Genomic DNA, 72,089 nt, shown 5'->3' with positions numbered 1-72,089 from the left:
GAGAATTCTTCTCACCTCCCTCCTCCCTCTGTTGAGTCTGTCAATAGACAGGAACCATTACTGGCAATTATTATTACTAAGTATTCATGAAGCACAATGACTGTAGCTTGTTTGAGCATTTGTCTGTAGAATAGGGACTGCACACATGTATGAAATTGTGTGTGGGGAGAGGGAGTAACTCCAGCCCTCTGAAATTCCCTACAGCTCTTATTCCTATACTCTTATAGGAATATTATTATTCCTATACTCTTAAGATATAGGAATAAGATGAGCTATATCATAGCTACACACAGAAACGACAATGCCACTTTAGTCTAAACCTTGAACTGAACACTCATAGGTGTATGCACACATTTCATTGGACAGGGCTGGATGATGCCCCTTTGTGCCCTGAAAGTAAAAACCCCAGTAATACTTGTAATATAAAGAACAACTTTATTGTTTGACCAACACATTTTGGTTTGTGGCCTTCATCAGGAACATCATGAAACACATTACAAAGAACATTTAAATAAGGTTTTGAAGTCAGCATTCATTCAGACGACCCTGCCTTTACACTGTGTAACTAATGTGTCTAACCCATTTAAATGAATGATAGCAAATTCAGCCTAAAAGTAGCCTAATGGCATAATCCATTATACTTGTATATCATGTACTGTATAGATATTTGTGTATATATGACGCTTAAAGTATCTGCTGTTATGCCTTTTCACTTATTCTGTTGGTTTCTCTGTCTCCTGCCTATATATAACTACAGCTACAGATGCCACTTGTAGACCACAAGTACTGTGATTAATCTTGGGCTTCTTGTGTTTACTCCTACATGTTTCCAAGGCCAGTAGAGACTGCTGATAGAGGGGGGGGAAAAGTAAGCACGTTTAAGAGAGGGTCTGCATTTTCTTTGTTTTGTTTTGTTTTGTTTTGTTTTTGTTTTTCAGGTACCCTAGACATGTCTTAAGATCAGTTGCACTAAGCTCTATTGAAACAAATGCCATACAACCCATCCAGCTAATGCTGAGGTGATGTTACAACAGTCAACATACGCTGAACAATAATCGATTCCTACTCCAGAGGCATTTACAGCATGTTGGAGAGTGGAATGGGGCAAAGAGAAGTTCAGTTACTATAGTAGAATGTGAATGTAATATGAGTGTGTGTGTGTACATGTGTGTGTGAGTGTGACGTCACGTGATCCAGGTGATAGATGAGCATAATTTTGGATGTTGAAACAGGAGCGCTTGAATCAGACAAAGATTAATAGGGCTGTTGACTGGCTGAAGTGGCTTGTTAAAGTAGTCACCAGCCTCAGCCTACCCTTGATCTCACTCACCAGATGCACTCATATATAAACTCTGCCCACAAAACTCCCACTTAGGTGGTGGGCAGAGTTTGTGCTCTTTTTAAAAAATGGGCACATAGCTGCCACTCTGAATCAACAGCGAAAACCAGTCGAGGGTCAAAACAGTAACCCCCCACTGCAGAGGACAATCAATCAAAGTCCATGTACATTTTCTGATCTCCAGTTGTTAAGCTAAGCTTGCTCTGTGAAGCGCAAAAGAGAGCCTTGTATATTCATGATTGATGTTTTTATTTAAGTACATTGGGGAACTTTTAAATAAGACATGAATTCTGAAAGTTGTAGGCTAACCATGGCAGCCTAAATTAAACTACATTCAGTAATGCTTCTCTCTGCCAAGTTTGAGGGTGTTGTTTTGCTGCTGCAGCCAATTATGTGTGAACTCAATTACAGCAGCACAACACTTAAGATTTTCATGTGACTGGGAAGGGGCATGATCATCATCTCCTCTCCTAAACATCACCTAACTCTCCTACCTGGGGATATAAAATAGTCTGCGAGTCTACTAAACTCAACAGGGAATAGGCCAATCAAGCAGTGGAGCTTATCAGCCAATGCTTGCACATTTTCCACTGGGAAAACTCCTCATCAGTTTATCGTCCTACGAAGTTCTCTACAGGAAATCTGCCAGCTGCATTTACTCATCCACTCCATTGTGTCAGACCACGCTCCACACAATATTACATTTATTTACATAGAAGTGCAGATGTGATCTATAACTCAGAGATATAAGTGGAACGTGGAGATGGATGAGTGGCTGGAGAATGTGCCACTGACAGATTAACATTTTCTTGCTCTCTAGACAAAGTTGAGATCACATTATGAACTAATACCATTAACTAATGCTGGTTCATTGCTAAATGTTTAACAATTATTCATAACTACTTATTAGTATAAGCAGGGCTTGATCGTTCTGTACTGTTGAATCGTGGATTCGTGATAAGTCATACATTAAATCATGCATTAATTTACTATAATTCATGCCTTCACTCATGCATTAATGATAATTCATATTCCTTCAGCAGATTTCCTTTCACCTTTTTTTTTTTTTTTTTTACTTTCCAGCATTTCAGTGGTCATGGTCACTACGTACACTGAGCCTACAGGCTTTGAAACACATCAAGACAATGTCTAACATGGATATTATTTAAGAAAGTCATTGAAATGTTACAGTCGAACATTCAAACCAAACATTTTAGAGGCCTGAGGTTTTGCCTCATGTTATCCTTGAAAAGTCTTTTCAATGAGCATGTACATGTCTCCACAAAACCAACCCGGCCTCTTATTCTTTCAGTAAAAAACCAAACCTTGAAACACTCAACAAGTAATAAATTGGATAAAGACTCTGTAAGATCAGGAAAAACTTTTGAGTTTTTACATTAAAAATGGGTGTAGTGCCAACAGTAATTAAACAGAAAATATGAACAAATCCCTGTAAAACTTTAGTTTTAGTTGTGTCAAGGCGTTTCAAAACACTTTTTCTGTCAGTAACCATACTTAATGAATTTTGGCTGTATACAAATCTCTAAGAGGTTTCTTTAGCAGCCTCAGACTAAAATGGCACAAAGCAATGTTTGGATAGGATGTTGTGTAAATCAACATCTATGTTTTTTATGTCAGTGTCTATGTTTGTCTGACATTTCCCAGCCATGAATTTCATTTCAGTCTCACATAGGGATAAACCTAATGGGCTTCCACTGCTTTTCTCTCCAGCTCAGTACCCTAACATTTACAAATGTATGCCAATCAGGACAACCAGCCAACCAGAATGGGAGTCTTTTGGGAGTGTGATGAGACAGCCTGGCTTTATTTCCTGCAGATAAAAGCCCCAGTTTGTGCCTTTTACCAATTTCACCACAGCCATTCAGCATGCAGATTTCTCCCAAGCCAACATTTCCTTTAAATAGGCCCCGTGGCTAACCTAGCATCTTTGCCACTACCTTTGTCAACAGTGAGACAAGAAAATGGTTAATTTCCACAGCAAGCAGGGGTGCAGTACTCAAATCTGAGCTCAATCTTGAGAGGCTCTCATGACCAGCTCCAGTGATTTTTTTTTCTAATATTTCATCCACTGCTTGGTTATTTAAAAGCACATGCAGCATTTCCTATGGTTCCATCTTTGTCCAAGCATGTTCCTTTTGAATGTGCCCTTGATTTTGGAAAGAAATACTAATAGCTGAATAGTCATAGTTCATTTTGTAGGTCCTATATTTTCTTTCAAAACACTCTTATGGGGTTTCAATATGATATAAAGTCGAACATTTCTTTCTACAGAAATAGTCAAATCTTACATTCACAAAAGAGGATTCACGCTGATGTTTCATTGTGGTTTTGTAATTTCTATTTAATTTCATGGAGCAACAGCCTTTTCATGGATGATGTGAGCTGGACCCACTCTTTAGCTGCCTATGACATGGCCTCTAGAAAATTAAAAGTCCCTTGCCTTTCTTGGTTCAGCAATTAGGGACTTTTTAACCCACTGATTTGGTGGACTTCAAATCACTATGTGCTACTTCCTGCCACCTCAGACACATGTCTGTTGTAGATATAATTCAGAGGGTAACATGCAGTTTTGATGAACAAAACTCCCTCAAATCACTTACAAATTCTACCATATCTGCTAATAATGTATCCCTGGGCATTACTGGATCGACCCACCCAATGACTTTGGGTTTCTTATAAATGAGGAAGCTCCACCAGTGCGTTGTACATCTAAGGCACTACCTCAGATGACAAAAACAGCACTTCCTTGCCCCTCCAGTGGTCACTCAGAGTCTGCAGTGGACCCCCCTGCCCCCAACTTGATGGATGCATTCCTTCTTGTTTTGATTCACTATGAGAATGACTGCATCAGTTCATCCAGACTTCCTATTTGTGACTGTCACTCAGATAGTGCCCAAACCATGAATGCAAGACTATTGAGTCCTTTACACCTTACCTTGGTGGTATGATTTTCCTTTCACCCCACACTCTATTATGAGAAACATCCTTTAGAAAGCTAAATGGAATGCAGTCAAATCAAGTCAATTTTATTTATATTGCACCAATTCACAGCAGAAGTTCAAGGCACTTTTCATACAGAGCAGGCCTAGATCATATGCTTTCTAATATTATTTACAGAGACCCAATGATTCCCAGCAAGAGCCAGCACTGAGCACTAGCACAGGTGTTTATCTGTTATGATGGCAAGATTGACAGCAACTCCTCAGCTAAGCAGAGATCCTGCCACATGAGCACACAACTATAATTATAATTGTCATTCTTACTATTGCTTACTATATCATTATTATTATTAGTAATATATATTCACATCACAATACTCAAAGTGCCACTGTATGGTACACTGTATGGTACAAAAATTGGGTGAATTAGAGACTGTGCTTCAAATTACAGCTATGCTACTTTGTAACAATGATGGCAATAGACTACTTACTGTATAGTCCTCTGCTGGTAACAGAGGCCTAAACAACTCAATTCATGACTTATTATCAACACGCATGGGAGCTGGTTTTAAGCTGATGCTAATCATGATAATAATCACCAGGCAGCAGCAGCCACATCACAGCCATACACCATCTGCAGTTCTCTTTATCAATACACAGTAATTCTTGTGAGGAAACATTAGGCACTGGCCTCTCCTTGGCTCCATTAAAGCTGTAGGCAACACAAATGGGAAATTTAACAATGATCAAAACATTTTAACACAGATTTTTCAGACAACCAAAAGTTATAGTCAGTCTCATTATTGGGATAAACAACATCCCTGTTGGGACGCTGGAAGCACCACTTGAAAAACAGGAACTCTGCTGATTTAATCTGGACGTCTATTCATATCTTTTCATAGCCAAAGTAACTTTAAGCATTGTTTTAAGTGTCGTAAACAATGTTAGGGCTCTTTAATTTCAGAGCTGAAAGGGAAAATTAAGATTAATGTGTTGCTACTGTAATGCAGGTCTTTTCAAACATTCCTCTAAAAGACACATGCTCACACACACACACACACACACACACTTTAGGATATACACAAAATAAACTCAAGACTTTCTCTCATGAGGTTATGCTTGTTTGATTAAGAAATGCTGTTGGGCATGAATGGTGTGTGTGTTTTTGTGCAAAGCTGTACTGCAGAGATCTATTTAGACAAGTGACTTTATTGAGGTGTGGTTGATCTCTAAAGTGCATGTGCATGTTTTTTTCTGTGTGTGTGTGTGTGTGTGTGGATGATTGTACTGTCTAAAGCCTTGTCGGGCTCCTGGCCATGCCACTCCTGCTCAGGCAAAGTAGCCCTTCATGAATAATGTTGAATACAGACTGTGACAAAACCTTGAGGTAACCAAACAAGCATCATGCCTCGGAGAATATTGAAGATCAAACGCCACACTGACACCTCACAGTGTGTAAAAGTGTGTGTGTGTGTGCGTCTGTGTGTGTCTGTGCAGCTACCCATATCAAGTGACTTTAACCACAGCTACTGAGTATGCACATGCCCCAGAGAGCAAGAAGAATAAAACTAGCATGACACCTTAATGCTTGCATGAGTGTGCCTGTGTGTGTGCATGTATGTATGTGTGTGTGTGTGTGTGTCTACCCGAATAAAGCCACCGTAGCACAGCTGTATTTGGGCTAAAGCAACAGGAGATGAAAAGCAGGGCACTGGTCTCTTTGAAATGGTGCTATGCTTAAACTCTCTGAGGACTGTCACATACAAATCAACAAACCAGCCTGTCGTCAATAATGGATTAAACCCATTCATCCAAAGCATTTATGTTTCTCAAGACATGAACAGTTCAGTGGGAGTACAACAGTGTACTGCTCACAAAAGGATGGCTCTCCTGGGGAAAGAGATTTTATATTGGACAGTGAAACTTTAATATTGATAATGATAATGTTCTGTACCATGCTGTTATAGCTCTTGATGATTGTTTGTGGTGCGCATGAGCCAAAAACATTCACATATTTCAATTTAAAGAGGGGGTTCTCGAGTCAGGTAGATTTTGCCATTACAGATGTCATCTAATTCCTGTTGAAGCCTGAACCCAGTGCTCCTTGCTGTTACGACCCTTTTCATGTGATTAATCTACATTCTTTAAACAAGCCATTTTGAACTGCTCCTCTATGTGATGTCACAGCTGGAAACATTCAGAAGGGGATGGTGCCAACAGTACCACAAGCTAATCACAGTCATAGTTTCTGTAGTAGCCCCTACTTAGTAGCAATAATAATGCCAACTGAGGTAGAGAGAAATGAACTGTAGTGTTTCAAAACTGGCAGCATGGTTTAATGTAATGTTAGTATATACTGTTTGGAATTCCTGCTGTCTATTTATAAGTTTTCTCTACCACTGAATCTTTTTTCTTGCCGGGAGCAGATGATGGTGGTAGATGCTTGCCAAGAGCTTCAGCCATTGTTGCATTTTCAATAAAAGAGGTTTGAACATGCCTTCTGAGCAGTGCTACTTTTTCAGGGCAGTCTGGACACTACAGTGAGTTGCTATCAGAAAGTGATGAGACAGGCTGAGCAGGCAGTTGGGGCTTGCTGATTAACACGCTAACTTAGGTAGTTAACACTTTCTGGACTGTTAATGAACTGAACTGGCTATGCAATAGTAAAACTTTCAAGTAGCCCCTTTGAGAGCACAGAATTAATTCTGGATATTATATTAATAATTTTAGCATGTATGTAAATCCTGTTGTTTCTACAATATGCAAAAATTCACATTAGATGAGTGTGTCACCTGTGTTCATCTGCCACACAGGATCATGAAGATACTCTACACACCTAATATTGTGTAGTTTATATTCTGTGCCATGAATTTGCTCCTCTATCAGTGAGTCAGACGCTGAAACAGTAAACTGACCAAAGCACCGACAAACATTTACACAATTTATTTAAAAGCCATGAACACACTTAAACAGTGTGAGCTGTCAAAACCACCACCTCTAATACTTTTCACCACAGAAAATCAATGGCTCTGACCAGATTGATAACATTAATAGCTAATTCTGCACTCAGAGCTAATTGGGAGGCATCCCTCTCAAGACAATGAACATTTCCATCCCATATTTTTGCAATTTGTGCAACTTAAGTCACAAAGGATACATGGGGTGTGCATTTCACTGATGACATTGCTTGGAAGCCCATCTATACCTCTTGCTCCCAATAAAAAAACTGTCAGGCTGCGAATTAAGTTTAATTATCAGGGAAGTAAAGCACTGAAATTTCAGCAACAATGAACAACATTTAATGGAAAAATGCAGCAGTTTTTCAGAGAAAAAGAAAGTTCCCAGACTAAAAAACTACAGGTTACCAGAGTCCACTTAACTGAACTATTGACTAGTTGTTGCTAATATGATATATTGACTGAATATAAGATATTACATTTGGTTTGTAATTAAATTAGTTCTTTCGCTACTAGGAATTTCAGGAATAGTGCTGTACTGTATATGCATCATTGTGAAACCATTAAGGCTTTCACTGCAGTGTTAACTCTCACTAAAGGCAAGGGCTGGGACTTCAAGTGGTTGCGGTTGAATTGTGGTTGAATCATTTTCATTTTTATTTATGTCGTCTGAGATGCATGCAGAACAGTCACAAAACAAGCCTTCATCATGTAAGAGAGATTTCCAGAGTTTAAACCCACATAGAATTCATTCTGGGAAATGTGTTAACCTACTAACATCTCTAAACATATTTCATTTAATGAGCTAAGTGAATGCTTGAGAGGACTTGGTCAACTCAACATTTTTAAGTCCTAAGACTTGAATTCACAATTATACATTGTGATGTTTTTTTGAATGTGATAGCTAGAAATATTAAGGACAGGACACAGACTTTTCTGATGACATTAAAGATCATTTGTTTTCTCAGCTGATTGTGAGATTTAACAGTTCTGTTGAACATCTCCATCTCTCAGAATTTTCTTCAAAGTTTTAAGCAAATCATTTTCACTAGGACTTTGCCTGCACACTGACTATAGCCAATGGATTGGAATGTGTGTCAGCCCCTTTTATGCTGAGAGCTGGAGTATTTTCACCGTGCCCTTTTCAGCAGCACTGAGTTGGAGATAGACTGTCGCCAGTGGCTAGTCTTACCAAGGTGCACAAACTCAGATTTGCCCTTTTCAATTTCTGTTTCCTCTATAGCGGGAGAATGATGCTGTATGCATTTTCTTTTATGGAGCACAGTCTTGGAGTAGTGCAGTCTCAGAGTGATATTTCTCTCTTCTCTCCCTCTCTCTTCTCTCCCTGCCTCTGTCCTTTCTTTCCAGCTCCTCTCTTATCCTGCCATTTTTTTCCTCCTCTGTCATCTACCTTAACCGCATCCTTCTTAATGTTTTCTGTCTCTTGTACTTTAATTGCCTCCGAGGCACGTGCATGCATGAGGCGAATTAGAGTGAATTACATTTGCCACGTGCATTGAATCTGAAGGTTCCATTAAAAAACTTCTTTATTTGGTGAATGTTGTTCATTCTTGTCCAATTTCAAGAGTGATTACATCACCTAATACAGGCACATGTAATATGCAAGTTTAATTTTAATGCTGAGATTGTCAGTTCTTGATTTTCATGCAAATAACAGTTTTAAATGAGAGCTGGAGTTACATTTTTAATGGAAGATATGTCAATTTAAAATAAAACTTTTCATCTCTTAATTATATCCTAATTCTGCTAAGCCCTTCCTCTATGCCTGTTCTGCTCCTCATTTTTTTTTCCATTCCACAGGCTTTTCTCATAACAATTTCCTTTCCTCCATCATCCATCTCACTCTGTTTTGCTCCCTCCCTCCTCCCTGTTCATCTCAGAGGCATATGAGAAATGACACTGGACAAGTCCTTGCTGCTTTATTAATCCTTTAAGCTTCTGAAGGGAGGCACAAATGCAACTACTCCCATTCAAATCAATGGCAGTAACTCCCAATTGCCATATCTGTGGACTGCTTAAATGTGTTTCATTTTTACACACTAAGACGTCAAAAACTCATACTTACAAATACACATACACATGCATACCAGGCACACACAGTGTTGAATAGCCTTGGCTCCCTATGGCCAGGGCTCTGCTAACCAGCCTGCTGCAGGAACAATTCATGGGCTGCTCAGTCAAACGGAACTCTAACCCATGGGCCTGTGGAACAGCCCCGGTCATAAAATATCTCACACACGCATTCACTCAGCACCCCCCCCCCCCCCCCCCCCAACAGACACACACACACACACACACACACTCACTCTCTGTCTTCACCCAGACCATAAAATCATTGCGACAGATGAAGGCAGGGAACAGTGTTTTTGTGCTGTTTTGCCCGTCACAGATTTCCATTACAAAGTCTTGCCATGAGTCTGGGAGAGCGAGGGCCTATTGAAAAACGGACAGGCTACAAAATGCTGCTAGTCAGAGCCCATCAATGTTGCGTTTTCCCCACTGAATGGCTTGTCAGTGAAGAGTGGAGATGGGCTTTGTGCGAGAGGTAGGACTGAGTTGTGTTGGGCCAGACAATGGGTGGAGAGCTGATGTCAACTAGAGAGAGTGCATTCAGGGTTCATCATCTGGTGTGTTATAAAGCTTCTGAAAAATTATTCCTTTCATCTATTCCCAAGCTCTCCTCTCCTCCTTTTCTTCAGACATTTCAGCTTTGTTCAGCATTTTCTCCCAATCAATTTCTTGTCGTTACGCTTCTTTTTCTTTTCTTGCATAACTGGAAAGAATGCAGGGCTGTTATATACATTAACATTATTCTGCAAATTTTGAGTACAAATGCAGTAATTCTCTGGCAATTTTATCTCCTGAATAGCAGGATTATATAAAGGCTGCCTTAACTGTCGCTGATTTATCAGTGTGTTTGAAGGAAGCCGGCTGGGCTTAGGAGAAAATAAATCATTTTCCTGAGTTTGAATGAAAACAAAATATCAGCAGAGCAGAGGGACAGTGGAACAGTGAAACATTACCAAACTCCCACATTTTTACCTATTATGTGGTGGCATGCACAGGCACATTCAGGGACATTGTCTTCACCAGAAAAATGATAACATCAGTCTCCTGTTGGCTTAAGAATAACCTTATTAAATTTTTTTTAAAATTTTCTTGACAAGCAACTTTGTAGTCATGCAAACAATGCAGAGGGCTGCACTGGTAAGGCCATGTTGCTTGAGGTACTGGTTTAGTGAGACAATAAAACTACTATCCGAGGAGGGTTAGTGACACAAAAACACCACCATTACTCTGGAAAATAAGCACTGATAATAATATGCTTGTAGCTCTGTTTGTTCATGCAGTTATGTATGTCTGAACACAGCCCTATTGAGGAGATCAGGCTGGACTGTTGGCAAGGCACCTGTGATCATTTGTCAGTTTTTTTTTTTCTTTTCATAATTTGATTAACTGCTTGATGTTTATTCAAGAACATACACCAAAAAATTACAATATCATGCTACAGAAATGAACAAGATGAAAAGGGAGTTAGCTGGGCCCCACATTGTCCCTGTGTCATGATGTGTCACTGTATATATTACCAAATAATTTAGTGCTTTCTCTAAAGCCAGTGTACATAATTGGCAGATATTTAGCCATATAGTTGCATGAACTTGTAGCAGATGAGGAGAATATAGGACACTTTAGGAGGCACAGACAAACTATTTCTTTTATCATTTAGTCATGAGGACTTGTTGCATTTAGAGGCAGCAGAGGAAAAAACTTACCAGTCAACTGTGGCACATAAGGGCAAGGTGTTGGACAGGGCGCCAAGGAGGGCACAAACAACAGAAATCTGTCACTGTGGCTACATGGTTAGCACTGGCCGCTTTCAGTAAGAAGATCCTTGGTTTGTACGTTGGCTCTTTTGTGGGTGAAAGTTGCAGCTTCTCAGGAGAAATCGCTTACATGTGTGAATGTGAATGTTGCCGCCTCAGGCCCAGTGCACACTGGGATACGCTCCAGCCTCTGTTGACCCTCTATCAGAATATGCAGATGGATGGATTGTGTAACTGACGGCAACATCTCAGTTACATGATGGATACAATGTGTAAGAACAAAGAAAATTACAAAACGAAAAACAAAAAAACAATTTACATTGCTTAGTGACTCTGATTACCAATGGATAATAAAACTCCACAGAAATCAATTAACATCCTAAACACTGACATTTATTTAGCCACACACACACATACACACACACTTGTAAACGATTAACACTCACAGTTTGACATTTATTTGGCTGTTCATACTCACTGCCTTGCTTTACTCCGTCGCTCTGTCTTGTCCAAGTGAGAAATGAGCAGAAACACCCTGATCAATGGGACATTCATACAGCGGTGTTACATTCAAACTACTCCCCCTCAATGAAATGACACAGCAGCCTGCGCGGCGCCATAAGTTTGCCTTTCCCTTAATTCTCCTGGGTGGTGGCAATCTTGTCCTTTTTTTTTTAAGGGGAACGGATGTTAGAAAAGAGCAGTGGAGGGATGTAAAGAGGCAAATGTTTAGGTTGTGTTTGTTTTTAATTCCCTGAGGACATTCAAGATTCTCTGTGAATTAGTGTGTGTGTGCTAGTATGACTGTGTGTGTGGTGGCCAAGACTCATATGGAGACCATTATGATGCCTGGATACCGAGAGCTGCCATTTTTGTTCAATAAGAACACTGTGCCTGTGCATGTATGCATGGCACCAGATTTTATCAAAGGTCCTTTCCCACCATTTGAGATTCATAAAGCACAACTGTAGTCCAGTTACAGTACATGAACTGTATAAAATAGAAATAAGCTGTGGAACATGGTATTCTATGTATGGTCACTGGTCAGTAATGGTCTGGCCTCTGGACAAAAATATTTTGGGAATCAACAGTTTGTGGTTTGGGTGACTGTGACCAGCACTTAAGGGTTGCGCTTGCAATTGTGGAAACGTGTGGGAGGGATAATGGGACCATGAAGGAGGGAAAAAGAAATGTAATGAGATGAAATTAGTGAAGCAGAAATAAGTGACAAAGGTGACGGATGAAAGAGAGCTGAAGGGAGAAGCAGAGTGGAAGGAAGAGAGGGTGTTTTTCTGGAGAGGAATGATAAATACTGTTCTCGGCTGCTTTCAGGGTCCGACATGCGGATGTCCAAACAGAAACAAGAGGGGGAAAAAAAATCAAAACATGAAATGGAAAAAAAGAGAAATCTTTTTCTGTAACCTTGCTCTGTGACTTCAAACTACAGTGGTCCTCGCCAAATTCACTTTCATGCCTTGGGAAGCAGAAAAAAAAAAAAAAAATCTGGGAAAACGCCACTGCTCGCTCCCACATTTGGGATAATCGAACAATATATTTCTGTCTGAGATACACGTGAGCTGAAACAGAAGTTGGCGTTTGAAGACAAATAGCTTCAATTTACAGTAGCAAATTAAAAGTCTTATCTTGAGCAGTCAGAGCGTATTTCCATTTCCCTTTACATTAAAGAATTCCCTGAGAAGTCCTCCTGGAAATAGGAGAAGTGAAACTTTGAAAAGTGCATGAATACCTAATGGAGATTTGAATGAGTCTGGACTCATAGCTTTGTCATACAGCTGGTGTACGGGCAGGTTAGAGGACTTTTGTGGACACTGGAGTGTGTGACAAGAGAAGGGACACACCCTCTAATCACTATGCTGAAGAGTCACTCGTGAGTACAGTTGAATCCCATACCACACACACATTGACACACATAGCCTGACCCCTCTTTACTTGGATAAATAATTGATGTCTCCAGTTAAAGTGTCAGAGCAGGAGCCGTAGCCAGCACTTATTTATCGTCTTCCACATCATTAACAATGTCTCCCTCTTCCCTCCTCTGTCTCTCTGAGCAAACATAGGGATTTGCTTTCATAATAAACATGTGGCTGTTTAACTTGAGCACACTGACATGACTCTCCAAGGAGCCTGCAGTGATAAATGCTCTGACATGCTGTTCAAGGAAATGAACTTAATTTATTGTGAAGGTAATGAGAGAGAAGGTAATGATAGAAACATATTTCTATTTAATAAATATTTCTTTATATTCTTTTCAATTCTGGTAATGTCTATAATATGGAGTTGAGTGTACAGATACTGATGTATGTACTTTGTGTAAGCACTGAATCAGAGCTTATAGCTAAGGAGGACTCTGCATTTCCATGAATGTGCTGCAGAATTGTAAATGAGTTGTCCTTGATCTTTTCTCCTTTCCTGAAAACACCTGCATTTCCACTCAAATATTAACTGAATAGTTGTCATGCTGCAAAGTATAATTCAATCAGTAGAAGCTGCTTTAAGGATTAAAAAAAAAAAAAAAAAAAAAAAAAAACCACAAAATCTCGATTTGGTTTCACTCTCATCAAAGTAAATATCAGCACTCCCACTGCTGTGAAACTAGATAGAGACTTGATGCTGCTGGTGATGGCGGTGTGAGGAAGGTGGTTGGTAAAAGTTTGGCATCTGCATCAGTAGCTGGAAGCAACACACCACAGGTGCAGCTAATTGGACTAATAAACAGGATGGTGATTAGTGAGAGGAGGAGTGGCAGGTTTTAAGTAAAACTGAGGTCCTCACTTAAACGCGAGGGAGGTTGAGTCGAGTTTATTTGTATAGCACCTTTCAACAACAAGACAATTCAGAGTGCTTTACATAAAACATAACATCCATAACATTCCACCCTTGAAAGTGGAAGCTGAAAGCTTGGCTAACTAGCTTCTACTTGGAAAGAGAAAGCCGGCTGCCATTGTCAAGCTGCTGCACTCCTGTGGAATAACGTATGGAAAAAGGTATGGAGTCGTAGTTTATGGAGTGCTCAAATTACAGATTATAGTGGTAACAGCAGTGGTTCACTCACCAGGTAACTGCCTGTGTGTCTGCTGGAAATGAGACACTTAACTATTTTTGGTGCTCTCCTACATGGCAGCAATGATGTTCTTATTTATGACCATTGGCAAGCAATAATAACACAACAGAAAAATAAATGAAAGCTCATTTCTTTTTTTGGTGGTTAGTATTTTTCTGGTCTTTTTTTGGACTTGAAGGTCAGAAAAATTTGTTTGACTTAAAAGTGCTTCCACAATGAATGTGGCAAGCTCAAGCTTCACCATCTCTCAGTTGTTGTCTTTGAGTGGTGTTCTTGATTGGATAAGGTGAACCAGAATAACCTGTGAGGATAATACAGGCAGGAAGGAAGACATGTGGACATGTGTCAGGAGGTGAAGGAAAACAGTGATGAATGAAGGAGCAGAGAAGAATACTAGAAGTAGTTGTCAGGATCTAACCTTCATTCAGCTTTGTGAGCATAAAACAGCAACTAAATAGGCTACCTAAATGTAATCTGAGAAATACAAAGAGGAAATAATCTTTAAAGAACTGATTAGTGCAGCACAAGCTGTTACTGTTCTAGTCTCAGCTAGTGTTGCCCGTATTATGTCCTTCCATCCAAAGATTACAACAAAGAAATGAACTTGGCAAGGCTCTAATGCACCAAATAATGACCATACAACCACAATTTTTCAGACCACTCACCAAATCTGCATCATTATTGATACCCCACACGTTTCAGGCAAGAAAAAAAAAAAAAAAAAACTGATGCCGAGCAAGTATGCAGACTTTTTTGCAACCTTCAGGAATTTTATCAAGTTTTGACATCTCCCTTCAGCAGTTCTAACTTAATACGTCATGATTAACAAAAACATATCTTGTAAACCCAGTGTATACCTACAGGGGGAAACTCGGTAAAACATCCAAGATCAGCACTTCTACTTATCCTGAAAGCTGTGATGAATAAGAACTTCAGACCTCCCTCCCCTCCGTGCTCTCGCTTTTCTCACCTCCCAGTGGATTACATGTTAACTCCCCTGAATGTGTGCGTGCGCGAAATGTGACATTCCTTCAGTGAAGCTATCCATGAGAATGTTTATACATGCTTGTGCAGATTTCCCACTAACCCCCCTTCAACTCCCACAACTACACTCACTTCACTTTACAGCTCAAGTAAACGGCTAGTTCAACTTTGACCCTGACAGGAAGCTCGACCAGAAACAACTGCCCTCAGTGAAGTGTGTGTGTGTATGTGTGATGGTTTATTGTGTGTAGGGGAGGAGGGAGGGGGGGAGTGCAACAGAGAAAGCAGAGAGCTGCATTTTTTTGAGCTTATTGAATAAGTCGTTGATTATGGCTGGAGCCAGTGGCTGGAGAGAGTGTGTGTTTTCTGCCCATGGTAGTTAATGTAATTGAGTGCAGCTGTCGGGCCTTTCTGCACAGAGCTTTGTGTCTGGGTAAGGTCCAGTGTTACACCATGTTTAGTCAAGACAAGCTTACATAGGGAAACAGAGTAAGAACAAGGCATCTGTGTTTTATGTGCATGCACGCGCGTGCAAGTTAAGTAAAACCCACTCTTGAGTTATATACACTACACAAACACACATACGCTTACCCGCAGAGACTCCCTGGCTGGTAGGGGTTATACATGAATGAAGATGTGCTTGCCAGTTACAACAGCAGTGAACAACTGGGTAGCAGCTGTGCTGGCGGAGGCACTTGGTGAGAAAGGGTGTGAGGAATGCTGGAACAATAATACAAAAACCAAGTAACAATCTTCTCAGCGAAACAGCACTCTGACAACAATTTGCAACTCATTATATCAATTTGCAGGGGAAAGAAAAAATCAAATCGATGTTCTTCAAGCCCAAACAGCTCAGAAAGTGCGCTTGCTTTGTTTTAAGGTCAAGCATAATGTAATGCATAGCTAATCTGAGACGCGCACACTCCTATCGACTTTTGCTGCAGTACTGACCTACAAAACAAGAACGGATCCACTCCCTCGTATTAGGTCAGCAATTTGTGAAACCACAGACACATTTCCAATATCCTTCACTCCAATCAGCCGTCTTGATTGTCCTAGTTATTTCATTTGACTCAGTGAGAGAGAGTGCAGAGCTGAGACAAAAGAAGAGAGGAAGAATGAGAAGCAGAACTCCTTCATTACAGGGTAATCTTGGCTCCTGTTAGCTTTCCAATCAGCGCTCATTTTAATAGGGCCCAGAAGGGCAGGAAGAGAGGGTCGTAGGTCTTTTGGGGGGGGGAGATCAAGAGGTCACACATGCACCGGATAAAATGTGTGTATGTGTGTGTGTGTGCCAGCTCAAACGCATATAAGTACGGTATAGCTGATTCAGGCAGAGAGTGATAATAGCCGAGCAGCAATTCAGAAACATGATGAAGACGAGAGATAAAGCAGCAAACACGCAGATGGAGGGGGATAGCAATTAAGCTGATTCAGGAGAATGGAGGCAAGAGAATGAAAGGAGGACGCGGGGCTGAGAAGAGCGGCGGAAAAGGTCGTTAAGTCTGCGAGCGCTGGAGCTGAGATGTTCACAGAGGGTGAAGGGAGCAAGGTGGTGGAAGTGAAATCGAGGATGGGGATAAAAACAGAAGAATGAAAGAAGTGGTGGTTGGGGTGGTGGTGGTGGTGGGGTATGGGTTGGGGTGGGGTGGGGGTGAAAGTGATTAGTGGAGAGAAAGGGGTGCGGCAGCGGATGTGAAGACACGCAAAAAGATACCAGAGTCGGAAAACTCCTTCTGGTTCCCATGAACTCTAAGTCCCATGAGACCTCAGCATGGGGGTGAACTTGAGGGTACGCCACTTCCTGTAGATCTTTAAATAGACACTGATGGAAAATACCACTTAAATGGAAAAAAAGCAAAACAAAAAAACTATTAAGAAATCTCTATTTCTAAAGTAAATAAATCAGTGCAGGCACAGTGGTCAACTGAATCTTCTAAACCTTGTCAGGCATCACAAGGAGCTGTATTTAGCTGCTTGACTTCACATGGGGAAATGGAGATTCTCCCTTTTATCACACGGCTAATGGAGCTAATTTGTTCCACTGAGGGAAGTGTTCCTTATCCACAAACACAGCACTGCAGGAGTGGTTCGATTAATGCAATGAACCGCTCAGCAAAAGGAATACTAGAGAGGTTGCTGAGCTTGTGGAGAGAGCTGTTTGGGTAGTGTTGGTGGTAATTAGCTCTACCTTCACTGAGAGCATTTTCTTCTAAATATTTCAGATTAATCGGTTACACGACACATACTGTAAATCTACGGTCTTTACTGCTAAATATATTCATGCCACATGAGACATTGAGCCTAATGTCTTCTAAAAAAATACACCCAGGCAGGCGGAAACTTTGAGACTGAGCTTGCTGAATTAACATTTGGTATTCTAAAATGCTTCCATTACTCTACGCTTAATTCCTTCCCCCTTCTCTGTATCACAGTTAGTTCTTGAGGGCAAGAAATGATTCAATAATACAAGAAAAATGAGTGGAGTTTTTCTTCCCACTTCTGGGTAGGAAGTGATTGTCTTCTACAGTTATTATTCTTTCTTTTCCCTAGTTATGTTTTGAGAAAATGTCCATTTTCTAAAAATAGCAGCCATGCATCTTTTTTGGCAGAAGAAAAAACTGTGAGCCATGTGTTTATTTCTCCCCGGGACATATTGTGGAGAAGTGAAGCTGACGATGATTCCGTGTGTTTTCTGTGTGGGTGTGCGGTTGAGTGGGTGGCTGTGAGAGAGAGAGGAGGAATTTTCACGAGAGTTGTTTGTTGTAGTAAAAAAGGTCATGGGACTTCCTGAATGGAATGTATCACATGGATACACTGACACTGTATCACTGTAGATGCTGTGGACTTTCATTGTTTCCCAATAACACAGTATTCCTCGGGGCAGTGGGATATTGGTACCAGCTGGAGCATGATGTGATGCAGGTTTGTTTCGATATGTCTCGAACTCCATCATATGTTGACATGAAGGCAAGAGAGAAAAGAAAGACATCAATGGGGTATGAAAAAAGGAGCATTTCCCAAGTTTGGGTTTGAGTTTTTCAGTGTGAATGCTGAGCTTTTGAGATATTTAACAAGGACCATTGATGAAGGCCTTTGGATGTTCTTTCCCTTCACCACCACACAAATCAAGTCGGTTTTATCTATTCCTTTCTTTGGAAAGCAAAAGCAACCATCCAAATAAGGATCTGTTGAATTCTTACAACAGAATACTCAGTCAATACTAAGGTAGTAAATCAAGGCCACAGCTCACGCCCTAAGCTCAATGAATCTCAAACAATAATAGTATACCATGCAATAAAACTCAATACCCTCCATTGATGGTTATAGGTTCATACACCTCTGAATAATTTCCTCTCATTTAACCCAAAATACATCAAAATAAAACCCTCCTCCTGCTATTACCATCACTAATACGCTCCATTGCACCTCAATGTCCTGACAGCACCACCCCATACGGCAACCAGACTTTGCGCCTTAAGGGCCTCTGCAAGACAAAAAAAACCCAACTGAATTCATTTGCATGCCATTGCTTTGGATGCAGTCGGAGCATATCTTTTCTTCCCACAGAGAGAGGCCACCGGAGTCATACGGCAGCCATTGTGCCCTGTTTTTTTTTTTTTTTTTATTTTTTTTTTTATCACCTTCACTGCAGTGAAAGTTTACAAAGTGAAAGATGAGACATCAAGTGGCTCATCTGGCGATAAGTGCCTCACCTCCAACTTTTAAAACCTTGCTATCATCAAGTCTGCTGTTTGCAGTGCTTAAAGTGAATGAGTAGATCAGCATTTAATCCTATGGGCTTGTGCTGCTAAGTAGCTCATCGCTGTCTGGGTGCTAAAGAGGGCTTGAATGCTGATGTTGTCAGATGCGGACAAGGGGGGAGTAGATAAGCTATTGTTTTCCCAGGGAAAGCACAGAGGGCTTGGTGTTGTGGTGCAACACTGACGCAACCTTCCGAAAGAGTGGCCGCCTTTGGAGTTCTTTTGGAAGCTGGGATTTCACCCCCCCCACACACACATGCATGTACTGTATATTTACATGCCCATGTCAATGAGGGCATGGTTACATGCTGTAATGTTCATGAATGCAGAAACACACATGAGCCAAGCCTCACATAGACGCACGTTTCAACTGCTTGTCTTAGCTGAAGATGGTAACTAAAGGCACTGTGTGTCAGAAGCATGTGCCATTATCACAGAACATCAATAAGCAGTGTACAACAACCTCTGTCCTCCACAGCTGTTTTGATTTGCTTCAAAATACAACCCATTCTGCATTCTTTTTGATATCAGCCAGCTCCAAATGTGTTTTGCTTTCTCTTTTATCAGAGGCCCCTCTTTGTTCATTTTTTTCCCTGTTCACTCCGATCCTTATTTTTGAGGATGAAATATAGTGTGTTTCCTTTTCTTTTTTTTTTCTCCGCTCTGATAATAAATGTTCCTCCAAGCGATGTTCCTACATCTACTATTCATTTCCTCTCCTCAGTCATAAACAGATTAAACAGCCTAACTGGTTCCAGATCAGATGGCGAAGTGTATGAAGTGACCCCCCACCCCCGACCCCCATGTAATGTAATGTTTGTTTGTTTTTTTATTCACCATATTGTGCCACAATACAATTAAAACAATATAGTATAACCTTAGAAAGACTGAGAGAATTCCACATCATATTGCCAGTGCTTAGATTCAAGTGGAGATACTGTTGGAATCTTGATCGTGATTGTTACTGTGCTGATAAGAAAAAACTGTTTTATCTTATTAATTTGTTTCAGCTTTTTTCAGCTAGGTCACAAATGTCATCTCACTCAGTGTGACTAGTAATAGAAGTAAGTGTATGTTTTAAACAATTTGAAATCTTGTGTTCTGTTTTGTGCTTCCATGTTGTATATTATGAAATGTGATGCAACATTTACTCTGAAAGCAGTTCCCTTGTTGACTACAACCGAATGAAATGTATTTGAATAAGGCATGGCCTTAAAAATACACAGGGGGTAGATTCAACAAAAATCATCTAGATTACACCCTTTCCATTATTAGTCCTCAGTGGCAGGAAAAAGACAGCAGTGTTAGGTTGCAATAATTTTAGATGCAGTGCAAGTCAAGGAAAACTTTATTTATCTTGCACATTTCAGGAGGGAAAACTCAATGTTCTGTCTGGATGAAAATTAAAAAGAGACGAAAGAAAAAAAAAGACCCATTCACAACAGCTCCATCTCAAAAAAGAACCCAAGAAAGTCCACAGATTTAATGGGAAAGATACTATACTCGTTATTGAAAGGCAACAGAAAATGTTTTGAGGTATAAGTCTGAGTAAACCATATCCTCTGGGTGGCTTTTCTAGCAGCAGCATAGGAAATAAAAGGCAGGTTCACCAGATTTAGATTTGACCCCTCAGTACAGTGTGATGATCAGTGCCAGATGACCCTAAGAGGCTCATCGCTTTTAAACAGATCTATTGTGTATTGTGGAGCAAAGGGCAGTCAGTGTTTTATGGACAAGCGAGAGAAGCTTAAAATCAATTGTAGTGTGTACTGGAGGCAGATGCAGTGATGTGAGGACAGGTGGGATGTACTTTCATCCTTTAGTCCCTGTCAAAACTCTGACTGCAATGGCCCTACAGTTATCTGAGCATGGCCAAAGAGAAAAGCAGTAGTTTTTTCTGAGGCATACACAAGTCTCTCCTGGTCTTACTTTTGTAGCAAATTCAGCTGTTAAGACAAACAGGTAATGACACATAATTTTAGTCAAAAGACTATCTAATTAAAACATCTAGCCAGTTTCAAAAGTATCAAAAAGTAACTTTACCCTGTTCTGATGTTGAGTGCTTTTCTTTTTGAAAGGCTGATACAGGTGTTCACACTTTAGTTCTGGGTGAAAGACAGCTCTCCCTATTAGCACACTTGCCTCCCTCTGAGCGACAAATCAGCTTTCTGCTGTTGCAGTTTCAGCAAGTACAGGTTGTTCTTTGTCTGTTCAGCCTTAGTTGCTGTTACTATTAATGCTAACAACCCAGGTAGTCCTCCATTGATTGTAGCCAACCCAATGCTGTTGCTTTCTTATATCACTTGTTTGTCAAAGTATTTTTCCAGTAAGAGATGTGCTGCCTAGATACTGATGTGAAAAAGTGACTAGTCACTAACAGAAAATTAAAGGAAGAATTTGATGTTATGGGAAACATGCTTATTCATTGTCTTGCCAAGAGTTAGATGATAAAATTGAATGAATTGAACTGATGAATAAAGACTAATCCTAATCCCAATCTTAAAATTGATAACACTCTTATATCTGTCCATTACATATGAAGTAAAACACATTGGATGGTTAGCATAGCTTAGCATAAAGACAGGAAGCAGGGGGAGACAGCTGGCCTGGCTCTGTCCAAGTGTAACAAAGTCCACCAGCAGGTCTTCAGTTAACTAATAGACACTCTACATCTTGTTTGTTTAATTCATATAAAAATCTAAGTTCATGGGATCTTGTCATCGCTATGAGCCAAGTAAGAGAGAGGAAGTCACTGCACCTGGCCAAGAAATAGTCATAAATCAGCATCCAATTCAACTATTGCTACTGCTAAGTTAAAAAATGATTACTCTGTAAGCACAGGGAAAAAAAATAAGTACAGCAGTAGTACACCAGTACAGGTATTCATGCCATCATACCTTGGTTTTGTTATATCCATAAATATGGATATGGACACTCACTCACTAATTCTTCTAATGTCATTTTTGTAATATTCGATATTTTGTAATCTAGGTGTGACATTAAATTGTATATAAGGTTTATGAGAAATGGTTTGTGCTAAAAAACACAACAATTAAAAAAACAGCAATATTTGATAATTTTTCTAATAAAATAAAATAAAATAAAAAACTACCTTCCTTATCTAAACACATGAGGCCAGCCACACAACATACTGTTGGGAAAGGCTGTGTTCCAAGGCTGGATGTGACTAACCGAAGGGATTTTGAATGAGGTTTTCATACTTCTGGAACAGAACCCAGAAATTTGGGTTTCACTTTGGCTCTCTTTAGACACTAGTAGGTGTTTTTTGGATAGAGAAAAGCAAGCTGTTTCCTTCTTTCCAGACTGCTAAGCTAAGCTAACCAGCTGCCGGCTGTAGCGTTATATTTACCATACAGACATGATACAACAGTGGCATCAATCTTCTCTTCTAACTCTCAGCAAGAAAGCAAACGAGCATATGCCCCAAAATGTCCAACTATTCCTTCAAGTGTTTTTCATCTTGAGAAGCTGATGGAGAATATATTCACACTTCATTTTTGGTGAGAAAGATGACTTTCCTCAATAGTGCACTTGTTTCACTTGATGAATCTATTTCTGCTGATGTGGTTTGTGCAGGTTGTTCAATGGCTGTTCAGCCATGGTGGCTATTAATGCTAACAACCCTGATATTCCTCTATTGATTCCAGTCGACTCACTGCTGCTGCTTAATGAAATCACTTGTTTCTAAAGGATTTCCAGGTACAGACATAGCTGCTTGGTTGTTCAAAATAGAAATTGCCTTGTTATGAAGTGAACCACTTTTGTGTTTGTATTAAATGATTACTATGGTTAGCAAAATCGATATTTACATAATTCATATGAAAAGGGACTGATCTTTAACACAAATACAGACACACACACACACACACACACACACACACACACAACTGTGATTACCTTTCTTACCCACCTGTTCCCATAACCCCCCACACCCACCCCCCACACTCACTCTTCTCTGGTTGACTGGCTCTCAGGGAGCCTGTTGAACTGAGTGGTGATTCAGCTGAAGAGTTCTGCCAGCGTGCTTTTGGCTGGGGGTGAAACAGATCACTCTATGCATGCATGAATATATTACTTCTGCTGCTGTTATTATCCCTGGCAAGGCTACGGCATTTGGGACCTGCGCCCTGTTGCCTTCCTGGCTTCTGTGCTCTTATTGTCACTGCTGCACAATAAAGTGGGCCTGAATGCCAGTTGTGACGGTCTCTGCTAGGATAAGATGCTTCTTCATCTACAAGGATTCAAAGATGTTTCTCACTGTGGTTGGGTTTTGGGGTGGGATTACTTGATGAAATATTCACAAAATTGAAACTGGCTGGCTAAGGCTTTGTACAACACTGAAACTATCATTTTATAAATACTGCTCTGAACCACAGACAGCATTACGGGTGCAATGAGCACTGATCATGTCTTTTCTGCCAGACTGCATTCACTGTTGATGGATTTACTATACTGTGAAACCTCAGCTAAACAGAGCTGAGGCCATTTCTACATTCTTGTGATCGTCTGCATTTGGCTCTCTGGATTTAGGACAGCGTCCAGGGTGGCTTTAAAGACACCAAAACCTTGAAATGCACAAAGCCCCTGCACAGAGTTTCTCCTATCAGGCACAGCTTGTGAGGTCTGTCAGCTTGTGTGTCACCCCTCTCTGCCATCATCAGCCCTCAACCACCAAAAGAAAAAAAGTGTGTGTTTTTGTACGCATGCATGATGTTGATGTTTATGAGCACTTGCGTGCACGCATCAATCAGTGTTTTTTTGTTTTGTTTTTTTTTTTGTTTTTGTTGTATGTTGCACCCCTCTTGCCGACAGATGGAAACCTCAGGCACAACGCCGGGGGTCTCTCTTTTGAAGCACCCTTCCCCCTGCCCATTTTCTCCCCCCATCTTGTCCTCCCTTCTTTCTCACTCTGTCTCTCCCCCTCCTCTCTCCTGCTCCCCCTCACCCCTTTCTGCTCACCAAGCAGAAAGAAAGCTTCAATCTTACACAGGCAGGCCCCAGAACCTGGCTGCAGGCAGTGGAAGCCTTCTTCTGTTACTACGAAGAGACAAATCTAGCCCTGCATTTGACACAATAACACAGACTGAGAGGGAAGGGAAGTGCAGATGCAATATTCATATGAAAATTACAAGGCTAGCAGCAATGTAACATGGCACTGTGGCACTTAGGAATATGTTAGCATTTTGCATATATGAGCACTCGGAGGTATTTTGTCTTAGGCTCTGTGGTGTGTTTGCCAGTGCACTCATACTGTTTGGATGTGATATTCATAAAGTCCATGTTGTAGCACTGTAGGATTCAGTAAAAAGTACTATAAGCATAAAATTTTCAAGTGGAATGAGGCAACATTTTCTGGTTATTTGACTAAAGTGGAAAGGTAAGAATACAAGTTGGGCATGTATTGTAAGATAAGAAAAGGAACATTCTTTCAAAATGCCATGCCATGAAAACAAGTACTCTTCATTCACCTTCATCCTCTTCAGTCTTCATGGTAACACATGTATTTTTCTTTTTTTTCCCCCCTCATTCTACTACACTCTACAGCTGAGTGATCAATATACTGCAAGCCCTGTGAATTGATCGTAACCTATTACAGTGTTACAGTGCGGCTGTCCTCTGTGATGCCTTTTGGTCAGCCACCTGTCAAATTTGCTGCATCAAGCCACCTGTCAGATAACACAGCTGATGTTTTTTTTTTTTTTTCAGCTAAAGGAACTGTACTGTTTAAATCAATGCTAATTATTCTCAATTTCCAGAGAGGAAATGCTCCATAAGTAAGGCATGCAATTCAAGCCAGAGAGAACACTAATTAATATAAGTGATAATATAATCAGAATAGAGAAATAAATAAATAAAAAAAACACATAAAAAGCACAGATGACTGAACCTCCAAATAGAACTTAAAGAATTACAGGATAGCAGTTGGATAGGTAACTGTGAAACTGTAAAACCAATAAAGGTCTTGCTTAGCACCTTAGAACTAACATGCTGAACTGCACAATTCTAATCATTAATGGAGAAGAGATGATTGAATTGCCTTGATTTTTTTAAGATCAAACAGGACAAGAAGTTATTAAGGTGCCCTAGTAAGGAATAACTACACTCAGTTATCAGTAACATGTCCATTTTACAGCTACAGATGGGTGAAGGGTGAAGTTTTTTTTAGTAAAACATATAATGTTGTGTTAAATGAGTTCACTTGAACTCTTGAAGAAAAAGGGTTGGACTCTTCAAAATGTGCAAAAAAGCAAAAATCAAACAGCTGGTGAGCTTTTTTTTTTTTTTTTTTTTTAAATCAAGACTGGTCCATAAAAATCAACCCTAGAAGTCGTCTGTGCAATCAGCTAACTATGACCCATTGTTACGTTTTCTTGTCAGGCACCCTCCAGCGACCGTGGTAATTACAGGCAAAGGAGAGGTCAGGTGACGTGTCTAAGAGCACAAAGTCTGTTAGGGGAAGTTGGGGTGACTGGATGGGTTGATAAACACAAGACATTCACACAGGAGATCGCTATCAACATGGCTTCTTTTACTCATGACCGCTCCACAACCATAACTATGTGATTATTATTGTAACCATTAAGAGAGCTTCTTACAATAACATCCATGCATTATGGTTTGGCTTAGTTTGTCTTTGTGTTGTGTTTTTCTTTTTGTGCTCTCTCTGTTCCCCCTCCCTTTTCTGTTCTTTTACAGAGCTTGTGTGTGGCAGGGGGCGTGGCTGGCTCCTCCTGTTGGCTGCTGAGGCACACCTGTTTCCACTCAGTCCATTTCCCTCCACCTTATAAGCCCAGCCTTCACGCCTGCTTGCTGCCAGAGTATTCCTTGCTCTTGCTCTGCATGCGGTTTCCTCAGTGTTTCCAGTGGTAAGAGTCTCCTGTGCTCTGCTGCTTAAGACTTCCTCCTGTCAGCCAGCTCCCTGCCTCACCTGTCTGCTTTTTGTTCTGGTTTTGGTCAGTTTGGTGATTAAAAGAACTTTCTGTTCAAACTCTCCAGTGTGTGTGTATCTCTGCTTAGAGGTCCTAGACTATAGAACGTAACACCATGGTCCACACATATCTGATGTTTGCATCTGCTGCCTGGATCTTGAGTAGAGCTTGAGTTTTTTTCAAATTTCAGGAAATCACACACTTTTTTATGTGCAAACTGAACATAGTTAATATAGTAATGAAAACTATAGAACTATACATTTACTTTTGTTACGTTTTCCACTCATATATTCAGGTTTCCCGTATTATCAATCAAGGGGATTCAAAGAGCAGCTTTCCGGACAGGAAGCGACGTGAACAGTGTGTAAGGTTAGCATGAGAATGATGAAACACCTGTCATTAGGGGTGGCAACAGTTCACAGTATCCACAGTGGCAGGTCAGGACAGGACCGGTTGACTCACAGAGAAACTCCCAACAACATCAACCAGCCCGATCCCCAGGGCCTGGCCACCATCTGTGCACATCACCCATCTTTGTCTCTGTTTGCTGCTCGATTGTGGCCCCAGCTTCCACTTTTCCTAGTTAAAAAAAAGGGAAACTGGGTCTCCGTGTCTCCAAGTTGGATCCCTGGAGCTGAGATGTACTCTGAGTCCCACATTCATCATCTCCAAGGCGGTGGTCAGTGTGTGTGTGTGTGTGTGTGTGTGTGTGTGTGTGTGTGTGTGTGTGTGTGTTTCAGCGTTCTCTCGCAGTAGAATTCAGCCCTTCGTAGAGGAGGGCAACTTTGTAAAGGATAATCTAGTCCTGTCAGCCAGCCCCTCATGCACACACATGCGCACACACACACTGGGGGTAAAGCTTCATTACGATCACCAGCTGGAGAGACACCTCACTCCATCCATCACACCACTGCAGTCTGGGATTGGAGGACACACATGCACACACACACATGCACGCACAAGCTCTCATCTCACACAATACACACACACTCACACATATACAGAGAGAATCAGCACAGAGGTCAGGAGATCAGACATGTTTTCCAGCCAACAGATACAGTACAGTGATTAGACCTGATACTGATCTTATAATAATGGTGCGTCACAGCACAGAGACAAAATTAGAATTTTTCGTAGCACCACCCTCTCCTCCCTTTGGCTTAATACTGTATCATACCTCTCTCTCAAGTCATATTATGATGATGATAGTGATGCTGTGATACTGCAGTGACCATTTTAATGCAAACAATTCCTAATATGAGCTATTATGTAGCTACAAATGTGTACATTAACTTGGGGGAAAAGGGGTATCTTTCATTCCATTCAGTGTTATTTGTAATGGTCTTTCATTCTTATTTAAGAAGAATTTTCCATCCAAATCAATTGAAACAAGTCAAAGTCACATCAAGTCAAGTCACCTGTTATTAAAGGGGAGCTCCAGTGATTTCATACATAAATGTCAGTTTACTAATTTAAGTTAGTCCTACTCATTCTGTGAAAACAGTAATGAATGTAATGTCTCCTGAGGAGAGTTCTCCATAAGCACCGGCTGATGGCCAGATGGCCGGACATTAAAATATTTTCGGCCGACTACTTTCCTACTGTTTCAGATCACTTTTTCTAATTTTATAACTAGAATCTTAAACCGGATGAGGGATTTTTGTCATCAGACGTCTGGATCTTAAGTAATCAGAGACAAGCTGAGCAAACAGCCCCTTTCAACGTCCTGTGCCCACCCTGGAGGGTCACAGAGAAACATGGATTTTTAACGTGAAACTATTTTACTCAGTGTTTTTTACTGATTTTAATTACTTGCTCCATTTGATTTGGAGAGGAGGAGACCCGTGTGGATAATTAAGCTCCCAGTAAAAACCTCCTGAACAATGAACACTGAAGGAATCCTAACCTAAAAACAAGCTGAGCTAATGTTAGCAGCAGCTCAGCTAACAGCCCGCAGCCCCTCACTGACCTCCTGCGTCTGCTCTAAGGGTGCTGGAAAACACAGATTTTCAACATGAAATTACTTTATTAATTGTTTTTTAATTCAGTTTTAATTATCAGGTCTGTTTGTTATGTGTTAGTGTGAGAGAGAGGATCTAACAGAAGATGGTATGAAGCATTATGGGAAATGCAGGATCCACCATTTTGGGGTCTCACCTGGACAAGGGACATCAAGATATCTTTGAATTTGACCATAATTCAAAATCTGTTTCTTGGAAGTCTACCAACTTCATGGAAGTGCAATAATAAAATTAAAAAATCTAAAATATCACTAGAGAGAAAAAGAATAGTCTGAATTGATTAAATAGAGGGCAAAATATTCAGACTTTTAGCTCCTGTATGTATGAGTCAAGTGCGTCTTTTTGGTAGACCTTCCCTGCCTAGCAAAAGCCCACGTATTTCAAAGTCTACACCCATCTCTGATTTGTAATGCAAAATCTTAAATCTCCATTCTCATACCACGATTACCCTGATCACCTGGGTTATTTTTTAAGACTTGAGGACAATACACAACTGTTTCCACAGTAGAGTAGTGCTCCTCATACCTTGTACACCAATCTTGATTTGTAAAACTCGAGGAGTCGTCTAAAATTACACCCACATCTAACACAAATGTCAAAACCTTATGAACGCAGCAATATAGAAGCCATAAGTTCAAAGTCAAGTATTCATTAAAAACTCAAACTACAGCCACAAAATTCATTATCAGGGCTTTTTTTTATATAGGTTTGCAGTACTGAGTAAATTGCACATCTTTTTGTGTAACACTGTTTCAACCCTTCAGCGAAGAAAATCTTTGAGTAGATTTTCAATGGCAAACTGACCTGATTCTGACAGTCTAACACAAGACATACTGTCACAAAGCTATGTTTTTGTTCTTGCATGTAGTTTCTCAAATTGTCTGGATCAGAGTGTGTTTTCTCTGCAGAGGAAAGGAAAATAGAGCAAGAACAACATCTGGCTCTGGTGACAGAATCACTCCGAACATGGATTTCATTTATTTATTTATTTTCCTTCTTCTTCCATAATCCATGGTGCGTCTCTGCTCTACAAATCTGTGTAATGTTTTGAATAATGATATCATCATTGCTCTAGCTGACATCTTAGACTGCCAGACAAGCAAGCAATACACAGGTGGTTGGAGAAATGGGCTCCACACCCGCACATACATCATCCTGATGAGGGTTTGGTATGAAAGAGAGAGGGAAGACGGGCTGCTGCCAGAATGAGAGTGAGGTAAATGATCACGTTTAGCTTGGCACTGCTGAGAACTGCAACGTTTTTCATCTCAAATTTCTCTCCTCTCCTCTCCTCTTCTCCTTCAATCCCATGAGTTTAGTATGACCCAAGGCTGAACTCGTAAATTACTAGCGTGGTCTTCAACACACCAGGATCTAATTAAAAAAAGAGAGAGAGTGAGAAATATCGAGAGAAAGATAGAGTTGGGTGGCCGAAAGGGGAACAGACATTGCATATTCTTGGCCTTTTTCACACACTGGGATTTACTGTGAATGCTTGGGATACTGTATACTACCAGCAGAGAAGGAGGGAGGTTTAGAGTCAATAGCAAAAGATGCATTGGTTTGGCATGAAAGAGAAGGGAACAAGGCAGACTTTGTCATCGTCCATTGAGTATCTCTGCATGATGAGAGTTATTGTTTTGTCAGGCACAGCCTAAGTTACACAGTTTCTCAGAAAACACAATTTTGTCAGCTTGTCATTTTTTTCCATGAATCCTTTTCTTACAAGGGAGCATGTCACTACTCTCAAATTGTAGAAATTTCATTTTTGAAACAAAACTGTTCAGATTGAGAATGGCAGCGAAACAAGAGCCAAATCAGAAACTCAAAAGGAGGAGAAAACTAAAACATGGTGAGAGTGAGGCAGAGATGCCTACATTAAAACCTCCCCATCCTGAGTGCACATTTGTTCTTGTTGGGTTTTTTAATTGCGTTGCCTTGACAACCAGAACAATGCTGAAAGGCTCTTTCACTCCGATGCTGGCTGAAAATGATTTTCTCCATCATGCATTTAGCAAGCAATTAGTGAGACAGACAAGGAATTTAGCTTAAACCCGGTGTATCATTCCTGCTTTCAGAAAATGGAAGGGGGGGGGGGACCAGAGAGTGGAGTGGAATTTTAATGCACAATGTAGAGCAGAGCAGAAAGAGGAAGAGGAAATAGAGGAAGAATGACTCAAATGAAGTTGAAGGGCACATAGAGAAGAGTAGAAATGGATGGGTTTGAGAGGAGAAAAAAAAAGAATGTTTGGACAATGCTTTTCTTTACAGTAGATGTGTGAGTGTGTGTGTGCCTGTGTATGTGTGAATATATACTACCTGAGTATATTCATCACACTCTGTGAGACGGGGTCTGTTTTTTCCACCTCAGGGTTCAGAGTGGCTCTCTGTCTTTGTTACCACACTGCTCCCATGGAGGGATCATCGCATCATATTTCTTTGTTAACTTGCTGGAAAACAACAGGTCTTGTCAGAAAATTAGGAGAGAAAAGTAAAGCATGACACATGACAAGCAGCAAAAGGACACAGGGCTGGAGGAAAAAAAACAAAACAACTTCAGCCTGTGCACATGGAGGGCAGGTGAACACTGGGTTGAGGATGGAGGATGCTTCCACCATGAAAACATGATAATGCTGGCTCTCTCAGAGGAAACTGCAGCAGGGTCATTGCCATCCTCTGCACACTGTTCCAAGAAAGGGCACAAAAGATTAGGTTTAAGTTTGGTTATAGTAGTAGTTTTCAGTGTTTATTGTGTTGAGCATTCTTGATGTGCTGTTGTTAAAGTGCTCTCTCTATGACCGTATTCATTTCCTTTCTACAGATGTAATTACTCTAGGCTTTTGTACAGCTGGCAATGCGGCTGTTACTGAAAATATTTACACACTTTGCTTAATGCAGGTGTTTAAGTATTAATCTTCGTTATCTGGATGTTACTCCTCCATTGATCTTTTATAACCAGGACATTGTTTTTTAAATTCATATCACCCATGGCCGACCTTACTTTGTGTTAAATGCATCTAGTTTTCACTGAAATAAACTGTCATGGCGACATCTGCACCTCTCCTCCTCCTTCTCCCTCTGCTTCTCCTCCTTATGCCCTGTTGGCACCGACTAGAACTAAGCGGGGACCTCATGGGATTTAAGAGTTTACCGCCCATGTCTGTGTTTAGTGTGGCGCATTCGCCTAGAATAAACATAGTCTCTGTTTCACTCATTTACTGACCAAATCCCGAGGATTATCTCGATTGTAATGGGTCTCTATTCTGAGTAGCCAGATGAGCCTCTTGTATGTGTACCCAGAATTGTCTCATTAATAATTTTCACTGCAGCCAACAAATTCTTGACCTGGAATAAGAAGGAAGAAACTACAGAAAAACCTCAGAGGAAATATTGTTTAGTGTTTGATGCAGATTTTTCCGTTGTTACAGACACAGTAGCTTGCAAGTATTACAATTATACTACTCCCCTGCAGCTTTAATCTCCCTGTCCCTTGTGTAATGTGTTTGTTTTTCAAGTCCAGTCATGCCTCACCTGCCCACTAGATGCCTTCTCTGTGGTTGTCACTCCTGCACACCTGTTCCTCATTTGCTAATCACTGCTGTGATTCATTACAACTGCAGCTCACTGGCTCATCAAGCCCCTTATTTACTGTAAATGTAGCATTCACTTCACACACTTTGTCAGTCTGCCTCTCCTGCCTTAAAATTGTTGTTTGCTCACCTAGTTGTTTTCCTGTTGCTGTTGCCTTGCTTTCCTGACAATTCTACTGGCTGTTATTTGCTTAATTATACCCTTTGTGGGCTGTATGTTTACTTAATCAATAAAGTAAAAATTTTGATGTCGGTATGTAAGGTTCCATATTACAAGTTTTTGCTATTGTGACATAACCCACATTAGCATTAACAGCTCACCAAGAGCTTCAGCCATCTTAGCGTTTATAAGATGAGACATTAGAATAGGCAGCACTGCTTCTCTATCCTCTCATGTTGGACTGAGGGCAGACTGGACGCTACAATGACTCACTAAAGAGTGGTGGAACGATTCCTAAACAACAGAGATAAGTAGGCATTTTAGCACTCTCATTGACCTCATCCCAAAGTCAATGGTTTGATTCAGTTTTTGGTTAGATGCATGGAATAAGGTCTCTGGTTAACACAAACTCAAGACATTTTCATGTTTTAATCTATGGCATAAAATATGTCCAAAAATACCTCACTTTTACATGCCTTTAAAAAGTTGGTTGCTAAATGAGTAGCTAAATCAGTCTACAGAAGTTGTCAAAGTCATAATGCAGCACTCGAAAACCAATCACAAGTCCACCTTTACAGCCTTGTGTTTATACTCCCGCTTGTTCAAACTATCTCTAACTTTCTAAAAAGAGAGGCTTCTGTAGAAGAGGTCAGCAACTAAATTAAATCACAAGTTGGAAGCTTTGTGGTGGTGGTGATGTTGAAGCCACACGACCATGTAGTTTGTTCATAGCTGAATTTTACTTTTGTCGATTGTATTTAGGCACAGAAAATCATCAAAGTGATATTAATTTGTGAAAATTATCTTGCTGAACAAAACTTTTAAGTATCATAAACTTCTGTTGCTCACTGAGCCTTTTTTCTGCAATAATCCAAAAGCCAATGAAAAAAATCCCATTGGCCTTTTGTCAAGGAAACCAGGGTGATCCTAACCTCCTGGTTTGTCTACAAAAAATCATCATCCCTGCACCACTCCACCACAAAGTGGTATTATGAGACAGGACGGTCAGGGCTAGCTGCTTAGCATGCTTACGTCAGTAGAGGTAATGGACAGATAGAAAAGGAAGCAAAACGAGAGTTAACATTGCTGTTGCTTTCCACTGCTGAAAACATCTCTTGGCAAATAAAGGAATGAAGTTTGATGCTGAACTTGCAATGTTTCCTTTAGACTGGTAAGCAAACAGCTATTAATGCTAACACTGGCTATAAAGCAGTAGTTATTCATTACGAAAGTCAGAAATGTATTGTTTCTTTCATTTAAATTTGTATACAGATCAATCAAGTCAGTTTGAAAAACGCTGATCAACACTTAAACTTAATGTCCCCAGTTTCCACTACTTTACATTATACAGTAGAAATAGTTCTACAAGTCATCTCCCATTACAATGAAGTTTAAAAGGCCCCAGAGCTTTCTGAGCAGTCTGCCTTTTAATCTCACACTTACACTTACTTACATGCTGTACCCCTGATAACATGCTTGATGATGGTACAGCCCCCACGATGCCCAGCTATTAATCTATTTCGGGTCTCTGCCTCAAAGGCTACATTACAGTTCTTGATATGTGAATATGGTACATGACCTGCATGCGGCTTTTGAGTTTAAATCAATGTAACTCAAATGACTCTCTGCAGCAGGTCCACAGCTCTTTCTTGGTCGTTTCTTGTTCAGGAATACAATGCCCACCATGTTATACAGGTAGCAGAAATGGCAGCAGATGTCAACTTGCAGCCCACTCAGATTACTAAACATGAGGCTTATGTACACCCGCTTTTTGTGGTCCTTCTTAAATTCACAACTATTCACAATAAGAATACTTTGCTTATAATGTGTGTGTGTGTGTGTGTGTGTGTGTGTGTGTGTGTGGTTTCTGTCATACTGTGGACCACAAATTTTACACTTCACACCAGTTAATTGGGGACAAAATTGGTGGACCTCATTTGATTTCAGTGCAGTTGCAGAGAGCACAAAGTAAAATGGCTGCCCTAATTGGGGTTAGGTTAAGGTGTGTGTGTGTGTGTGTGTGTGTCTGAGTGTGTGGTGAGACGTTTCAGAAAAGAAACCCTATATGGGAAGGTGTAGGCAATCAACTTTATCCCTTACATTTATAAAGATCAAACAAGTCTTGACCTAATTTTGACTCTTTTACCCATAATAAGCTCCTTTACACACCACACCACAGGATCAAACACACTCAGACATACCCTGTCTCTGCTCAGTATATTTTTTTCATTACACTAAGGCAATCACAGAATGTGTCATCATCAAAAAAAAGAAAAAGAAAAAAAAACTTAAATGTGTTTGTAGTATGTAAAAATGAAAATTGGAACAGGTCTTTCTGCCTCGCGACACAGCAGAAGGCTTCATTGCACCCCAACTGTGTAAACAAATGACCACTCTTTCATACAGCAACTGCACAGACACACATACGTATGCTCATACACAAGCACCAAACTGACACAAACACAGACACGCAGAGACAGACAATAAACCAGCCAACTGCCCCACTGTCTATTTAGCAGTGTCTGGGTTTTGTCCACTGTAAAAGAAGCAATGGCTCAGGCCAGTCTGTGGGACAAAAGGCAACAGAAGCCGGGGAGGTGAGCAGTCAGAGAGTTGTGTTCTGCTAATAATGGGGAGGAGGGTGCTGGCATTCAACCTCGTGGACCAGGGCCACAGAAACAGATGTGAAGGAGGGAGTGGATGGGGGTTGATGGTGGTGGAGGTGGTGTGTGGAGGGTGGCAGAAAGCTGGGACTGAGAGTGATTTGGTGGCAGAGGAAAAGCACAGGAGATAAGAATTAGAAGGCAATAGGACAGAAAGTAGATGATAGTCAAGCAGAGATATGGAAAGGTAATGCGGGACAGAGAAAGGAAAATGATAGTCACAGCTGCTGAGCAGACAAAAAGGAGAGAGAGGAGGAAGAGCTACTTTAAGTTTCGGGATAAAAAAATAGGTAAGGAATCAGCTAATATGTTAGTGTTGTAGAAAAATAACGGGGGCTTAAGCTGAGGCGAGGAAAGGAAACTGAGCAGAGTGAAAAAGAGGAAGCAGAGAGGAGCAGAGGCTGTGAACGTGAAAGGGGTCTTTGTTTCCCATAGTGCTCTGTTATTACACCAGAGTCTAAACCATTCATTCTAAACGGCAAGGGCAGCTAGCCACGTTACAGACGCACACGCGCGCACACACACCTACACACATAGATGACAGAGCACAATCACACCTCTCTCCCATTCTCCCCACTCTCATCTCTCAGCTCATCTTGTACCACTTTCATACACACTCCCCCAGCTACTGCCAATTCAGATACACCGCCCCACCACCCACCACCCCCTCACACACACACACACACACACACACACACACACAATCAGCAGATAGTCTCTTGGTGCAGTGAATATGCCTCCTCGTAGCCTTATCTATCTTATGCAACGCTGTGTAATAGTGTGACCATTATGGAGCAACCGCGGTGACGGCTGCACTGGGTTAGTGGGAGCAAAACTAGCAGCAATCCCTAATGTCTCCATCGCTTTGGCTTGGCCTATTTTCTCTCCTTTGTACTCCTTGCTGTCTCACAGCCCTTTAGCCGCTCACTGTCATTAAAGTCAGAAGGCACTTACATGTATACGTGCTATTATTGAAGTCAGAAGCACTTATCAGGGAGAGTTTTAGTTCTTTGCTCTCATTTAAATAAGAGGCACTTTATAAGCGGCGCTTTTGTAGACACTTGCTTATCGGCACTTATCTGCATAGAATTAGAGTGATGGAAATTGTTGGATCAGGACTGTGTGGAATGCTGCGATCATTAAGAGTACACTTGTGCAATTTCATGCAGTCGGCAAGGATGTGAGATGTTTTTTTCTAACCAACTTTAGCACACACAAACACACACACACAGACACACACACACACAGACACGAAAACTTCAGAAGCAATAAGAGGATAGTTCGTAACACTTCCTGACCTGCTACCTCACTGTGTGCTCCCTGCTTTGGCTGTCAGATGTGGTTAATGAGAATCTCTCCACTCTCATAGACTGGTGTTCCTATAGAGAGCGGCCTGCTGGGATACACACACTTGTGCATATACACACACACAGGCGCTCGCATAGGACCCCGAGAGCCTTGTCATCACACAGAGAGGGACCTGCTGGCCTATTGTAGATCCCCCGTGCCACAGGGATCACCTCTTATCCCCCACAAACACACAGCACACAGCGGGTAACTCAAAGCCACAAACGCACACTCACACACACACACCATTCCCTTAACACACACTCCATAAGCCTTTGTAACCACACATTTTTGCTTATTTCTCACATGTGCTTTCTCTTCAGCTCTCATTTTAATCACAGCTCCCCCCCCCCCTTTTCTCCATCTACCCCCTGTCTCTTTCATTTTCTCCCTCTCTCTTAATCCCCCCTAACATCCATCTTGCTAATGCCCCCATCATCCAAACACCAGCACCCCTCCTCTGTCTGCCACCGACTTCTCCACGGCTTCTGCTCTCCCATTCAGCCCAGCTTGTCCTCATGTATTCATAGAGATCACTGATGGAGTGGGGAGTCTTTGTCAGCGGGTCAGCCTCCTATAACCCCCGACTCTGACCCCACAGACACACACGCACACACACACACTCGCACGAGCACACACACACACACACACTGGATCCCTCTCACTTGCCATATGGCATGGGCAATGAAGGGCTAACAAAAGAGAGCTAAAGAGGTGTCAGAGACATTTGTATGTGTGTGTGTGCCCTGCATCAAAAGAAGACTAAGCAGCCAGCCATGGCGCAGGGTCCAATAGATGAAATTGATTTCTGTTTTTTGGATGCTGAGAGGAGAGGGGAGGGGACTTTCCACCTTTTCTTCTGCCGTCAAACTCATTGGCTCAATGAAGAGTAATGAGAGGAGGCCCTGATTGGAGCACAATGGGGGCACACTTGATGGAGTGTTGAGCAATGCAGATCTGTCTCCATCACCGGAGTGGATTTGTTGTTATGACAACAATACCCACATCATTGCCATTGTGTCATCACCATCACCAAAGTTTTGAGCACCAGAGTGTCGTCATCGACATCATCCTCTTCAGTCATCATTCTCATAGTTTGACTTTAAATTCCAGCCACCATCTGTCTTTAAAGCACAGACTTCTAATGTTATCCAACTCAGGGGGTTATTTTTGTATGTTTTGGCTCTCATTCTATGGGAAATTATAATATTGTATTCACAGAGATAACTGCTGAGATCTGGGAAAATAGTTTTTAAAAAGCTGACCCAAACTGTCTCTTAGTTGTGCGTTCATTTTCAGTCTTACCTTTAAATAAATGATTGGGTAAAACTTCAAAAGTAAAACCCAAGTTCTAATGAACAACAGTCAGCCTTTATGTCAATGGTTCCCAGAGTGGGTGCCGCAGCACCATGGGGTGTTTCTGAGGATGAGCCAAGGGTGCTGTAAGATTTATGTCAGGTTTTCTTTTTCTTCTTCTTTTACTGTACATTATTAATAGTGTTTCATCACATAAAACAAGGAATGTGATGATAATTCTTAAATAATTCCTGAATGTTGTGATGGTTTCTTTTTAACTACTACATATGTTATAATTTATAGAGAACTCCAGGTGAACAAATCTATGAATAGCGAGTTTCTCAAACTTAATCTTTAATTTTAAAATGCAGGAGTGTCTCAAACAAGTACAGTCTTCAAGGACAGAATGTAGAAACTGCCAACATGTCAGTATGTGTGTGTGCTAAAGGGGGGAAGATAGTCTTACTGCTGGGTATAAAGGCACCTTGACACAGATGTATCATTGATGACTGAATTCTACAGACACAACCAGACTGTTTGTATTGTATATTGTGACCCCTTTCTTCCTATTTTACAATACAGTTTACCTCAAAAGACATCTTTGCTCTCTTGGGTTCACTTTTTCCTTTATTCAATGACAGCCTCAAACAGAAATTTCCTCAACAGCCAACTTTTGAATTAAGTATATTTTCATGCTGTTTTCAAGTGTATGAAAATAGACACTTTCCTTTTTAATTTAAGCATTCAGTGCTACATTAAATATTGTTTTTAATGACACGTTTTAATATTTAATTGTAGTGTAATTTTAAACATTTGAATATTAATTTATACATTTCCTCTATGTGTTGCATGACAGCATTTATTTGTGCATTCCTGTATTGTTCTCCACTGATTTAGCATTGCACTTCAACATTGTTGATCATATGAGGCAGACCTCAGATGCATTAGTCCTCCTTAACAAATGTAAGCAGACATAAACAGTATGTAAAATCTGTGAACCTGTCCTTTAAACATGCAGTTGTGCCACAGCTACGATCAATGATGACAGCATACAGTTGGAGGTTGTCATAGTAACGTAAAACACCTCTCTACGCACCCGAGTTCTCCGGATGCACAGCAGTCAGAAATAACTGTTGGAGGAGTGATGGAAAGATTTGCCACTCAAACAAATGCTGATCCATCTCAACCCCAATCACAGTCTGAGGCCAGGAGAAGTAAAGTTAAAGTTGAAAATTGCTTGGCGTACAGCTTTTAATGGAGAGACGTTAGCCATCCCACACATGAATGCCTCACCTGCATGAAACACAGTCAAATGCAGCTAATACGTTCATGAAAGACCTTGAGACAAACACATATCTCTTTAGCCAGGGAATACAGTGAATACTTTGAGTGGCTAACAGTTAGACTAAGTAAATGAAAAACTGAATTAATGCATGATATGTGGGTGTGTTCTGTATCTTTGAAGAAAAAAGTTAATTAATTTAAACTTATGAACAGGCAGAAATAAATGCCTTTAACCAACCAGAATACTTAGGATATAATCCTTTATTTAGTTTAAATTCAATATTTATCTGCAGATCTGCAGCAATAACACAGCTTTGAGCTGCTGCATGGAGGGGTGCCATGGAAAAAGGAATCAAAACAAAGGGGTGTCTTGGTTTACAAAAGTTTGGGAACCACTGCTTTAAGTCATAGCTTTTCTCAGTTCTCTTGAGAGACGGAGTCAGTTTTTGTGTTCGGTTGCTCAGATAAGCCAAACAAACCTGCCTGTATCCCACCTACAGGAAAATAAAGTGCGTGTGTGTGTGTCTTCACGTAACTGTGTGTCCACAGCAGGGTGAGCCTCATGCCCTATTTCAGTCAGGCCTGATATGATCAGACGTCAGATTGTGAGCCCCTCGTCTCTCTCACTCTCTCTCTCTCTGGCCGTTGGCGTTTCTGCTCGGAGGTGAGAAAAGGTCTAAACGCAGACATAGTGCAACATTGCCTTTGATACCCTGGCACCACAAAGACACAGATCCACTGGAAACAAGGCTCAACAAATCCAGTAGTTGAAACACATACATTGGGTGATATTACTTTGAAAGAGAATAACGAATGCTGCTGCACAAAAGGAGGGAGGAAGGTCAAGTGGGTTCAGACAGCTTTGGTCTATGGAAATGCTCTGAAAGGTACGTAAAATACATAAAAAGGATGCTTTGAAGGGTCATTTTGAAGAGAGAAGGAGCACATGCAGGTTGTTTCACAAGGTCAAACACATTACCGTTTGAAAATGTCCTTTGAAATTGAAAATTTATATATTTTTAATTATGATATTTTTATTGCTTGCAGATAAATAGCATCCAATGAGAGGTACAAAGTACTTGGAAATATTAAAGCAGACACTTTATCTCCTCTCCTGTCCTTTTCATCTCGGGCATTTAAAACCCATTACGGCACAGATTTGCCATATCAATGCAAGTTTCATTCTCACTTTTCCCCTGCAACAGAGGGCTCCGGGTCCACACGGCAGCTACAACACAAGATCCCGATGTGTCTCCTTGTGCAAACAGATGAAGGGAGTGGGATAATTATCCACAGGATGTACAGTTGGTAGCAGATGTAGTGCTCTGATCATAGTAATGCGGCAACTTTGATGACAATGTGTCAGTTTAAATAAACCGGCCCGCTCAGCAATTATTACATGCTTACGGCATCGCCCTCAGCAGTTGGTCTCCACACATTCTACCAAACATACATGGACTCATGACAGAGTTATTCATAATGGAGTTATCAGCATATAAGGAATCCGTATACATCTAAGGTAACAAAAGGTGGACTTTTAATTGATATAGTGTTCACATATAATGTGTTTTCATGGCAGCTCATTTGATTAGCCAGTGGTGACGCAAGCAAAGGATTTGAAGTGCAGGGACAGAAATGTGGGGAAATATTATTTTTCTTTTCCCCAGCACCAACAACACTAGGGGAAAAAAGAAGAAAGAAATCGGATTATTCAAGAGGAATGGCAGACTTCAGATCAGCTCCATCCCCTTAGATACCCACTGCAGGGTTTTTTTCCCTCCCCATTTCTTATACACTTCCCACTCATAATACTATTTAACTCAAAAACATTTTATGTGAATGAATTTTTTTGCAGTCTGTGATTAATAACTCCCAAACACTTCATTTCAAAGCACAAAGGTGAAAAGGAGTGGATAAGGATAAAAAGGATGTATTAGACTTCTTATAACAAAAAGAACACTTGTTTGGCCAGCAAAGACTTTGTGTTCACATATTCCTGCATTCTCACTCAGTCTGTCTTTGCTCATTCCCTTTTCTCCCCTCCGACTTAATTTAAACAATCATTCCCCTCAGTGAAATCCATTTTCGTTTCCACATATGTGCGACATCTATCAGAAGCTCCAGATAATTGTTAGCACTTCATATCATAGTAGAGCTGCTGACTGTTTAGCATTCTGCCTCTGTAACTGTGACTTGCGCACACACAGCATAAAGACAGGGGTGTACGTGTATATACACATGCGCACACACGCACATGCACACACAAACCCGCAAATCACAGGTCTCATTTAGTTCCCTTTCTGTGTTTTAATTAGAGCCGAAGCAGGCTAATCACCTCCTTAGTAGACAGCATCACTAATGAGACAGAGAGGGAGGAGCTGAGAGGGAGGGAGGAGAGAGAGAGATACACATAATTGAGAGGAGCAAAAAGAAGGATGGTGAAGGAGAAAGTGGCAGGGAATAGAGAAATAAGATATGAGAGTTGTTAGGAGTAAGTAGATTAGATGGTAAGAAGTGGGGAAGGGAAGGAGAGAGAGAGAGGGACGGATATGATACAAAAAAGAAAAGAGAAATAAGAGAGAGAGAGAGAGGTAGGTGGATGAAATAAATAGGGACCATGGAGAAAATGAAGCTCGAGTTGACAACAAATGGATCGACTCAAAGAAAGAGAGAGACGAGCCTGGAGAGACACAGAGAGAGAGGGAGATGGACTTGCAGGAAAGAAAACACAAAACAAGAAAAGCAAAGGAAACTTGGAGAGTAGTGGGGGAGAGAGGAGCCTGAGAGAAATAATGAGAGTCCCTTACCTCCCACAAAGACAGCCATGTCTGCCCTAACTCCCCTACCCCCTCCCTCCCTCCCTCCCTGTGGCTGCTCCTTTCATGCTGTCACCAAGTGAGTGTCTGAATAGCCTTTTATTATTCAACAGTCTGGGCAGGTCGTGGGGTCATCGCACGGCCCACCACCCTGCCACCAGCAAACATCCACAAACATTCACGCACACTCTCAAACCCCCCCTTCTTGTGCATGCACAAAGGGGGGGTGGGTGGGGGGTTAAAACAAAAAAAAAGTCTATTTGTGGACGCAAACACTCAAAATGGACGTACTCAGAGCTACGCTAACTTCAGGCACTGCTAAGCTGACAACATGTGATAGTCCCTGATGCATTCATTATAACACTTGTCCACCCAATGTTAGCCTACTATCTATCTGCCCGTTGCATCTGTAGCGCTGGGAGCTAGTACCCTGGCATTTTCTGAGCACACTATCATGTGGTTGCATTTGCGTGCGTGTGTGTGTGTGTGTGTGTGTGTGTGTGAAGGTATATGTCTGTTTGTGTGTGACAGGAGGAAAACAGAGATAACAGTAGCCTAGTGGTATCAGCTCCATCTTATCTCCTACACAGCCAGAAGCAGGTATACAAGCTAATTGGAAAGTGCCAGACACACAGTAGACTGGTGAAACACACGCTCACCTTTCCAGCGAGCAAGGCAAGACGAGAGAATTGGCAGCTAGAGAGAGAGGGAGTGAGAGGGAGTGAGAGAAACAGGGAAGAAACAATTGATGGGACAGACCAAAATGATACGGTGAAAATGAGACAAAAGGAAAAAGAAGTGGAGGGAGAAGTGACAGAACAAGAGGAAGAGATAGAGATGGAGATAGAGAAGGGGGAAAATTGTAGGCAGACAGCAGAGCTCACAGATACAATATCAACAAGACAAACGGTAACTAAGGCACAGTTCACTTCTGAAATACCACAGGTATTGTGCCTATTCTGTCTGTAACTGTATTGTCAGCACTGAGCGTTGGGAAAATAGGAAAACAAATAGCATCCCCTGCATTACTCTACAGTGTGTGGCTCTTTCCACTCCACTTGGTAATGAGTCACTCTGTCAAATCTTCTCTCAAATGTCAGGCCCGACGTATTTACAATGTGACATCTCGTCCCATATACTTTCTTTGTGATGTGTTTGCAATAGATGTCACGGTCTATCCAAAAAAGGGGGCATAAATATCACATCCTGGAACAGCCCAAGCCATGCCACACATCACAGACTTAAACACATAGTGGTTAAAGTGGCTGCCACTTTGTTGTGTTTGACTAGAAAACTTCTCTAGACCAAAATAATGATTATATTATCAAATTATTGTGATTATTGGAGGGAAATTCCAGTATATTTCCAACTGGTGTATGAGTCATGCTAACTTTGCTCTCACCGCCTCTGTTGTAGAGAATTGGTTAACTTGCCAGTTTTTCATCCCAGCCTGCACTGTAAGGGTTGGATCACATCAGGTCAAGGGAAATGTAGAGCCAGTCGCTAGGGTCTATTGCTGATATGGTGACTGCAATATGTGTCACCTAATATTTTATGTTAGTTAATCAGATAAAAAATAGCCATAATGGCTGGATGGTTACAGGAGTCTATTTTCTGTGTTTACTTTTTATAATCATACCTGCCCATGTTCTTGTGGATTTTTACTGCAGTTCACTGCAATGTATGACATGTGCCCTTATGCTGGTAAACTCCTGAAGCCAAGAAGACCATCATACTGTAATAATAATAATGGACATCCAGGACACCCATGGCAATAAATGACAATAAATAAGATCATTTTGTATATAGCTGCACTGTTGGCAGGTATACATTATTGCCTTGTACAACAATTACATATAGCCTGATCTGAAAAATCCTTGCTAGTGCTAGCTTTAGGTGCAATAAATTGTAGTCATTATCTGCCTTCCTTCTAATGTGGAGCTTTATGATCTTTCCAGTGTAAAATGTAATTTAATTGGACATTCTATGCGTAGTCTGTGTGTACCATAGACGATACAGTGGTTGTGTGGGGGTGCCCACAAAAAAACAAAAAACAAAACAGAGCTACTGCCCCTCAAGCTGTCTGCCACACATTATTCCACTAAAGAATTTTTTGCAGAGCTGTATTTACATTTCTCTGTCTTTCAGTCTTATGAGTCATTATGTTGCATCTCCTCAGAATAAATCATCAGACCCTGAGCAGGCATTGCACAAGGCTAGGAGCAGGTGAGAAGTTGTGATAATGGTTATTGATTAGCGTGCAAGCACACTGTGTCCTGTCTTGTTTTTATTACAGATGAAAGCCATCATCCCTCTGAGGCGAGCCTCGTGTGCTCACTGAAGAGAAATGTGTGGGAGAAAGATGTTAAATGCGGGGTAGCTACTGCTATATATAAAAGTAATCAAGCGTGAACAAAAAGCTGGTGTTGATGATGATGTGGTGCATGTGGGAATTAATTTGGCTAATTATGATGGATGCTTGTTTAGCAAGTGTTAAAAAGAGAGAGAATTTCGAGGGTATGATAATCAAAATGTGCTTGTGTTCATTTTGATTTTTCATGATTCAAACTGTAACTCTGGCCGTGTGTAACCTTACTTTGTTTGTGTTTGTTTTGTGCCTACACTCTTGGAGATCTCTCCCTCCTCTCCTTGCCTTTGATGAGGCCTCTGGGAGCAACGGTTTGCACTTCAGCAACATGTTTCGTTTTTTTTTTTTTTTTCTTCTTTTACTTCCTTCTTGTATCGGAGTTTGTCGATGCTAAAACCACGAGAGAGCCTCCTTGCCATTTGCTGTTTATTTGGCACAGGAAAAGCTCTGATGTGAATTAATTGCTTGTTAGCTGAGAGGAGCCAATAATAACAGCATAGGAGTGATGCAGACTTGACAAGACTTGTCTGGTGATTAACAACGGTGATACACGTCTCATTTTTTGACAGTTCATCCGCTATGGAGTAGTTTTAAAAACACAATGCAAATGGTTTTTAATGACTCAGATTAAATTTTTCGTGAGCAATTTTTCAGTTTGTGAACAAATGAATGCTTACTTTACAGTTCATTGAGTGTTCTGCAGCAATCCTAATCATTTTTGCAAATAAAATTTTATATTTTTTGACATTTATTTCATCAGCCTCTTCCTTTTTTCACTACGTAAAACCATTACAGAATCAAACAGATTGAAAGTAATTGCTGTCCAGGTTTATAAGTATGGATCAGTTTGTAAATGGCATGTTTTAAAGGATTATCTAGGAAAGTCCTCCATATATCTCTATGTGAGTGACTGACAGTAATCAGACGTTAATGTGATGCATGCACAGATATGAACACGCCCAGTTGAGGTAATAAAAACCAAATTAAATGCCCTGATATTCACTTTAATTGTCAAGATAATGAGGAGTTAAATTGTCTAAAATTGGATGTGCTTCATGAAATGTCATCTCTCCATCTATCCACCCATCATCTCCTCAGTCAAGGCTCCCATATTTTGTCCGTTTTCTGTTCCCTGTCTGTCTTTCCAACCATCCGTTGCGAGCACTCCTCCCCTCTCTCCCCTCTCTCTCCGTCTCCCCTGCGCAACTCGCTGCCTGCTGAGCTGATTGAACATTTGCTCACTTGCTGTTTGGATTCTGTCCCAAATCCCCTGCATAAACTTGAAACACCGTGTTAAGCATCCCTCAATGGAGTCCAACAGCTTGTGAAATATGCGGTCAATTTGTTCGTGTTTGCAACGATGCTACATCCTGAAGCGCTTCAGCAAAGAAATGATTGTCTAAATCCACTTTATCTCCCTACTTTGTATAACCTTTGGAAAGGTCTTTTTTTCTTTTCTCCAAACCAAATCAACAAGAGCTCAGGTGCAGCTATAGCTAATGGATGCTCCAAACACTACGTGCACACACACACACACACACACACACACACACACAAGGGAGCCACACCTAAGCACATTTTCAATCATTCCAGCTTTTTCAAGGTTGTCACAAATCAATCCAGAGTTGTGTTTTCATTAAGCAAAGGTGAGAAGTGGAGTGTGTGAATGGGAGTGGAAAGAGGTTTTAATCATGAGCATCTGAGGGGCCAGAGGCTACACTAGAGAAGTCTCCATCTCTTTTTTCTCCTTTGCTGCACTCCTACACCTCTCCCTCCCACACATCCCCTCATTTCTTCTCCTCTTGAAGCTCTCAGTTCCTTCTTTGTTTCTCCCCGATGTCTAATTCCACGCTCTCTTCTAACCTCTTTCCCCACTCCCTACTTTTTTAACTCCACCCTCCCTTTGAGCGACTACTTTCTGTCCTTCTACAGTCTTTGACCCCCCCCACCCCACACACACACACACCCCACCCGCTTCTCTGCACCCTCCTCCCCTTCATCCAGGCTTTTATCGAGCTCCAACATATTTCAACTATTGCCTCCACCTTTCCACGCTCCTGTCGCTTCATCATCCCTCTCCTGCTTCGTTCCCTCACTCCTTCAACCCTTTTCCGCTCCTCTTTATCTTGACCCCACATCCATTCCTCCATTCCACAGCTGCCAGCTCTCAGAACCTCAAGAACCGTAAATCTGGTGTAACCCCAGGAAGTGGGTCACCGGGGGACACTTAAACATGTAACACTCTGGTGAGGGCCTAACCCCTGGCAGAAAATCGCCTCATGCGTGCACGCAAATGCATGCCCGTACGTACTTGAGTGCACACGCACACGCACACACACACACACACACACAGAGCGACAGGTTTTATGGATGTCTGGGCTTGAAACAGAGCAACCTTAGTATAGGTCTGTGTTATTACAGCTCATGTTCTTACCTCTAATCAATCCAAGTTGTTAGGATTTGTGCGCAGGGGGAAACAACAGAGGCTTTGTGTCACAGACACGGGCAGTGCTGCAGCACTTTTCCCTGTGCCTGGTTTTCTCCTACATGAACCCACACCCATCAAAGTCTGGTTTGTGCCAGCCAGTCTCTGGAGCTAGTTACATTGTGTTTATAAGTGTGTGTGCTCTAGGGATCTCTGGTTTGAGTTAGACTGTGTGCTCCACAGTTCATGTTGCTATTTGCTCTACTTCTTTAACACACTCTTACTTCCAAGCTAACATTTCCTAATTCAAACATGATGAGAAACACCCACAAAACTCTTTGATTCTTTTGGTCTGCGGCTACTCACACATGACCTCGACCTCATTACAAGTTCTTAATCAAAACCACGCTGGCAAAAAAAAGGAGTGCAACTTTGTCTCTGTATCAATCAAAAGTGATTTGCTTGCAGTCTTAAGTAGTGTAAATTCAAATGCTCTGATACTGTTCACACATGTTCAGTGGCATGTTCAAAAAGGCAGCTGTCACTGTGTGTACAAAACAAATATCCCGGGGATGATGGGTCGCCTTCATGTGAAAAAAAAAAAAAAAAACTGGCCTGTCCTCATTACCAGCCTGGAACACATGTTCCGTCAAAGAAATGGCACCAAATGGGACCAGTTTTGTTTGGATGCGGCACGTCTTCCGAGAGAGTTTTCTTTTCTAAAACACTAATCTCTGGGCCACAAATTAGCTGTCAGTCATCAGCTGTAGACAGACATCGTATCGGGGAAAAGGCAGTCCCCAACAAATCAACAACATGTCAATCACACACACAAACACATGCTCGCAGCCATTGACACAAGATGGTACACACTTGCAGGCGTGCGTGAAAACACACACACACTCACACACACAGAGGGAGTGGTGGATGTGTCTTACATGCAACAGCGTTTCCTCCTTTAGACTAATAGGACCTAACTCTGTTTTCTCCATTAATTCAAGGTGACTCCTGCAAAGCATTAGAAAAAGGATATGAAGCTGTGGGTTCTCGAGTGCCCCCCTAATTAATATACATTTGCAATTTATATTGCCTCATTGAATTGCAATATAATTTTCTAAAGGCTGTCTTATCTCTAAAAAGAAACCATTTAAAAATCAAGCAAATGTTTCTTAGCATCCAATTTACACCCATGTCTCCTGATATTAGACAGTGTCTTGATAGGTTGTGGAGTTTAATGACATTGAATCCACATTAGAGGAATAGTAAATTTTCCACTCGAAGCAAGACAATTAAACACCACCACAGGAATCAGGGGATGGCAATGCATGCATGACACAGATTTGTAAGTCATACAAGTGTTGTGGCATTTAGAGTGGGGAATACACTCTGAGAATTTACTTTGTGTGGAGAGTAAGATGAAAAAATTGATACCACTCTCATATGAGAGTTAATTTGACACTACAGCCAGTAAACACTTAGCTTAGCTTAGCACAAAGGCCGGAGGTAATGGGAAAGCAGCAGTTCTAAAATTCACTGGTTAAGGAAAAGTTCGACATTTTGGAAATATGTTTACCTGTCTTCTTACAGTTAGATGAGAAGATTGATACCACTGTCATGTCTGTACAGTGAATATGAACAGTGCGGTCCAAAAGTCTGAGCAGCACTTTCTTAAACTCAGCTAACAATAGCTGGTTAGCTTCGCTTGGCACAAACACTGGGGAACAGGGAAACAGTGAGCCTAAAGTTAATTAGTTGATATATTATATCTTGTTTGTTTAATGTGACCAAAAAAAACCTAAGAATAAAAATGAAAGTTTGTAATATGCTGAATTCTTTTTTCCCAAGAATTTTGTATTGTTCCTTTAAAAAGTTACATTTTATTTTTGCTTCTTTGTGTAGCTGTTCTACATCTCTTTGTGGTCATTTATTGTTATTTTTTGATGCTACTATTTCTGATCGTCTTGTCTCTTTTTAGTTGTTTCACTTCTCCTTTTGGTCATTTTGTGCCTCTTGTGAGTTGTTTGATTCTCTCTGGTCATTTTTGTGTCTCTTTTTTGTAATTTTGTGCTTTTTTTTGGTGGTCATTTTTCATCTACATTTAGCCATTTTGCATCTATTTTTACCCGTTTTGTTGTATCTAGAAATACATACAGAGGGTGTCCAGAGCCCCTGTGATGCCCTGTGATCTCTCGAGACCTCTTGTAGTAGAACCATTAAGTGTGTGGACACAGATTTCCTGTGCAGTGAGGAATCATTATGACAAATTCAGTAAAAATGTGTGTTTCTTGCACCATCTGATTTGAAGCGATGCAACTGTGTCTCTCAAGCTCAATAATTACTCTGCTCTGCTGCTGGTGTTATAGTGTTGAAAGTAATAGAAATTCTGGTTGAAACTACACAAAAAGGACAGAAATCACAATAAACTGGAATAATCTGGATATAACTGAAATGTTGGCAAACTAAAAGTAATTATTCCATCGACACGTGACAGTCAGAATTGCTTTGACCTTAGTGGGGCAATTCAGTTATGTTTCCCATTACATGAGGCTGAGCCTTACTTACATAAAGACAGAGAGTGAGAGAAAGAAATAGAGTGGTGCAGTCCCGAGTGCTGTGGTGCTGATTGCTTGTGAAGCCTTTGTGTTTCTCTGTGCCATGTCTTGGTGGGGCAAAGCACCTCGCTGTCAGTGCCATTCAGTCAGATAAAGTGTGTGTATGTCTGTTTCTGTGTGTGTGTGTGTGTGTGTGTGTGTGTGTGTGTGCGCACACACACAGAAAGTCAGCTAGGTATGAATCAGAGAGAGAGAATGAGGCCAAGGAAAGAATGACTGGATGATTAGACACCCAAACTGCTCCAACATGCCAACCAACAAACACAAGAGTCACCATCTCAAACACTACAACAGAACAGTCTAATAGAATAGAAGTTTGTCATTTTATTTGACAACATAGAAAGAGGCAGTTCTACTGGGGAAATTTAACTGCCAAAATTCAAAGCGAAGCACTGACACTTCACAAACCTCCACTCACTACGGTCTTCAAGAGTAGAATGGAACAGAATAGAATAGTAAATGCATTGGTCAACCATACAGTATATCCATACCAGAGTTAAAATGACTCTTTATACTGGTCTTGCAGAGGGAAGGTATGAATATTTTATACACCTCTCCTACCACATAAGTCAGTAAAGTCTGTAAAAAAAAAAAAAAAAAAACTAATAACAGCCTGTTCTTTTCATTGGGTGATAGACTGGGGGACTGGCAGAGCAGTGCAGTAATGCTTCCACTTTAAAGGTGACCAGACACATTCTTTCTTTGCCTCATAGTTCTGCCTGGGCTATAAATTTGTCGCCCAACTGTTGACATCGCTTGCAATATGCTGCGCTCAGAGTGTGATCACCACATGCACTGTGAGCAAGAACAAGGCAGTGCACTCTTTCTTGTCTGCTTGCACAGATACACACACACACACACACACACACACACACACACAATGGTGACCAACGAGTCATAAAGTAATAAAGCTCTATGGACCCCTAATGAAAGCAAAGAAGAGGGGGAGAGGGAAGAACAGACTCGGATGAATAACAATCATTGCTGTGATGGGGGTGGTTGTGTGTGTGTGTGTGTGTGTGTTGGCATGTATGCATGTGTGTGTAGGGGGAAGTATCAGCGTCTCCCTCCAGCAGCAGTGAAAGCAAACTCCCAATCTCTCTGTGGTCCTGCTCCTCCCCTCTGGAATGGAATCCACCAAATCGCTGCTAATTGAATAAGTGACAATGAGCGGGCAGACGAGGCGACAGATGCTCGCGTGCCTTTACAACCAAACCACCAGCATAACCGCACACGCGCGCTCACGCGCACGCATTCCTCTTGACTCCAATCTGAACCGGGAGTCCAGAGGCGCAATTTCCACCGCCGCACCTGCTGCGCCTGTTGACTTGTGAGGATGGGGAGAGGGAGAATACTGCAAGGATTGCCATGAATGTTAGCGACAGACGTTTAATTCACACTATCACTTTATGGCTACAAGGCCCGGACACACGGAGCCAATTGTAAGGCTGTGCATAATGAAGAGAGCTGCACTCAGGCACTGGAGCTGTTTGTTTGTTTGTGCTGATAGCATGCATTTGTGCAGACGCTGATCTGGGCTTCGGAGCCGCCCGTGGATCAATAAAAATATCTTTTGGGAGCTGGAGAAGCAGGAGAAGTTAAACAAAAAACTTTCTAAATCCAAGAGACATGGCATCTTTGCACCTGCTGCAGCGAGCGAATATTTTTGGCTCAATTACTGGCGTTCTTAAGCATTAAAAAGGTCGTGTTTGTTCGGCTGCCCTGGTTATGTAGCGTGCCTAAATGTATTAGGCCTCCATCTGCTTTTTACTTAGATTATACCCCCTCCATACATTAATTGTTTTATTCTGCGCAGTGTTTAAGACCCCAGCGCAATCCCCCCAACCCACCCCCTCCACCTCGGCCTCTTTCTTTTGCTCCCTTCTTCCATAAACTCCGGAGCTGACTTTGTTCTCCAAATGTGATTAGCTTCTCTGGGACGCAGGGAGTAATTGCATTACTGCATTGTGAGCATTTGGAGCTATGGAAATCGCTGGGCGCCCGTATCAAACCTGTTTAAATACCGAGCGCACTATGGTGTAAAGATGGTGCACAAAAAGAGAGGAGTGAATGCAAACATTTTGCAGACATGGCTCAGACCGATGAATAGACACTGGGTAGAAGGGAATAAAGGTTTTCCGCCAATTTACGGCTCCGGGGTTGAAAAGAGAGAGAGCTTCTGGTTGGTGTCCACGCACGTTTTGGAATATTTAATAAACTATTGTTTTCAGGCAAATGCGCTGAAAGCTTTAGAGGGTGTGCAGATGCGTTGCGTTAAAAGATCGGCCCACACTGAATGACCCGGTTCCAATGGATAACATCATCAAGTCCTGAGACTGTGTTTATATTACATTTCTCATGCAGACAGTGGGTAGCATCTGGTGGTAAATTATTCATTTGTTTTGCAGATTATGTATCTATCTATTTCTTAAGGTTAATTGTGGTCTTCGGGAATGATTTTGAAAGTGCTGACTGAGAAACGACTTCAGTGAAGTGATTGGTGAGAGTGAGCGGGACAGTTAGCCTATGAGTGTTTGAGCGAGAAGTTGTGTTCTGCTCCAGATGGTCACCTACAGCGGGGTCTCATCTCCAACTTCTGCTGGAATATTTGATTTGAATATGTATGAGGATTGCAGCCACCAGTACATAAACTAACTGAATTCCCTATTAGTTTAAGGCACATTCTCCTCTGTTTCTGTCTATCTCTAACGCACACACCAGCGCGCCGCATCCGCACGCACGCGCGTCAAATGTGTGAATGGATCTGGAAAAGCTGCTTGGTACTCCACAATCCCCCATGACAACTCATTTCCTCACAGTTGTGTGGGGTTCGGGGCTCCGCTGGAGTCTTGTTTGGTCGGCTGTAATCGTCGGGTCCCGGTGCCAAACAAACCGCGCCAGATGGTCTCCAGAATGCACGGTCCCAGTTGTGCACATTCGTTAAACCTCAGATGTCTCTCCCCTCTCTTTCTCCTTTCCCTGTTTCTTCATTTCTCTGTTTGTGTTTCTGTCTCGTTCGTGTGCATTTACACAAATGAGACTTCAGGGTTTTTTGTTTTGTTTTGTTTTGTTTTCGGTTTTTTTTTTTTTTTTCTCAGGGAAACTTTTAAAAAAACGCACGGCCGAGGTGGTGAGTTTTTTGGATGCTGCGCTCGTTATCAAAACCTCGTTCCTGCGGGGAGTTTGAAGTGATGTTGAACAGATTTGTGCACGGGGACAGAGCTGTTCCTCGGCGTGACCAACTCTTTAAAGGCATTCATTAGAGTCCGGCTCCCTTTCAACGCGATTCGCCACACGGCTTACCCGGCTTATACTCTCACCCATAGACAGCCACAGATGAGGCGCATGTGAAATATATATATATATATATATATATATATATATATATATACACACACACACACATATATATATATATATATCTCAAAACATCTACTACAAAGTGCCTGTGCGTGGAGAAAGGGGATATAGTCAGCTGCCACTTGAAAGAGCAGAAAGAGACCAGATACAGTAGAGGCTCATGGCATGCATGCGCACTAATGCCAAGGCATCCAGTGCGTCAGTCATATAGTAGAGTGAGTGGTGACAGCTGCTTGTGGCTGGGCAGGGGTATATGTTATATATCAAAAGTGTGCCGATCAAGGCTTTCATTGTCTGCGGTGGTGATTGTAGGAACTATATCTTTGTGTTGTCTAACGAGAATTTAGACTCCTTTTTTTCGTCTCCATGCTGTCTGGAAAGAACAGACCCGAAGCGAGAAAGTCGTAAACCTTCCTGTGGTTTTATAGCAATGAAAAACGCCAGGGTGAGCCCTTTGAATGAATGTTTTCTCCTGTAGTTTATTTTCTTGCCCTGTCCATTGTAGAGGCATGGTCGTTACTCTGAAAAGTGGGGAAAGTGGACCCCCACAGGGCGGGGTTTTTACCCCCCCCCCCCCCCCCCCCCTCTTTTGCATCCCCTCATGCGCCTCCTTCTCTCCTCTCCTCTGGAGTTTGAGTGGCCACCAGCAAGGTTTTGATTTAAGAACCGTTTGTCTTTCCCGGGATGTGAAAAAAAGGGGTGGCCGTGGCTGATGTACAACTAGTTGGTTTGAGGCGGGTTATTTTTGGGCAAGTCTGTGTGCAGAGGCACCTCAAACGGAGAGAGGGAGCGTAAGAGAGCGCACGGCGCACAGACCAGACGCAGGGAGGAGAGGGAGAAAGGCGCACAGATTTCAGTGGCACTCAGCTGGTTCTCCCGCACACAAGACGCACGCAACAAATTTGTATGACAAGGGAGGACAGACAGAAACAAATTCGGATGTTTTTGTGGAAATTAGTGCAACTTGAGCGATCTTGTGTTTAACAGTCGATTGTTTAGGGGTTTTTTGATTTTCTTATCGCTTCGCGGAGAAAGCGATGCAGCTGCTGAATGAGGCAGGACATCATTTACTAAGTTAAGACTGGAATTTCCCCGCTCTGCAATTTGGAGCTATTTTTTGGGGCTCTGTTTTTTGGCTTCTATAAAAATGCAAGCAGGAAAAATGAAGGGACTCTTTCTGACAAGAATGTGGAAAGTTCTGGCTGTCTTGGCGCTGGCAGCACACCACGTCGCTGGTAAGACGCTGAAATATCAGATTTATGAGGAGCAGAAGGTCGGCACGGTTATCGCCCGTTTGAAAGACGATGTCGCAGATGTTCTGGCTAAACTTCCGAGCTCGGTGTCGCTCCGCTTCAGAGCCATGCAAAGAGGGAGCTCGTCTTTCCTCACGGTGCGCGAGCAGGACGGAGAAATCAGCATCAGGACCAAAATTGACCGTGAGAAACTCTGCGAAAAGAATCTCAACTGTTCCATTCAATTCGACGTGCTGACGCTCCCCACCGAGCACCTGCAGCTCTTTCACGTCGAGGTGGAAGTGTTGGACATCAACGACAACGCACCCCAGTTCGCCCGCGCCGTCATCCCCATTGAGATCTCCGAGAGCGCGGCCGTGGGAGCGCGCATTCCCCTGGACAGCGCCACAGACCCCGACGTTGGGGAGAACTCACTGTACACGTACGCCTTAGAGCCCAACAACTTCTTCAAGATTGACATCCAGTCCAGGACTGACGGGGCTAAATACGCAGAACTGGTGGTGCTCAGGGAACTGGACCGGGAGGTGCGCTCCAGTTATGAACTTCAGTACACGGCCTCTGACAGGGGCGTTCCCCCGAGGACGGGTTCGACCCTCCTCAAAATCAGTGTTGCTGACTCAAACGACAACAGCCCAATTTTTGACAAGTCCTCATATGTCATAAATCTTCCCGAAAATTCACCTGTTGGCACTCTGCTCATTGACTTGAACGCCTACTGACGCGGATGACGGCACGAACGCCAAAATAGTCTACTCGTTCAGCAGTCACGTGTCTCCCAAAATAATGGAGACGTTCAAAATTAACCCCGACAGCGGTCACCTGACCCTCATCAGGCGCGTGGACTATGAGACCATTAACTCCTACGACATTGATGTGCAAGCGCAGGACATGGGTCCCAACTCAATGCCCGCTCACTGCAAGATCCTTGTCAAAGTGGTCGACGTGAACGACAACAAACCAGACATTAGCATCAACCTCATGTCCTCTCAGGGGAACGGGGACGCAGCTTATATATCTGAGGCTTCTCCGTTGGACACTTTTGTAGCTTTGGTGAGGGTGGAGGACTTGGACTCTGGGCTGAATGGAGAGGTAGAGTGTAAACTTCACGGTCAAGGCTATTTCAAACTGCAAAAGACTTACGAGAACAATTACATGATACTGACCAACGTGTCTCTGGACAGAGAGAAGAGGTCAGAGTTCAGTCTGACGGTTGTGGCAGAAGACCGGGGGACTCCCAGCCTCTCCACCGTCAAACATTTCACTGTGCATGTAACTGATGAGAATGACAACCCGCCACGTTTTGAGAAAGGGCGATATGAGATCTTTAAGTCAGAGAATAATGCCCCTGGAGCATATCTGACCTCCATCATGGCCACTGACCCAGACCTGGATGCCAATGGACAGGTGAGCTACTCCATCTTGGAGAACTCTGTTCACGGGAGCTCCATTTCCACCTACGTCACTATTGACCCCTCTAATGGCGCCATCTATGCATTGCGTACGTTCGACCGTGAGGATGTTAGTCGTATCTCCTTTGTTGTGCAAGCCAAAGATTCAGGGAAACCACCTCTGCTGAGTAATGCTACAGTCATTCTGAATATCCTGGATGAGAATGACAACCCTCCAGTCATCGTGGTGCCCCAGCTGTGGAACTTCACCGCTGATGTGCCTGCATCAAAGTTCACTGAGGCTGGGAACTTAGTAACAGTGGTCAGGGCAACTGATCGTGACACAGGGGTCAACGCTGAGCTCATCTGCTCCATTGTCAGCGGCAACGAGGAGGGTTTCTTCCTTATTGACCCAAGAACATGTGAAATCCATGCCAACGCCAGCCTGGAGAACTTCCCCCATGAGCACGCTGAGCTGACAGTTGTGGTCCAAGATCAAGGAAGTGAAAGCCTCAGTGCTAAGGCGGTTCTGAAAATCACCCTTTATGAGAACATGGAGAACCACGTCCAGGTGATGGACCAGGGGGAGTCTTCACTTGACGTATCCCTGATCATTATAATCTCCCTGGGGGCCATTTGTGCTTTCCTCCTGGTCATCATGGTGGTGTTTGCTGCTCGTTGCAACCGAGAGAAGAAGGACACCAGGAACTCTTACAACTGCAGGGTGGCCGAGTCGACCCACCAGCACCACCCTAAGAAGCCCTCACGCCAGATCCACAAAGGTGATATCACCTTGGTCCCCACGGTGAATGGTACCCTGCCAATCAGAGCTCACCACCGCTCACCTTCAGCCACGCCCCCCATGGACCGAGCCCAGATGGGGAGCAGGCAGAACCATCACAGCCGCCAATCCTTGAACAGCCTAGTGACCATCTCCTCCAATCACATTCCAGAGAGCTTTGCCCTGGAACTGGCGCACGCAACACCACCAGTGGAGGTGAGCACATACACACTATCTGACACACACACACACACACACACGTACTCAGAAGCAAATTACACTCAGAAATTTCAAATGTGGTCCCTCAGCCCCTTTCCAAATTTTCTCTCTCGCTCTTCTCCCTCTCAGTTTCTCTCTCTCACTCAAACCAAATACACACACACACACACACACACACACACACACACACACCAGCCCTCTCATCCCCACACAGCTGTCTCCGTTTGAGCAAATTAACTCATCTCCATGTGTGACAGTGACTTAATCAACACTGCCCTGTAGTTCAAACTGACTCTCATTAAAACTGTTGATGATTATAGATGTGTCTTTGTCTTTACCTTGTTTACACCCTGTCACCATTACCTCCATCATAACCACAACTCACCCCCTCAGTCATATGTCTCCATATTCATCTAGACTCACCCCCCCAACCCCCACTTTTTTTGTCGTTATAACGTCATCCATTTTGTCTCATCCATTTTCAGCAGCCTCTCCATCATCCATTTTGTGTTTACTCATCCATTATTTTGTCTTCTGTGTTGTCTCTCCTCCCCTCCTCAATTTCCCATCTGTTATTCACCCCCACCCACCCCCTGTGTTTTTTTTTGTTTGTTTTATTTTCTTTGTTTTGTTTTTTTCTTTTTTTATTTTATTTTGGATGTAGCAAGTCTCACAGCTTCTGTCCATGCTCCATCAGGGCCAGTACCAGCCCAGACCCAGTTTCCGTGGCAACAAATACTCCCGCAGCTACAGGTAATTTACCCCTATCCCTCAGCCCCTCCCTCTCCCCCCTCCCCACCTCCCCCTAAAAGATTATCTTTTGTTTACTTTTCAAACCACTTGTGTTTCATTGTGTATTACATGTTCCAACAACCTGTTGTGAAGTTCTGCCTGTCAGTTGGTCAGTTATATGTAGATCATGGTTTGCTGCTGTGTAAATGTATTTTTTTTGCCATATTCCAGTTGTTATCATACCAATGCCATTCAGTTTCAAAAGTATGCAACTCATTTGTCTGAGTGTCGCAACTATTGTCTTGATATTTCTCCTCTTAAAAAATACTGTGGGCTCAGGTTGTAAAGTGTGCATCCATCACTACTTTCATCATAATATTCCCCTTATGATCTCCGGATGATAGATTTACTGATGCCCCTAGTGGCTGTTGTGATAGATTTATTGATGGGATATACCTGCATGTAAAATTTATGGGCAGAACCTTGTCTAGAGATTTGACAGATTCCAGACGCAGCCTTTAGTTTTACATGATGGATTTATTTATCATTAATTTTCTCTATAAGATTCAATCAGCCTGCAAAACAGAATGTGTACATCCTTGTACTTGCAAAATGTGAATTTGCATAATTTTTTCCCCCAGATGTGTTTGTAATCTTTTTTTTTAATGGTTCCCTGCAGGTATGCATTGCAAGACATGGACAAGTTCAGCCTGAAGGACAGTGGCCGTGGGGACAGCGAGGCGGGGGACAGTGACTGTGACATGGGGAGGGAATCCCCCGTGGACAGGCTGCTGCTGGGGGAGGGCTTTTCTGACCTGATACACCTCGAAATGCACCATCGACTCCACCCAGGTGAGCCTTTAGGAAACCCCACCTGTTCTTAACAGTCTCCCTCTCCCCTTAGCAGCTGCACACAACAACAACTTTTTGTTTTGTTTTGTTTTTTTGTTTTTATTTTTGGCACCTTTCTCACCATATCTCGCCAAATTGGCCCCACTCAGCAGAGTCACCCAGTCTCATACCTAGCATCTTCTACAGCAGTATCTCACACTCAACTATCACCTCACCTTCAGAGCACAGCCACACCTCTGCACAGTCATACACTGGAAAAGTTGTCATCATACTTTTGAGTGAATTTTGCTGCACTGAGTCAATTGAAATGACTGGGAAACATAAGATTCTCACTCCCGATTTGTTTCTGAATCAGAGGCTTGAGATGTTTTTTTTCCCCAGATTCTCAGATCAAATTTGAAGTGAATTAGAATAGTCTCACGCTGTCTTCCAGACCACACCCAGTCCCTCTAATGTACCTCCTGCCTGACAAATTTCAGCACCATGGACAGCGTCAGGCCTGAGCTCATTATTTGTCTATACACCTGCCTATACAGCCACTCCATTCACCCTGTTGTCAACACAATCCCCATTGTACTCAGCCCCATTCTTCCACACAGCCCTCATTTCCACGCTCGTTATCACACTGAGAGAGGTTACAGTGTGTCTGGCTGTTTGTGTTGCCTGTGTGTGTGTGTGTATGTGTGCGTGTGTGCGTGCATTATCTGCCCCTTAGATAGAGTCGTGTCTGTAAAATCCTCCCTGGAGCGGAGATGAGTTGCCTGTCACTCATCGGTATGCGTCTCAGGGTGCTGTTTTTTTTCCTCCCTCCTTTTTCTTTTCTTTCTCTTTTTTTCTCCCCCCGGTGAGTGACAGTGGTGCGCTTTCATGTCTGAACTGAGGAGAATTCATAGTAATTGCTTTTAGAATGATGTTATTCTCTCTCTCTCCCTCTCTCTCACTGACTGTCCCTCCCTCTCTCTATCATGCCCAAAAGCTCCTCAGCAGCTCTCTCTCTCTCCCTCTCTCTTCTGTACTTGTTAATGTATTCTCTATCTTTATTGAGATGGATAAAGGGAGGGGTGGTGGACATGGACAGTCTCTCTGTATCTCTGTTTTTTCTCCCTTTGAGAAAGACTTGGAGGTGTTGCCCCCCCCCCCCCCCCCCCACTTCCCCTTCCCATCCTCTATCTTTTATGCTAATATGAAAAAAAGGGAGGAGAGGAAGGAGATAATGGGCCGAGAGGGAGGATTATCCCTGTTTCTCTCCAATAGATTTAATTTGTTTAGATTTTTCTATTTAGATGGGCAAATGTGGCTATTCATGCTAGATATGATAAAAGAACTAAACAAGCAAATCCCCGCCTCAGCTGCATAGTAGGGAGATGTGTACACGCTCAGCAGAGCAGCCAAATATTACATTAACATCTGCCTGTGATGCCATTTGGGTGGGATCTGGCAGTTGTTTTTTATTTATTTATCTAGTTCCTGTGATTGTTTTCATATCTGGCACTACCTGGATATTTATGCTGCAAGCTGTAAATACCAACAATCTAGTCCCTCTGAGCAGGAATATGAAGAGATCAGGAGGAAAAAAAGAAAGAGGGAAACTAACCACTGCCAGCCTGAGCTGTGATTTTGATATTAATGAAAGACTGAAGCGTTGCAATATGAAATATTAAATAGGTATTGTACACAAAGCATTATAAAAGCATAAGGCATTGTTTGTCAGACTCAACACAGCATCCCTTCCTTTGTTTCAAAGGATGCAAAAGAAAAAAAAATCTGATCCATCACCTCCTGCTGAACTGAACGTATTCCTCAAGTATAACACTATTTTACTGCAGTCTCAGGGTTTATGGCTTGTATTATTCAATTGTATTGACATTTTTTGTGCCACAGCAACAAACATTCTTAACAAACCCCACTTCTGTCTAAAAAGTTTTGAACACTTGATTTATATGAGTTGTTTTGTTTTCCAATCACTCTTGTCATAAAAAAGTTCTCTATAGCTAGACCTGCTTCTGATTATCCCTGTGTCCTTTTTTCTTGTTTTTTGCTTTAGCTATGAGACTTTGCACAGATGAATGTCGTGTCCTGGGACACTCTGACCAGTGCTGGATGCCCCCACTCTCCTCCCCCGCTTCCTCCTCTGACTACCGCAACAATATGTACATCCCTGGGGAGGAGTCCTCCCAGCAGCCGCAGATCGACGATGACCAGTCCTCTGTGGACTCAGAGCGCCGCAAGAGCTTCTCCACCTTTGGCAAGGAGTCTGGGAACGAGGAGGTCGGAGCTGGAGGAGTCGTCGCTGGGGGAGGAAGTGATGCATGCGTGGCTGGAGGGGCTGGCTCCCTCCTCACAGGAGATGAACTCCGTGTTCCAGCGCCTGCTCCCTCCTAATATGGACTCGTACACAGAGTGCACTGAAACAAGCCCCCCTCGTCCTCGACGACAACTGACAGAGGAAGCGGACGTGGCGGCAACATTGCTGGTAACCATAGTAACAACACTGTTCCTCAGGACAACCGAAGAGGGTTGTTGCCAGGTGGGAAAGGTCCCGCTTATCCCCCAGGTGTGGCTGCATGGGCGGCCAATACCCACTATCTAAACCCTGGGAGTGGATCTGTGGGCACCAACCATGTTTCCTCCTCCTCCTCCTCCTCTTCTTCTTCTTCTCCATCTTCGACCTCCACTTCCACCTCCACTAATGGACAGCCTCCACACCTCAAATGGCTGCCAGCCATGGAGGAAATCCCAGAGAATTATGAGGAAGATGACTTTGATGGTGTCTTCCATCAGGGTCACCAAGGTGGCAAGCGCAGCGAGAGCCGTCATGAGGCCAGCATGGACGCTAGCGAGCTGGTGCACGAGATCAACAAACTGCTGCAGGACGTCAGACAGAACTAGAGAGGGGAAAAATAGAAGGCATAGCATGGTTTCACTGTGTGACGGGAAGAACATTTCAACACATTTTGGCAAATGCTTGTTCTTTGTGCCAACGTATATAAACTACACTACTTGTTCACTGTAATGCTTGTCTTGTTTATTTTACCAAATATCCTCTTTGCCACTCAGTGCTGAGAGACTCACAGAGAAAAAGTAAAACATGGCACTGAAGTTGTGATCGAGGTGACTTAAAGGCATCAAAGAGAACGCTCCAAGAACAGATTGCTCAGTTGTCATTACAGTCTCTCCAAAAAGTTGCTTAAATGAGTGATTTCAAACGGAAATCTGCCAACAAAAACTGTACCCTTTCTTCATTTGTAATGTTTACAGCAGCGTGAACAGGCTCCACAGGGAGAAACCAACAGTTGTGTGATCTAATTTCTGCTTTTACAGTGTACAATATTGTACAGTCTCTGTGGAAAAAGGCAAACTCACTTGAATATTGTGCTACGTCTCCTGTTTTGTTATTATGGAATGTAACTGTACAATTTGACCTTTGTATTTTAAAAATACACTCTTTTTTACTTCTATATATTTATATGTGTCCATGTATGTTTGTACAGAAAAAGAAAAGAAATGTCTATTTTTTATATTTGTCACTGCATGTCTTAATATCATTTAATGTGTCTTTTTTCCTCTGCCCTGTTTATTTTATAAAACAACTGTATTTAATTTTGTTATTGAATGTGTGTGCGTGTTAAAAATAATCACATTCCAATGCAGTTCCATGTTGGAATTTGGTTTTGTATGGTAACGTTGTGACCAGTGGATGATCAATAAAGTGGAGGGATTCATAACAGGGTTATGTCTGAAAAGTATCATTAGTGCTTGACACTCCTTTCACTAATTTCATGACCTTTTTTATTCAAATTGTCTGGTGAGGAATATCATATGAGAAATGAAATGACACCAATCGCTTCAATTTGCCCCCCTGTCTCTTAGCACCCCCTAATGTCCAGCATCAGAACTGCAGCACCCTGTGCACACAGTCAAAATCTGCTGTGTGCTCTCTAGGCAAACACTCCCTAAGCCTCATTATACCACAATTCACATGCATGATTCTTCTAATAAACATGCCATTAGCTATGAATTTATCCCCAAATGATCTCTTTAGATTAAAATGCATTTAGGCGTTAATTTAGTTTCAGAGTAGGGATTCTCCATCAAACCGTCCCCCTCATCCATGAAAGCATCTCGTTTATAGTAAATATGCTTAGCAAATGAACAGCATCTGATAATAGCTGTACATGATGAGAAATCAAAAGCATGATACTGCACAACCCAGCCATATGGACTCGTAATACAATTAAATAGAAAGTGGGGAGTGCTCCTTTCCCTCCCCTTACTTGTTCAGCTGGTGATCATGGGGGTTAATCTTTGCCTGATACACTCCTGAGCAAGAACACACACATGCTACGCACGCGGTCACGAGAAGATAGAATATTGAGTTGCATTTAAAAGAGGGAAGATTCAACAGCTAAGGCTAAACGAAGCAATTAACCTTATGAGTCAGAGCTTTCCTTCAAAACAAGGCCACACACACATACAGTAAACTGGCAGATACATACGCGTGAAAACGCAAATACACGCTTACTCTCACACGTACATGCAAACACTTGATAATGAGCTCATTTGTCTTCATCATTAAGGAGGCCAAGCCTCAATAAACAACAAGCATGATCCGTGTGTGAGTGAAGGAAACTAAAGCATGCTAAATGCTAAATTAGCACAGCCTCCTGTAAACCAGACTAGTTCAGTATAACTGTGGCTGACCAGCAGTGAGCTAATACACTGCTCATGTATAGCTGTGATCTATTTTCATGACTTGATCGTGTAAAGGACTAGTTCAACATTTACCACCAGCATAGGTGTATGGTAAACGTGAAACTATAGCCTTAACTTTGCATAAATACTGGACAAAAGGGGCTCTGGCTCTGTTCAAAGACAACAAAATCTGCCTACCAGCAGCTCCAAAACGCACTAATTAACACATTATATCTCATATGTTAGGCTACCTGTTTCCAGTCTTTATGCTAAGCTAAGCTAGATGATTGTGGGCTGTAGCTGAATCTTCTCAACTAACTCATTTTAAATGAAGCTTCCACAACAGGAGGAAACTAAAAATGTAAGATAGGCCTATGTATTTCATAAAGCAGCATCTACCCAGCCAACATTTGTATGTGAGACCCATGTGGGCAGTAAGTGGGCTAAAAAATGGGTCCTATATGGGATTGTCTGCGGGTTCCATAGTGACCCCAATGTCAATAGCCCACATGGATTTCATGACAGGTTACACTCGGTTCAATAAGGGCCCCAAGTGGGCAAATGCAAGACCCCTCTTGGTCCCAGCTTGAATGTATTTCACCAAATGTGTGCATCATTTCAAGACTGGCAATTCATGATGGATGGTCTTTAGGAACAAGAAATTTCTTTAGCATAGGGTAATGGTGTGTGTAATAGGAGAAGAAGGGGAAAAAAAACACCGGGTGAAAGAGCCGGTAAGTGCTCATTTATTACCACTCACATAATTAATTTTACACAAATACAACGCTGGCACTGATATGATGTTGAAATATGAACCCCAGCTTCTTATTGTCTTAGTAAATCCACCATTAAATTGTTTGTCAGTCTCACTTGACTTTAACTCATTTTCATTCTGAAACCTGCTCTCTTCCATCTCCTCTCTCCCCACCTCCATATCTCGCTCTCATCTCCTGGCTATTTCTGTCTGTCCATCTGTCTGTTTGAGACACACATGCACATACACACACACACCCATAAATATTCTCCTTCACACACAAACAGGCACACGCACACGTCCAAATCCCAGCAGCATTCTCAGCTCATATCACAGCCCCATGTCCCCACAGACGTTAGAATTTGTAATGCTCTTCTCTACTTCATTACATCTCGTCACTGTCTGATTCCTCCCTAATCATTATTTTGCTGATTGTCTTCTTATCATCAGCGTGATCACACGAGTATTAAGTGACACCTCTTCATTGTCTTACTTATTTATTTTACTTAAGATAAACCATAAACATCTCAACAAACTCCAAACTCTCCTCATCACCTTTACTTCCAAAATGTCATAATGACAGGGGATGAGGGAGGTGAGAGCCTGTGTTATGCACGGTTATTGGGTCTGCTGACATGAAGTCGGCTCTCATCTGAAGTCAAACACACCACAGTGACCCTCAGTGCATACACACACCACTACTGTCAGGGAAACAGGATATTGGCAAGCCTGTAATATAAACAGAACTCAGGTGTTGTGTATATCACAAGAAGTTATTGATATGACTGCCAGGATGGAATGCCTTGTGTGTCTCATACTTTATTGTTGACGGAATTTCATATAGATATATGTTAGTCAGGTCATACAGTTATCTATCACAACCACCGACTTAATTGCAGGGGTTTTCTTGGCTGCCACCCAGCTTGAAGGGAAGTGCAGCCTGAGAGACTCAACTCTGGGAAAAAAGAAAAAAGCCTTTTCTGTTCTGTTTTTTTTTTTTTTTTGGTCAGACTTCAGCTAGACCTCAACAGCATTTTTTTTTAGCTGTGATGTAGAGAAAGACAAAAGATAAAGATGAATGTCTCTGTATAAACATGTGAGTTGAAAATGATGGAGATGATGATAATTTAAGGCAAAAGCAAAAATGACACTTAACACACTGTAGCTTTCTATCTATTGAGCAGTACGCTCAAGTGCAGGAAAGGCATCTCCGTATTTTAGATTTGAATGACAAATGCATTGATGCTTGAAGCATCGCTAGTTTTCTTTGTTTTCCTGTCAAGATTATGCCCATCTTACATTTTGTAATTTTGTTCTTTTAAAGTGGTTTTATAATGCTTTTCCTTATTTTCTGTCATATATAGAACCTCATAGTTTCAGATGTTTTGTGGCCAAAGTTTCAAATAAGGAGGTAAACATCTGTCGAAGTAACACCTGTGGATAAAATGCACTGGCCTCAAACCACCTTCAGGCTGAGCTGATATTCCATATTTCATGTGCTCATGAGCACTGGGTCACTATAGGTGGAAGCTTCCAGAGGCTGACCAGTCAGAACAGAGTGTGCTGTATAAAGATCCAGTTTAGGATAATTGATAATTTTTTAAAATCTGTGGCTCATGCAAAGCCATCGTAGTCGCGAGCATAACAGGTCTCCTTTACGGCCATTGCCAGAACTTTGTAGAAGGTCATGAGATCTTATGACACAGACCCCCTCAGCAAATTCTAATCACAAAGAGGACATTTTTAATTATTTGATTTCATTTTTTTGTTGTTGTTTGTTGTTTTTTTTTTTTGTTGTTGTTGTTTTGTTTTGGTTTTTTTTGTTAAGTCAGTGGCTCCCAGCTGCTTCATTTGTGACCCCCTTAAACTGAAGCAATGCATGCTTGCAACCTCTCTTCCCAGGTTATGGCCTACTGTGGGTGGGTCATGAGGAGCTCAACCAAAGAACATTTTGTTCCTTCTCAGAAATTTGAAGGATATATCATGGCCTAAAGAGGTGAAAGTACAGAATATTTCACAGAAAAGAATAGCGGTATGTATAACTTAACTGTGACGTGTTTGTAAAAAATAATAATAAAATAGTTTTTCTTTCTTTTTCTTGTAACAGCCAATGGCCTTAGAGCAGTATCTGTTTTAGCTTTCCTCGGCTCAGCCTGTGCTTTCCTCTTTCAGATCTCCCTGATTGCCTGACCCCTCCCACCTCATTGAGGGATTGGTTTCACCTGTTTGGGGCTTTAAAAAGCTGGGTGAATCCAAGATGGCACTCTCTCTTTCTCTCTTTCCCTTCTGAGAGGCTGGTGCCTCTCAGCCACCCCTCTTGGTTTTGTTCGATTTTGATGATATTGAGTTAGCCTTGTTTCCTGTTATACATACTTTTAAGTTAGCACTTAGAGTCTCACAGCACCCAACACCGTCACTTCACCACTGATTGCTGCCTTAAGACACTAAGCTGCTTATACTGAGTTAACCTTAAACTACTTTATTTACTACTTGGTTTATTTAAGCTGTTACTGTGGCGACCTTCCTTCTTTGTTATGCTTTTAAAGGCATTGGGCATAACAAGTGGAGTCTCATCCGATTTTGGACCTGAAATGTCAAAATTTCAGTTGGGAAGAACAGTTTCTTTTATGGTTAAGTTAAGCAGGTTGAGTTTGAACTATGTTATTCTGTCTAAAAAGAACAGTGAGTTTGGGTTATGCACTATATGACTGTGTGGATGATTGTAACTGGGTAGCTGTGCTGTGTGGCTAGAGCATTCATTGTGTCCCCTGTAAATTTATACTGGTAACCCTCATGATAACATGGGGCTTAAATGCCATGTGAAATGCTTTAGAAACAGACTTTAATGTAAGGTAATGAGTGACTATATTAGTCACATCTGTGTTTGTCAAAACACCTGCTGTGGGAAAAAAAGTGTATTTAACTTACTTTAGCTGTCACTCTACCCACCACCCCACCCCTGTTATGTGAAAAATATGTATTCTCATTCAGTTTCACTCTGCACACTCACAGGCACGTAGAGTGTTTGCACAATTTACATCAAATTACTGGTAGATCGTAGTATTTCCTACAAAAGAAAAATGTATAAAAACTACATATAGATGTATTGTTGTTGACAAGAACATATTTTTAGTGATATAAAGTATCACATTCAACCATTTTTTACAATATACATATGATTGTACATACACAATTTATTACTGAATGAATTATGTGATGCACCACTGTGAGTGTTGTTACTTATGCTAAGAAGCCATTTGAAAAGGATTTGTCCAGCAGATGGCACTGTGGGACCTATATTCCAACCATAAGGGATACGCTCTCACAACAACACCCAGACCATAAGATACTGCCACACCATCAACAAGCCCTGCTGAAGAGATGTAGAGAGAGAGAGAGAAAAAGTGCTAAGTCTGAGTCATTTTGCCTTTCTAATCTGCATCTTGGTTTATGCATCTACAGGTTTTTGTCCCCTTTGATATTATGCCGCAAAGACTTGTGAGATGCTAATTTTATTGTGGGGGGGGGGGGTGAAGTGAGTGTGGACTTACACTAATCATTGTGGCAATACTGTGTGTGAATGAGTGTTTGTTTATTTGCCTGTGTGAAGCTTGTGGGCGTGTGTTAGTGTAAGTCTTTGCATGTTTGTGTATGCATGTGTCTATAGTGTGTGGGGGTGGTTGGGTGTGTTTGCTGTACTCTCACTGTTTAATAGATATCCCCATCCAGCCTGCCATTTAGAATTGGAGAGGAGCCAGTTGTGGAACGCTCTCTCTCTCTCTCTCTCTCTCTCTCTCTCTCTCTCTTTCTTTGGACAATTGGATTAGTGCAGAGTGACAGAGACTAAAAACAGAATCTCACTGCTGCAGCCAGTAGCTTGGCCTTATGCCACATCATATAGACACACACAGACATATACATGAGTGCCACATGCACGCACACACACACACACACACACACACACACACACCAGCCACTGCTGTCATTCTACCCTGAGGCTAAGCTAGCTAGTTTGATATCCAGATGGCTTAATTACTGCGAGTGTATGGACAGTCACACCAGTGTATGAGTGTGTGTGTTTGTGTGTGTGTGTGTGCGGTGTGGAATTGGAGGAGACTGTTTTGTTGTGGGTTGTGACTTTATGCAGGGCCTCATGCAAATTATGCAAAGGTAAGAATGTATTAAAGTAACAGAATAATGTATGAGTATGGAGTTTGATGCAGGTTCAGGTTGTACCTTTGGGTTGTCTTTCAACTGAGAGAAAGTGAATAAAAGAGAGAAAGATGAAAAGAGTGAGGAGTCATGTTTGTTAGGGAGAAACTAAAACAGTAAATCTGAATCTAATTGGGCCCTATGGAGAAATGAAGTCCTGACATCTTTCTGGGCAGAGCGGCTGTTAGCTTAGCTGCTGTTAGCTCACAGCAATTCAATGCAGTCTTTCAAGTTGAAGTTCTGCCGAAACAGTTTTCTTACCTATATTCTATAAGACTGTTAATTGTAAAAACTGACAGCAGCAGGAAGGAAGAACCTTCAGCATTTCTCCTTCACACATCATGGGTGAAGCAGCCTGTCACTGAAGGAGCTACCCAGTGCTGTCAGAGTGTCCTGCATGGGATGGGGAATGTTTTCCATCAGGGAGGGTAGCTTAGCCATCATTCTCCTTTCTCCCACCACCTAAACCGAGTTAGGGGCATCCCAGATCAAAACTGTTCCTCTTTACCAGTGTGTCAAGTTTTTTTTTTTTTTTTTCCCTCTCTGCAGTTGAGATGCTGCTGCCCCTGATGACCACTCCATAGAAGATGGCTGATGCCACCAGAGAGTTTTAAAAAATGTCCTCAGGCGTGCCCCTTGAGAAGACCTGAGTCTCTTCACAGGTAGAGTCTGCTTTATCCTTGTTTAGGCCAGTTTATTATTCAGGTGAACACCCAGATTTCACTGGTTCAGTGTTCATTCCCTGGATGTTGACTGATATAGATGAGTGTTTGCACCTTCAGAAGTCCACCACCAGTTTTTTGGTTTTCCCTGCATTGAACTGGAGAAGGTTCCAATGGCACCAATCCCCAAAGCCCTGGGTCTGTCCCCTGTACTCCCTGTCATCCCTGTCTGTGACGAGGTCAACAACTGTGGAGTCGTCAGAGAACTTTTGCAGGTGGCAGTTGGCTGAGGTGTGTGTGAAGTCTGCAGTGTGGAGGGTAAAGCTCAACTGTGAGCAAGAGCTGCTGAAAACTGGCATTAACAGCAGCAGAGACGCCAAGAGGTGATTGGGGTGGATAGTGGGAGTACAAAGTGCCCAACTGTCACACAAGAGACAGGGATTCACACCCATAGAGTCCCATCTGTGGTTAGGATTAAGCAACAAAAGCCGGTTTGCTTAGGAATAGAAAAAGAACAGTGAACTTTTTCCATGTCAAACCAGACCACAATGTTTCACTTTTCACTCTTTAATAATGTAAAGTTTAAAGTGGATATTCTATTGACTCAGTATCAATGTATTTGTGACTTGCCAGATACATAAATTGACAACATTTTCTCATCATGTCAACCAATTTAATCCCACCAGTCACAAGAATGACCATAATTTTTATTTTTTATTTTATTTATTTTTTTCAGTTATAAAGTTCTAAAATGTTACTGAGACAATGCATTCAGCAAATACTGAAATATTGAAGGGTCTCAATGAAATATGTGCAGTGTCACATGTTTAGTGTCATATGATTTAGTGTCACTGGTAACATGACCAGAGCTGTTTACTTCCTGAAGAAGAGGATGGATACATCAAAACATGTTGGTGAGTATTTAACATAAAGATAGAACAATGATTTTTATTACACATCATCTTATATATGTATTTACAGTTACTAAACTTTGTTCAGTATAGTTATAGAAAGAGTAAATATGTTGACGGAAACAATTGTGACTGGTGGGATAACACAGTGCGTCTAGGTATACACGCACTTACACACATACATGGTTTTTTTCTACTTACTCTGTTCTTTCTGTTCTGCTTCACTTTGATTTACGTTCTGGACATGTTAGATCCAGGTGATCACTCAGACAAGGCATGCACACTGAAGTAAGTATTCAGACACTCAGTGCTTAGTTGAAGCACCTTTGTCAGTGTTTACAGCCTCAGTGTCAATTCAGTCGCAAAAACATAAATCCTAGGGGACAGGATTTGAACAATGATTACCCTTGCTCACTAAGAACAAGGTTTTCTCTCCTCAGAACCAGAATCTTGTCCTCTGTTTTCACATTATATACACATGTGCCAACAATATGTATTAATTAAATATGGTTTTATGGCCACAGACTTAAGTGAAGATTACCAAACAGGTGTGGTGTTCACCAGCTGGCATAAAATGAGTAATTTTAGAATTGCAATTACATTTCATCTCAAAATCTTTTTTTGAATTTTGCTTCTGCAGCTTAATTGGTGTTTAGTAGTCCTGCTGACACAATAATTGAAACTGGATCGTTGTAAAAGAGGAACAAAAATACAAGGCAACAGAGAGGATGAAGGGAGAGATGGAAAAAAAAGACAATGATACTGAGAGAAGGATACAGACAGAGAGAAAGGTAGTGCAACTGCAGTGTTATTTCCCTGATGACCTGTCTCCCCCATGTGACCTACTTCCACTATGGGTTGCGTCAGATCCCATCCACTCAGTAATTCATCTCTCTTTTGTATGTGTGTGTGTGGGTGTGTGTGTAGGTGTGTGTGTGTGTGTGTGTGTGTCTTTGTGTATGTGTGAAAGCAGGAAGAAGCATGCATCCATGCTTACATCTTGTATTTTAGAATTACTCGTCAGCCTCTGTAGCAATATAGAGATCTGTTGTTGGCTTGCTATGTGTGTGTATGTGTGTGTGATAGAGAGAGAGAGAGAGAGAGAGGGAGAGAGAGAGTATCTGTGTGTATTCATATATTCAGAGGAGTAAAGTGATACCAGAGGCCATTTATCCAGAGATCACAGCAACCCTGGGTCTGCTTATACTGCCTCATTCTTACCAAGAAATCAACCCTGCGTGCGTGTATGTGTTGTTTGTGTGTACGTGTGTGTTCCCAATTGCAAAGAATCAAACAACCTCACTACAATGCTTCTCTCTTGTCTAGTTGAGGATGCTTCATGTTCTACTACAGCTCCAGCATGGTGTCATGTACTCCTCAAGTAAACAAGTGAAGCTATTTTGGACATGTTTTTGAGCTGCACAAAGATAACAGCCAGCACGCCTGTGATGTTTGCCACTTACAGCACGTGTCAAACATGCTAGCTCGTGACTGTTGAATTATTTAAACCTGTAGAAAAATGTCATGTCCTATTTCAAACATGAATAAGGAAACTATGTGTGAAATAATGAAAACTCAACACTGTTCACAGTTGAGTTTTGAAGTATCAGCAGTGAGCTAGGAAGGAATGAATTTGTGGGTTGAAGGGTGTTTTTGGGAGCCAGCAGACAGACAGTGAATGAGAGATAAGACCCTCTAATAGTATATATATATGGTGGGTGTTTTTTGTTGTTTTGTTTTGTGCAAGACATACCATGAACAAAATAAATAGTCAGTGTTATGGCAAGAGTATTTCCACCTTGGAATTGCAGGGTACCAATGACCATCTTAAAAACATGGATTCAGACAGCCTGGGTTTCATACATCACAGCCATAAGTAACCTATCCTGTCAACTTGCAGGGTGGGGTAAAAGAAACCTGAAACTTCCAGTGCAGAGTGGACCTGGTCCATACAGAGAGTTTCTGTCAGCACAACCACTAACGCCGCATGAGCTGCCGTCTGTTGCAAGGTAAGAAGCTAACAAACAGCAGAAACAAATAAAAGATGCTAACTACACTTACTATTCTGATATTTCTGCTAGTTGCTTTAAAGTTAGTTTAAATTAATAACTCTTATTATCATTACGTTGTGTTTTTATAATATAGGTCTCAGTTGTGTCCAAGATTACATTTATTGCATCTGTCTTTCATTGCACCTGCTGCTGCTAAGTACAGTGTCAATAAGAATGCAAAAGAGAGGGATGGAAAACTAACTCTATATAGGCTAAAACGCTTTGTAGCATGTTAGAGTGAAAGTTAGATTGAACACTCACCAGATTGCTCTGTGTCTGCTGGATTTGTAACCAGAACAACTTCATACGGTGATAATAAGTCAGTGTTGTGTTTGCAGCTTGTTCCACTGACCCCAGCTGGCAGCAAGGAAAAAAAAAATCAATTCATACAGCTTTACGGCTTATTACTTTACCCTATTAGTGTACTTTCAGTTAGGAAAAAGAACCTGCTTCAACACCAGTGTTCTTTCAGACATATAGTGATGAAAGGATGATATTTATTTTCATAAGACTGAATTTGAATTTCCAGTGACATCTGGCTAAATTACATTAATAGCCTATTACACCGACACTGAGACGAGAAAATTCTCCTCTCACATAAACTTCTTCTCAGATTAATCATGGAACCTTTCATTTTAAGACAGGGGATTTTTATTTTAAACGTCACATGCTCTATATTTATTTTCTAATATTCCATGCAAAGGTTACCTTGCTTGAAGAGTGAGGCTGATGACTTACTTCCACCTCATTTTGAGGAGTGGAGAAAAAAAAGCTTTTGTCTCTTTCACTGTCTCTCCATCTCTCTCTCTCTCCTTATCCCTTTTTGTCAGCTCCCTGCTGTCAGAGATCTTTCTTAAAAGTACATGTCAGAAATGGAGGGAGAAGATGAAGAGGTGGTAATGGTGGCAGATGTTATGTTTGAAGGGGTGTGTGTGTGTGTGTGTGTGTGCCTGTCAGTGATGCACAGGTGCTCTTGCAGTGTCAGAGAAAACGGCAGGCTCAATCTGGGGTCGGCTGATTGGCCAATTAGGGACTGTTTCCATGTGACATGCGGCAGTCAATTTACTCTCCCTCCATTGTCTGTCCCTCTCTCTCTTTCATTCTCATCCTTAAGTGCCTCCGTCTTTACTACTATCCTATCTGCCTCTTCCAGTATCTCTTCCCCTTTTTCTTCCTCCCATTCAATTTGTTCTCTCTCCCTCACTAACCTATAGTCTACTTCACTTTTCACCCCCTCCCCCAATACCCCTCTACCCCAAACCCGCCTCTCCTCAGTCTCATATCTCTCCTCTAACTCCCTGTTGCTCCTTTGTCATCTCCAATATACATCTCACTACCTTTCCATTGTCCCTTGCTGCTTTTAACATCACCTCCCTGCCACACACATTGACACACACACACACACACATTCTCTATTATATTCACTCCTCACATCCAGATATACCATTCTACTAATGATAGAAATGAGGCTTTACTGAACTGTCACCCAAGAGAAGATACTGTGTGTTTCCAACATTTGAGGACCTGCATGAAAACACAACACTACGCTGCCTACTCACACAAAAATGCACTTCAGCAATGTGTCAAAACATGATAAAGTAAAGGTACATAACGAATATGTGGTCAGTCTTTAGATACAAAGGCATACTGTACTGTATCTGAAAGAGACTTACTAATGGTACAGAACATGCAGCTTAGTGTGTGCCAGTGGAATATTTGACTTTTTCTATGTTAAATTTTAACACTTACATAAAAAAAA

General features: G+C 41.8%; 1 protein-coding gene and 1 long non-coding RNA gene across 3 annotated transcripts; one reads left to right on the top strand and one right to left on the bottom strand.

Moving 5' to 3' along the window:
* Positions 1 to 28,163: 28,163 nt before the first annotated feature.
* LOC108874565 (uncharacterized) lies at positions 28,164 to 48,535 on the bottom strand. Of its 2 annotated transcripts, none has more exons than XR_007813290.1 (3): positions 48,414 to 48,535; positions 30,222 to 30,585; positions 28,164 to 29,276 (listed from the first exon to the last, which is right to left on the bottom strand). It is a non-coding gene; the product is annotated as an uncharacterized LOC108874565 (long non-coding RNA). The 2 variants fall into 2 exon arrangements; XR_001959720.1 differs by having other exon boundaries at positions 30,222 to 30,352.
* A 3,914-nt stretch (positions 48,536 to 52,449) lies between these two features.
* pcdh18a (protocadherin 18a) lies at positions 52,450 to 60,778 on the top strand. The gene is given in 7 exon segments (XM_018663075.2): positions 52,450 to 53,789; positions 53,791 to 55,461; positions 56,129 to 56,217; positions 56,876 to 57,048; positions 59,093 to 59,391; positions 59,393 to 59,468; positions 59,471 to 60,778. Coding segments are annotated over 7 exon segments (3,594 nt in total). The 5' UTR covers positions 52,450 to 52,970; the 3' UTR covers positions 59,938 to 60,778.
* The last annotated feature ends 11,311 nt before the right edge of the window (positions 60,779 to 72,089 follow it).

Source organism: Lates calcarifer, linkage group LG5 (assembly GCF_001640805.2).
Source record: "Lates calcarifer isolate ASB-BC8 linkage group LG5, TLL_Latcal_v3, whole genome shotgun sequence".
Lineage (NCBI taxonomy): Eukaryota > Metazoa > Chordata > Actinopteri > Centropomidae > Lates > Lates calcarifer.
Note: the sequence above shows the minus strand (reverse complement) of the source record. Positions and strands in the feature narration are given on the sequence as shown.